The sequence below is a fragment of the Pleurodeles waltl genome, chromosome 5, assembly GCF_031143425.1.
Source record: "Pleurodeles waltl isolate 20211129_DDA chromosome 5, aPleWal1.hap1.20221129, whole genome shotgun sequence".
Classification (NCBI taxonomy): domain Eukaryota; kingdom Metazoa; phylum Chordata; class Amphibia; order Caudata; family Salamandridae; genus Pleurodeles; species Pleurodeles waltl.
The window spans coordinates 1,426,605,383-1,426,677,321 of NC_090444.1; the positions used below are offsets into that span (position 1 = coordinate 1,426,605,383).

General features: G+C 46.2%; 1 long non-coding RNA gene across 1 annotated transcript; it reads right to left on the minus strand.

The window, feature by feature from the left end:
- Positions 1–25,794: 25,794 nt before the first annotated feature.
- Positions 25,795–60,038, minus strand: LOC138296522 (uncharacterized). Its single transcript, XR_011203850.1, has 4 exons — positions 59,910–60,038; positions 54,118–54,267; positions 52,125–52,239; positions 25,795–25,828 (listed from the first exon to the last, which is right to left on the minus strand). It is a non-coding gene; the product is annotated as an uncharacterized lncRNA (long non-coding RNA).
- Positions 60,039–71,939: the final 11,901 nt, after the last annotated feature.

The window sequence follows — 71,939 nt, forward strand, 5'->3', positions numbered from 1 at the left end:
CGCTCCAACTTCCTGGTGGCCTGCCAGGTGGGACAGGACCTGCAGAATGCATCCGAGGTTGCCCTTATCTGCAGAATAAAACTGGTTTAATAAAATTGCAAACGGTTTGCTTGCTCCAGATGTCCTGCCAGAAGTATCATGAGACAGACCCAGTAGGAAAGCACTGGGGGACCACCAGCACCTTGGCTATTCCCAGCTCAGGAACGTTAGGCTCACTCTAAAGGAGATCATTCTCCCAATTAATCAGGTGGTCACTAGAGGTGTTGCCAGCTGCCTGGGCCAAAGCCTGTTGCTGTAGGTCCTCAAAAGCAGGGCACTCCCTCTGTATTTTGCAGATGTTTGCCTGGGCTGGTTCCCCTTCAGTTTACCAGCTGGCCAACACTGGTAGGTCCCACCGGGCAGCAGTGTCCTCACCTGTATATTCTGGGGTGTCCCACTCAGTCTCAGCATCCACCTGGAATGCAGGACTCTTAGAGAATGGTCTTCCATGTCCCCAACCCTTCATTCTGGCAGGAAGGGTTGGCACAGTGGTTAGAGCGGCAGGCCTCGATGCACAGATCTGGCCCGGGACCAGGGTTCAATTCTCACCTCGGCGGGTCTTGGGCTCAATTCCCTTGGACCAGATAATTCTCACCTCGGTGCCTAATCTAATTAATGGGTCCAACTCTGGGCAATAGCTTGCTTAATCTCCACAACGGCCCTCACAGCGCTTGGATGCCTGGCTTCATCCTGGGGCTGTCCAGGAGTGGGTGCCTCACAGGGAAAAGCCAGGAGGGGTTCCCCAGCGGTATGCGTACAGCGCCTTAAGACCCTAACGGGTGAGTAGTGTGCTATACAAGTGCGAAGTTTACAGTTTTACAGGAACCTGGGCCATTTTTCCAGGCCCCAGGTATTTTTGACTTCGTCTTGGGCTGCCAAGGACCATGTGGTCAGGAATAGATGTGTGCTCCATGTCACTTACAAGCAGACAATCCACAGGCATTGCTGGACTTACACCTACCCTTAAGAAAACCAAGACCACCCGCCCCCAATACAACGTACCAGGACAATGACTCTTGTGATTGTTAGCTGTCCTTGCCTCCTGGTATACGTTGTGGATTACCTTGTATGAGGACACAAAGTCACATCACAAGTGTGGCTTCCACATTTGGGATTCATCAATGCACTTGTACAGTTACTACTTTTTGCCAAATATCGTCTTATGAACAAGCAGTAGGGCTCTGACATAGATGGCATCCCAGCTCAGCCTCATGGAGGTCTGCTTTATTTCAGATATGGCTGAGTCCATCCAACTGAATACATGTAACAATCATTCTACTGCAGCTCGCCAAGTTATGTAATTGTAATGGAAGGGCTAAATGGACATTATCATCCTGATCATCTTGATCCAACTTTAGTTAATCCAGGCTTCCTTTGTCCTCACACAGAATTAATCTCCAATGACCTTCACAATTTAACTATAACAGATGGCTTTCACTGGACAAAGTCTAACTTCCAGTTACTAGGACTAGCAGCTATTTCTAGCATGACATATCTTTTGTCTGTCTATTAACAGTCCCTGGGACATTGCTGTGAAGCAAGTGATAAATGATTTGAAGGAGTGACCACAAACAGACCAGAGCTCGAGCTCTTGATGATGTCACTCAGAACTCCAAGGTGAAAAGCATCACTGTTATTCACTGTAACCCATTTATAATTTTATGTTATGTAAAGCTGTTACGTAAACGGAGTCTTTGGCAAAGCTCTACAAGGTTTTCACACCCATTGGTAACACAAGTGAACTTAGTTCAAAACACCAGCGCTAAATGTGATAAACAGGTTATTGTAGCCCTGTAGAACCCCACTGGGTACATAAATGAGGTAGTGTCAATGCTTCTGCTTAACGAACAGGGTGCAGTTGTAATCCAAATTATCGTTCATTAATGATTTACACACTCAAGATAACTAGAAACGTAATATGTATTTCAACGTATTTATTTAAAACTAGTTAATTTAGGGGCGTGGCCTGGACAGCAGTGGCGGCAACATGCCTGGCTGAGTTCCGGTCCTGCTCACCGCCCGGGGCCTAAATATCCTGCCCAGATCTTGAGTATCAAATGACAGTGGAGTGACCCCCCACAAACACTAACAGCGGGCCAAACAGGTGGAGACTGGGGGCTATGGGACCAGAGACACCCCCGACTCTGCTGAACACGTGCGCCTGGGCCTGATGGCGTGGGAGGCATGTGATTGCCGGGCCTGATCAATACAGTGATGGAAAAGACTGGACTTTGCCAGCTCGAGAAGCGCAGAGTGAGTGGAGGCGCGACTTGGCGGTTGGACAGCAGAAGAGGTGGGCGACCCGGACCACGGTGGCCTGTACTCCTGCGTGAGTTCACCACCATACAAGAAGCAAACCCAGGGACTGAGAAGAGTAAAGGCCTAGGTTTCCCAACCCTCCTCTTTGCAGTGGAGACTTGGATGAACACAACAACCATGAGCCCCACAAAGAATTTGGCACAGCAGAATGCCTACAGACAGTAATTGAAGCTTCCCTGGCATCCCTGGCCCCCTCCCTCATATGGTTATGTGTATATACACCTGGGTGGGGGCCTGTCTCGTAGGATCCCCTCCTAAACCACCTGAGGTGCGGCTGGGGACAAGGCCCATCCACATGAAAGCTCAGACACATGTGAAAATTATCCTGGGCCGCTGTGGTAATTGTGAACTGAAAAGGGCCTGCGTACTTAGCAACCAGGAGCACATGAGGCGGAGCACCAGCGGTGAGGAATAATTAAGGCCCAGGACCATTAACTTGGAGGGGGTTGCATTTAGCAATGTGCCGGTCACAACAGCAACCAGCCCCCACCCCCCCTTTCCGACACCTTGTGGCTATGTGGGAATACAACGCTAGTCACCATGCACAGCATGGATCCTAACAAACTGCTTCACACCTTGCCAAGAGAAATGCATATGGGCTTGCGCATGGTTATTGCATGACACGAAAGTGAAATGTCCACTTACTTTTTGTGTCGCTGTAATCCTTTGGACTACAGGAAACCATAGTGACCCTCACTTGCACACTTAAATCAAGGAACAAATGGAGGTGCCTAGGGACAACTGTAACACGCAGCACTGCTGACACATTGACATTACCGGGGTACTGGGAGCTGGAATCCGGTGGGACCTGAATGCATGCACAATCCTTAACTGTCACCTTGGTCAGGCGCAACAGCCTTGAAGCAGCAATATACTGTCCCCACGATGGTGAAACCTAAGCCACTCAAAACTAGATCGTACGGTCTACCAGCAGTGGAGGAGGTACCTGGGATGCTGATCCCGGGGAAGACATCCTGGCTGCCTTACGTCTGTAATCTAGGCTGCCATAAAGGATAAGAAACAAATTCTTGAGACTAAATTTGCCGCGGTGGTCCACAAAATCGGCATCATATGCGCAGACCATAGGAAGTTTGCTGAACAAGCTACGTAAAGTTGCCATCCTATGTGCAGACCATAGGAAGCTTGCTGAATTAGCTAGGGAAATGGAAAAAACCTGGAGGAGATTCACCGAACTGTACAATACCTGACAAGCAGGTGCTCACGACTAAGAAAGGAGATGTCTATTCTCACAGACCGTCTAGAGGATGTTGAAGGGAGATCAAGAAGAAATAACATTCTCCTGGTTGGAGTTCCGGTAAAAGCAGAGGTGGAACTGTTTTAGAGGAATGGTTGGATACAACAGCCCTACAGGGCTGCACTTCCTGCTTTTTTCAGTAGAAAGGGCCCACAGAATACCACTGAGAGCCCCAGCACCGGGCCAATTTCCCCAACCAATCATAGCTAGACTATTGAATTATAGAGATCGGGACAATATACTACAGATATCACATAAGCATGGCCTGTGTAAAATCGACAGACAAAACATCAACATATACCCTGACTACACTACATAGGTGCAGATGCAAAGAGGTGCCAATCCAAAAAAATGTACGTCAAAAGGGACTCAACTATGCTCTCATTTGTCCTGCAAAACTCAGAGTAGTCCACAATGAAACGGCACACTTCTTCTCGACACAAGAGGCACAGAAATGGCTAGACCATCAAGGACTGTTGCCCGACTCAGAGGCGATAACGGAACACACTTACAATTGGCAAACCCAACAGTCCAAGAGATGTTGCAGACACCAGCGTAAGTCCTCCCCAACACTGGCCCAGATGACGGCGGGACAGGAAAGCACAGTGAAAGAAATTAAGAAAAAGAATGGACCCCATAGATAACAACAGATGGCGACCAATTGCTGCAGAGGAGGGGGGAAAGCGGAATGAAATCAGAGGCTCAGAGTCGGACAATAAGAGCGTCGCTGTACCAGTGGTTTCTCCCACGATATCAGAGCATATTGTATCACTAAATAAGTGACCCGAGGAACACGAATGACAAACACTTCAACCTGCCATACAGCGGGAGAGGGCATTCCCTACATGGTTCATGCATTATCTCCTTCTCCCTATTTGCACCACATTGATGTTCGCCCCAGGAGAGGGAGAGAGCCGGCATACCAGCAGAGAGGTTCGGTCTCCATTTGTTTTCTTATTAATTGCTGGTCTACAGGCCTAATCCAGCACAACTGCATTTCATGTTTGGTTTGAATGATTGTCACAATGAGGGATTACACGTACCATTAATTGGGGGGGGCAAATTCAGGACCACAGCATGGTAAGGTAGTGTGGGGGTGTTTCAAGCAACCGAAACACATTACATCCTAGCACTTACTCACCCTGGGGGGACAACAGCACCACACTAGCTCATGGGGAGAGACCCAGCCCCAACAGACTGAAGGGTTACTTTACAAACCCAAGACTTAACTTTGAAATCCTGGAATGTCAACAGGCTTGGACATAAAGTGAAATGGGGCTTTGTCACCAAAAACCTGAACATACACAAGGCTGATGTATTCCTACAGAAAACCAATATGATGGATACCCAGCACAGTAGTTTAGGCAGATGGAAATGCAAGGAAGCAAACTATGCCCAATATACCTCAGATCACAAGGAGTCGCAATACTGAAATGGAAAGCTATGGCTTTCCACATTCTTCAGACCTGGTCCAACGTGACAAGCTTCTATACAGCCGTCCTCGGGGAGTGGGAAAGGGAACCGTTATTACGCCTGAATGTATACTTAATACCTGGTCTCCAGGCGCAAACACTCACTGCACTGGGTCAGCTCCTTGTGAGACTCCTCCAAGCACTTACGCTAGTCGGGGGCAACTTCAACCTAGTACATGACCCTCCCCCCGCTCGACAAAACCACTATGACAACAAAAAAGGTGACAAAAACAGGGAAACTAGAGGAATTCCTCCAGGCAATGGGACTGGTAGACATACAGTATACACAGGCAGGAAAGGTAATACTGCTTTCACACACAATCGACGTCCTCTAGGTTTGACTAAGACCTCAACCCTGCAGACACCCTGGGCAGATTCACGGTTAGGTACTTAGCACATGGTGTATAGGATCACTCCCTACTCCACATAACCATATATACTGCAAGACACAGGGAATCCAGAGAATAGAAAATGGCCACATGATGGGTAACTAATTCAGTTGTAGTGCAGGCTCTAGATAAAACTACCAAATACTGTTTTAAAGATAATGAGGTGTTTTGCTTTACTAATGACCGAGATGAAACACTCATGCACTGACAAAAATCTCTGGAATGTGCTTCTTAGTCTAAAGAAGACATTTATTAATTCACACTACACAGTTCGTAGAGGAGATTAGCATGCTGGAAGCACACGTTTAAAAATGGTCACAGCAATGAAATGAAGACATGTACAAATGATTCTCCACTGCAATATACACAGCAAATATATGTATCTATATTACAATGCAAAGCTAATAATGAATTAAAAATGCATCACCATGAGGTATGGGTAATCTGTGTCATCTCCCTCCTTATCGGCATCAGACCGCCAGATCCCAGAATCAATCATGGAGAGAGAGAGAGATCAATTATCCTCACGGGAAAGATGACACAACTTAGCATCCTGAGCATGTCCGAGATCTGAGTCACTCCCTGGTTCATCTGGTCTTGGCATCTTATATACTTTGAATAAACAAGAGAGGAGAATTCTAGAAACTCTTATTATTAAAAAAGAAAATGCTGATTACTTTAGGTCAGCTTTGAAAAGAACACATTGGAAATTGGCCAAAATCCCAAGGTGCCCTCTATCAAAACAAAAGCGTTCCCTGCGGTCCTAGTACAATTCTTATCAGCCTAAGTCCGTGGTGAGAAAGAACATGCAAACAAACACGTAGAATAAAAACATGAACAAGAAGCACATTGTGTCATGGAAAAAAACTTGCAGCTTTTAACGTGGCAGTGGCTAATTCTAAAATAAAGTCAATAGGCATAATGAAGCTCGTGGTCACTAATGTGACGGTGTGCTGCTAGGCTAAGTGCAGCGTGGAGTCAATGGTCAAAACACAAATATCATTACACAAGGGCACAGTGGCAAGTGCTAGCACTCTGTGGGAAGCCTACAAGGCAACACTTTGGGAAGTGATTCTAGCAGGAGAAATAAGGTATAGAAGAATTTGCCATAAACGCATAGAAGACTTAAAAGTGAGACATAGAGACACTGGAAAGAATAGTAGCCATTAGGCCCACAGAGCTTTGATGTAGAATTTGGAAAACGAATGCATGGAATACAGGGAGGTGCTGCGATACGAGGTTGAAACCACATTTCCAGCCAGGCAGAAATGACTCTGTGATGCCCGTGAGGTAACCAACAAATAGCAGAAGCCTTTGCAACATACATGGCTGACCTTTACAGGCCAAGAATAGAGTTGTTAGAAGTTGAAATTTGGGAAATAGTGAGAGATTTCCCACTGGAAACTCTGAACCAACATGCTGCTTTGGAATCTGCTTTGATGAAGTCTAGAGTTGCAGTGTCAACTGCCCAAATGCAGACAGGGAAAGCGCAAGGCCCTAATGTCCTACCTGAGGAGCTCATACATAGGATGGCCCGGTGAGTGACAAAACCTCTGCTAAGGATGTAGTGGGAGTCCCTAAAATTAACAACTCTGCCACCGGACCTCTGTGCCACCACCAGTGTCCTGATCCCCAAAGGGGGAAAGCCTAGCCATAAATATGATTCATATAGGCCAATCTCCTGCTCAACATAGATGTAATGATTCTTGTGAAAGTACTGGCGAAACGATTACGCACGGTGATCTCCAATCTAATCGGACGGACCAAACAGTTTTTATGCCCTACCGATCAACCAAACTTAATCTAAGATGCCTTCATAAAAAATGTATGCAGGAAGGGGAGGGAGAGAACCCCTGGATGATTGACTCCTTGGACACAAATAAAGCATTCGACTCAGCTGAGTGGCCATTCCCATTTCATCTTCTTGAGAGGATGGGATTCGGTCAGAAATATCTAAGCTGGGTTCGACTCCTCTGTGAGCGGCCCTACGCCAGGGTCAAAGTGAACGGCTGCCTGTCTAGGGAGTTCCCCATTGGTAGGGGCACACAGCAAGGCTGCCCACTTTCACAGATGATATTTGCACTGGCAGTAGTGCTGTTAGCTGCATTAGTGAGAGTCGATGTGAGGATCTGGGGATGGACGGGGGATTAGGATGGGAGGAAAGAATCTCTTTATACGCGGATGATATACTTCTTTACCTAACCCGCATAGAGGACTCCTTTCCTCAAATCCGAGAATAATTTCAGATCATTGGAGAGATCTCGGGATTCACCATCAATTAGGAATGGACACAGAGAAGCTTGCTACCATTGTGAGTAGAACTCCCCACATTGAAATAACTGGGCATCTGGGTGAGCAGAGATGAGGTTTAAAATGATCGCCCTCCTCGACTATATGTTTTACAGAACAACCCTTATTTGCTGCCGAATTCCTTTTTTGACCAGGTGGACTCCCTGTTGAGGACACTGCTATGGAGTGGGGGACAATCACAGCTCGTCTTAAAAACGCTTCAACGATCCCAATTTGAGGGCGGCATTGCAATCCCCAATGTTAGGAAGTACTATGAAGCTGCACAAGTCGGTGTAGTGAAGGACTAGGCATATGCAGACACTGATGACCTAGAGATTAAGGTTGATAGATGAGGGATGGGAGAATATAGTTATATAATCGACATCCTAAACGGAAGCAAGCCTATGAAGACAGCATGTCCAGCAACAGTTGTGGTCCATAAAATCTGACAAAAGTTTTGTAAGGAAATGAACTGGGAGCTTGCACCTCTGACCCCACTTTGGAAGGGCACTCGGCTACAAAGAGTGGTAACTCTCTGCGGCTTCCAGGGCTGGAACAGGATCGGTATAAATGTGTTTGAGCATGTCTGGGATGCTAATGGAGCAGTGCCTTTTACCTACCTACATAAGAGTACCAAATGCAGCAAATGCAATGGCTCAAATATCAACAATTGAGACAAGCCCCAACACACAGTAACCCCAAAGAAGAAGAAATGCAAGAAAAGTCCACACTAGAAAACAGGCTACTAGATGGGAGGGTCACATGGAAACTGATTTCCCTGACATATGGAACATTAATGTGAAACATTCAAGGAGCTTTTGCACATCTCAAAGATAAATGGGAGCAAGACGTTGGGGAAAATGAGGAAGATGATTGGCGGGACGCCCCGAGTTTCCCAGCCACAGGGGCGATAAAGGCAAGTTACAGACTTATTCAACTGAAGCTTTTACATAGGGTGTGTTAAATGAGAACAATATTACACAAAATTGGAAGGGTGAAAGACGCCCTGTGTCCCAGATGCTGTGGGATCGAAAGCACCTTTATACATACTTGCTGGCTGTGTCCGCATATTCACCAGTTCTGGGAGAGAGTGACGGACTCATTAGAGGGGGCAGTTGGAATCAGCTTAGTGCTGATACCAACCCTTGCCCTACTGGGTATCTGGTCACCTACCAACCTAAACAGGCATCAAAAAATACTTGTTAATATGGTCTTTTAGTAGCCAAGGGCCAGATGTAGCAAAGGTTTTTACCCATTCTGTGTCTATGGGAAAAAGTCTTCGTACATATGGCCCAAAAAGAGGTATCGCTCAACTCAACAGTGGGGGAGCGAAATGACACCTACATTCCACAATGAGAGGAAGGAATGAATCATTGTGAAATAATAGAACGTGAGATTTACAAAGGCAGAGGGTGTGAAAAGAAGTCTCGAAGATTTGGGGCACATGGGACCGGGGGGCGTAATAGATGTCTGTGGGTTAGACGGTGCGTGATGTATGGCACTTATTTGTGCACTGTTATTACTCTTGTCACACAGTTTGTAATAGTAATACAATTTAATAAAAATTAATAGTAATTAAAAATATATATTTTATAATGCCGAGATCCAGTGCACATAATATTGGTAACATTGCAGAAGATAGTAAAAATCAGCTAAGCTTTTTTATAATGATGAAAACAGGGATAAATCATAACATCACAATTTATAGTCCTTACACTCTCACTGCGCCACCTCAAAGCGCTATGCTAGTTCCAGCAGATAAATAAGTAATAAGCCTGGAATACAGGGTTTGTTGTCTGTTTGGAATAGCTTGTCAGCTATTTTGAACATAAGGCAAAAGCTAGGCGATTGCCTCAGGGAGTCTTGCTGGAGGCTTCTTCCGTCGAGATGGAATCTGGCTCTGTACTCATCTGGATCTGCATCTGTGACCTTGGTGAAGTTTATTTCCTAACTAAATGGTCAAGTGGTAGTCCTCATATATTGTATCTTATCTGAGAGGGAATTTCCAATGTCATATTTGGAATGTTTTGACACAATCATCTCTATCAGTGGGTCTATAAATAAGGTAAAATACATCAATATAGACTAGATTGCTTGGGTTATGGTTGTTATTTGACCTTTGAAAAAGGCACCTGTCCCAGACTGATGTCACACTGGGGTTTTTGTTGATGTCTGTATCTAGATGATTTGACACTTTCACAGCTCTTGGAAATATAGGCACAGACGACATCTGTGTCAAACGCAGACATGTTGATGATTATGCAGGACATGGCGATGCCCATTACCTAAAATTGGGAAGATGGCGACTTCCAAGATGCATTCAGGGCCTACTTAAAAACTGAGTCAGACCTTAGGACTTAACGTCATAATGACATGCATCTCCTGATGTTCTCTCTGCTCCGCCAGTACTGCAGTACCAGGCTCTGTTAAAGAAGCCTAAAACTCCTTAATAATGTAGCAACAGTGAGTAACAGCTCTTGTTAACAATGTTGCTATGTGATAGCAGTAAATTACCAGATTTAGGATCTGGTGTTAACATTAGCGAGGCTCAGTGAAAGCCAGGCAAAATAATTATATAATAGTTCCCAGTATATTATGTGGGACTGGAGATGAATACCCTGCCTGGATATGTTCTCTTCACGTTCCCGCTTGATCAGGTGAACACTTGTTCCTGTGAAGATGTGGAGGATGTACTTATGCTTCAAGTAGGCACAAATCTACCTGGATCATCATTCAATGTGCACTTAATATTGCTTTCAGTTATTTCACTACTTCAGTACCAACTGTTCATTTGTGTTACTAAAGGGAAAAAACAAAGTTGTCAATATTAACAAGGTATAAGCCTCTACCATGTAGTTCTCTAGCTAACAGACTGCACCTCCCATGTGTGTTAGAGTGAGGAGACCATGGAACTAGTGGCACCCAAATGGCAATCATTTAATTCATTTATTAGAACTCACCTAGTGTGTGAGGAAAAGGGGGATCCATCATCATCAATCAATCTCTCCATTTCTTTCCTACCTTGTAGAGTTCCTCGGTTAAAAGGTGCATGTATTGAAAAATTGCCTCCTGTAGCAATATTGGGCATTATAGATGGCTAGAGGGCAAAACAAATGCAAAGACTGTAGTGGGACTAGGAATCCTAGTGGCTAAGCGTGATATTGCATGGAGGTGAAGGAATGTGGACCCAACACCCCCATCTTCCCTTCATCCTCTCACTTTGGTAGAGTGGCATAGGGACATGGATATCTGCGCAGCAGCTTAGAAAGCTATTTATAAAGAGTGTGGGTGTATAAGGAAACAGTGAAGATTTTGGGCCGTTGGCAGTCAGAGGCAGGCCTAAAAGGACAGGAATAACATGTATATACTCGAGGTTGTGCGCTGCCTTTTGGCTGTAACCTTAAAACTAGATAGCAAAGGGGTGAGTGAGAAGGGAGACTGGATGCTAATAATCGTGTGGCACACCACATATATATATGGCACACTCTAACTAATTCTATGTACAATAATTGTAATGTTATAAGTTCAACAATAAAATGAATTATACAAAAAGGTGCCAACCTTATTTTAGAGTTAATGCTAACTGCCTTTTTGACATCAACATCTAATTTCAGTTTTGTCTTTGCTCTATTTAAAGTCATTTGCTTTTAGGTGGTGGATGCAGTACCTTTAGCTCTAGATTTCTTGTAGTTTGTGGGTTTTGTTCAAGCTAACACCTATCGAATCAATGGGTGTTTCTCCCTCAAAAACATGCCTTTCTATTTCACACTGCACCTGGGGCAGTTGGGAAGAAGCATTTGGTAAGCTGGCTCACGTTCTCCTTTCTCAATACACTTTTCTAGGGAGAAACCGTAAACAAAGGTAACTAGTAAAGCGGTCAACTAAATGCAAGACATAACTATCAACGTGCTACATTGCTCTGCTTGTATGTTTGGGTTCAATATACATTACCACTAAAATTTGTGGATTTTTTTTGGCTTTCTGGACCTCATTTCAAAACTTAGCCACCTTTTGTAGACAACACCGGCTGGTAAACCGTGCCGAGTTACACTTAATAGCTGGACAAGCTTATATTTCCAGAGTGTCAATGAAGTGGGCAAGCCCAATACTTTTACAGCTACATTTCACAAGATCCTGAAATAGACACGCCACATTTAAATGTACCAAGTGCCAGATATGTCAAAGAATAAACGTGTGATGAAAAAATATTGTTTATTGAGATTATTAGCTTGAAAGTGAAAGTATTTTGCAGCTTTCATCTCATTTAGTACACAATGTCTTACAGGCATCACCTTAAAAGAGCTGATTCGGATGAAGATGCACACAACGGATGATGATGATCACGAAGCCCAAAAGAAATCCGAACAGGAGCTCTAATCCTGAAGTATACAGAGCACTATTTTGATAACAAAGGGCAATTCGTTATATTCAAAAAAACACTTTATTCCACACGTTATAATCACATGCAAATTTAAATAGTCATAATTGTATGCAACAAAACCACAAAGTAAGAAAACCATAGAGGAAAGTGACTGATGAGTAGATCTGTATTAGTAAAATTTATCTGTATTTGACATTCATCAGCGGAAATCCGAGTATGAAGTAAAAATTAGCTTCCAGTCTTATGCCAGAGAATAGATGCATTAAAAATCAATGCAACGTCCTTTTCTTTCCCAATCTCCATAACGAGTAGGCTCCGGGCCCTTGGGTCCTCCCCTCTCCTTAGTAATGGGGTTTATGCCATCTGGAAATCCTACAATAGAATAGAATACATAAGACGCATAAGTGGTGCAACAATCAAAAATTACTTATCTGAAGCAGTGTCACCTAAAATTAACTAAAGCTTTCTGAAACACTACAATAATGCTTTTACAGTACACACAAAAGGTGAAGGTAGGAATGCTTGCAAACAGTTTAACCAATTGCTATTCCTCTTGGTAGCATTCCAATCCATCGTTTTTCTTCCATGGTGCCACTTTAGTCAAAGGCCCACCTTATGCAAATCAGTACTAAACTGCTTTTTATGAGAACAGTCCATCCTGAACTGTCTGGTGAGGCCTTCTCCAGAAAGGTCCACAAGAAACCCCAGACAAATTTCAGTCTTGTTACGCCTCATCAGTGAGGTATGACCTGGATCCTACGGCACAGAGAGCAAAGGACCGACTTCAGGGCATACCCTCTTGTAAGGGATCCACTTCTGGCACACATCTGGGTACTTAAGAGTGTTACATAATACACATAATGGTCGATTGGAAGAATGCTTGCAAGTAGTCTAACCACTGGCACCAAGCTGCACCTGACTGAAAAAGCCCAACTAAGTCGAAACCGGTGTTGGGTTGCTTATGTTCTGGTTCAGAGAGGATCTGTCTTGGCAGTTTGGTCTGGACTGCTCCAATAGGTGAAAGCATATATTATACTGACAGTGAATGTTCTGCTACAGGAGCCGAAAGTGATGAGATGGCACAACTAGGGCTGCTCCCCTTCTGTGAGCAAGAATGAAGACAGAAGATTTTCCTTAAAAGTGATCAACGCATAATGTAGTACTCATTTGTCTATGTATATATAGTTTACATTAAGATATACACTCAAAAAAGTGCAGAATTAGAAAGGGCTGGTACTGATGAAAACTCTCCCGAGCACTCTTTTGGGGGCATGAAATAGGGTTGAAACCTGTCGACTTTCCTAATAAGGGCTGAATAATTCCCCTACATCAGTGGTTCCCAACCTTTGGTCCAGGGACCTCTAAGGGTCTGCAAAGCCTCCTCAGGGGGTCTGTGACTGCTTAGAAAATGTAATAATATTAACATATTAGGTCCCCAGCTTTCAGTAATGACTCATTGGGGGGTCCCTGGATTCCAAAAACGATTCAGTGGAGGCCCCCGGGGTTCCAGTACTGACAAAGTGGGCGTCCACAGAAGCCAAAAGGTTGGGAACCACTGCCCTATACTTTAACCCAACCAACTGTGGACGTTTTATTAAAGAATACTTGATCCACCAGGAGTTGGATACCCTCTGCTTCGCACCATCCCCAATGGCTCCCCTTACATGTCAGGGTAGAAGCCCACACAGGTGTCCTGTTTCATAAGTCTGAGGAGGGGACTGATGATGAAACATGCCACTGTTGTGTGAGTCAGGGGTTTTGTGCTTTAAGGAACATATTCCTCGGTTTAACGAATTAGGTGGGATCGCCTCTTTAGGATAAGATATTCAAGGTATTATGACCGGTGTTCTTCTTTCCTTCCTTTTTTCTTTGGGCATCTTTGTGAGTGCAGTTCAATTGGAGGGCATGCCCCGAGTTCTACCTATTCCCCCTGTGTTGCAAATATGTACCCATCGAATGAATGCCAATTTGTATATGGCTGTATCAGGCTGAGGTGGCATAGTGAGGAAATAAATTTGCATGTTTGGATAACACTTCAAGCAGCGGTCAGTGGTTAAGCTGTTTGCAAACATTTCTCCCATCACCGTTTGACTGTTTGATGATGCTTTTAAGCATTTTCTAAAATAAAGAGAAAACACTAAAGCATCAGCTATGTAATTGAAATGTATCTATGGCCAATCTATAGTCGAAAAATCTCTAGGAGCATGAACCTTGTGGCACACAGCATACTAAACAGAGTTGCTAGTCCTGGAACTATCCCCAGAAACGATGATCACCTCTCCACCTTCAGCAGGGCCTTTGGCCTGGTACACCTTTGGTGAGAAACAACCCCCCTCCCAGGTGCAGTACTCAGATGCTTCAAAACAGATGCGGTCTATGTCGTGCCTCGACTACATGATGGTGCCCTGCTGGCAACAAGGTAGATATGACGGTATAGAGTATCTGCAGAGAGGCATCTCTGATCACTCCCTTAGTGACATGTCTCTGGTTGCCAGCACTGCAGTCCCACACTGTGTAGCTTCTGGAAGCCTGGGACCTAACTGGCTGGGACATGAGGAAACTGGTTCTGTAAATGACAGATCACTATTACAAGCAGAATGAGGGGGCGGTGGACCCAGGGGCCATTATGTAGGAGGCCTTCCAGTCAGTAATCAGGAGGCAATTAACAGTCCATTTTACAGGGAATAGGAGGTAATGGGACGAAAAGAGTTGGGAGCTGGAAAGTCAACTAGTTGATTGGGAGACCAAATACATACAGACCCGACTGCTGACTTAGCCGTTCGTATAGCGATGGTGAGGGAGGATTATAGGTATCATGTTATGCAAAATGCTAGAGCTCAGTACCATGCCCAACTCAGTAGACTGTATGAGACTGGCAACAAAGCAGGTAACCTCCTGGCTTGGTAGTCCCACAGAGAGCAGGGAAACAGATGGGTGGCATTGGTGACCACAGATATGGGCAGAGAAGCCCATTCGTTTGGGGACATTACACATGCTTTTTGCGGATTACCTGTGTGATCTGTAGGCAGTTGGGGTGTGTTCGAGTGTCGACGACCTAGACAGTTTTATAAGAGACCTTCAAACCCCCACACTGGGAAAGGATGCCAGGAGTGTATTGGATGGGGTACTGACAGAAGGAGAAATTTCGGAGGCTGTGACAAAGCTACATTGTTGGAAAGCCCCGGGCCCTAACAGGTTCCCCTCAAAGTTTTTAAATGTGCAAAGAGCTGCTTACTAGAACCCTTAATGAAGCTGTTTTATGCCACTAGGTCAGAGGTCATCCTTCACAGGAACCCCCGACAGGCTACCATAATGTTTATTCACAAAAAAGAAAAACTGCCTCGTGCAAGCCGATCTTACTCCATAATGTGGAAATTAAGGTCCTGGCAAAGGTCCTGGCTAACCGCCTGGGCCAGATAGTGGATACCCTCTTAGCACCGGACCAAACGAGCTTTATGCCCTACAGGGCAACCAGGCACATAAAGACCTTCTCCGGGAGCGGCGTTGCTGATGGTCCTTGACACTGAAAAGACATTCAATTCCACGAGTGGTCACATTTGTGGGCATTGATGGAGAAGACGGGCTTTGCCCCTTCCTTCCTGAAATGGATGAAGTTGTACAACCATTCAATCACCAGGGACAGAGTCAATGGGACCCTCTCTGCATTGTTGCAGCTGGGAAGAGGGAAGAGACAAGGATGCCCCCTGCCCCCCATGCTTTTTGCAGTGGCACTAGAGCCCCTAGCGACCTGGGTGAGATGGGACTCCCTTCTTAGAGGTCTGCAATAGGACCCTAACTAGGAGGACGTTACAGCTCTGTATGCCAACGACATACAAGCGTACCTGGTTGATTCAGGCCACTCCACCCCAAAAGTCCTCGAAATACTGGGATCTTTGCAGAATACTCTGGGGTGCATATCAACTGGAGTAAATAGATTTTATATTCCCTTGATAGACTGGAGTCCCGCCCCCTGGTGTGGAAACAGATCGGGTTCACTTATCTGGGGATATAAGTGTCGACCAATCCAGTGTCATTCTTTAGCAGTAACCTAGATAGGATACTGGAAGAATATTGGAGGGATGTGGGCCACTGGTGACACCTGTCTCTGACCTTAATGGGCGGGCAGGCCTTTGCAAAATGATATACCAGTACACGTTCCTATACATTTTACAAAGTTGCCCATACGATGATCATGACCATTTTTTTTCCGGCTGATTGATGTGGTAACAAGACTGCTGCAATGGGACAGGGGGCTGCACAGCTAGCACTGACCAGGAAACCAGAGGACAGGGGAGGGGCAAAGCCTAACCTTTGTCCTTACTAGTAGGTGTCGCAGCTGCTGATTGTTAATGACTGGCCCTTCGCCATACTGCAAAAACCCTCACTACTGGCAAGCAGGATGGCAGTGGACCCAGGTGGGGGATATGTGCATATGCTGTATGGGAGAAGCCGCCTGGAGGGCCGCCCGGGCCCAACTACTATGTTGGTGCGGGTGTGGAGAAAAGGGGCAAGACAGCTGGGCCGGAGCTATAGGGTTACCCTGGGGACATCCCTGTGGGACATTGAATTACTCAAAAACCTTTAACTGGTGGAGAGTCACCATAAACGGGAGCTTATAGTTATTTCCAGCTTGGGTGACATAAGTGCGAGCACTCTGCTAATATCCTTCACCAACCTGCAGAAGCAATACGAGCTTACAGGGAACTAGTACGTAAGGTATCTCCAGATCCAGCATATTCTACAGGGATATGGGAGCCTGCTGCAGGATGTAGTGGAAGGCTCTGCACTAGAATATAAAGTCCTGGAAGCCCCCTTGATGAAACTCACCATATTTCAGATCTACAGCACCCTGTTGCGCACAGCCTTCCTCCGCTGACTACTATGAGGGATAGATGGGAGCTAGACCTTCGGACACTAGAGGGTGACAAGTGGGGGGAGGCCTGTTGCCACCCTAGGGTGGTGGCTTTAAGAGCAGGCTTTCACTTGGTTCAATTAAAGATCCTTCGCAGGGCCTATGACACATGATTGAGACTATTTTGCATGGGGCAGACGGACAGCGAGCTTTGCCTGGGGGCCTGCAACCAAGCTGGGACATTACTTTATGCTCTCTGGCACTGTCCCCAATTACAGAGCTATTGGCAGGGGGTCACTCACGCATTGTTCTTGGTGACTGGGTGAACTGGCCCTTACCCCCACAAATGGTAGTTCTGGGAATATGGAGTGAGCAAACCTTGAACAAATAGGCACTCCTCCTATGTAAAGTGGTGAGGAGAGTTGCAAGGTGTAACCTCATCAAGCTTTGGGGGAGTGCGATGGTGCCAACCCTGGCCCTTTGGGAGACCAACATGGAGTAGATTTGAGGGAAGATATGGTGTAAGGCCAGGGGATGCCTCAGAAATTGCTAAGACATGGGACCCCTGGCACTGCTGGGAAAGCATGCCAGTCTAGGGAGGGGACTGAGCTCAAGGTTGTTGCCTAGGAATTGGCACTTAGGACGCAGCTACCTGGTGCCAAAGTGGGAGCCTTAGGAGATTAGAAAGAAGCCTCAATTAGCATGTAGTATACTGCTTTCAATATCAATTTTGTGCTGCCATGGTATTTGTAATCCTCGAGTGGCCTCTTGCTCTGCACGCCTGCTGTTGGCTTTTGGTTTATTGTTCTATGTTTTGATACAACATGAAAGCAAATAAAAATAAATGAAAAAAATCTAAATGAGCAGGAGATAATGAAATACTAGGAACTGGTCCATCTATCTCATGATTACCTTCTTAAAACCTGAAATATCAGTATTTATTGGTTTGGGACAAACAGCACCACAAGCTAAGGAAACCTTCAGGGTTACACAATAACTTGCTCCACTCTGGCCTCTCGAAACCATTCGTCTGAACTGAAGATGCTCGGGAAGGTGAGGGTTAAATTGGAAGCCTTGAGGGTAAAACTGGGCTTCATGGAAAATATAGAAAACACAAACGGATGATAATGGAAGGGGAAGGCCTGCACATATCCTGCTACTGTTGGTGCTTCCAGAACATGGAAATAAGTATCTTCTTCCTGTGTAGAAACGAAACTCAAGGCCTGTCCAGACGTTTTGCTAGCCTTCCCTGTTGCTATCTTTCCTACGTGGCAGCCTCACCCCGAAAAGCCCTCTCAACCCCTTATCAAAGACCAGAGGAGGGCTACAAAAGAAACCTACTGCTACAAATGGAAGTTGAACTAGATGGCCCCTAGTGAGCAGAATCGATCTCTGCATGGTCTGTTCTTTACTTAACCTTCTGTTTTATGGTGGTCCCGCACCCAGATGGCTTGGCAGCTGGGTGAAATGTAAAAGGGCTTTTGTGGCCTAAGCAAAGCCATTCGTGCCTGTGTGCTAGTACTAGTTTCTGTAGGTGTTACAGAGATTTGCTTATTATCTTCTTTAAGACTGATCCACTGGAGTGATGAGATACTGACCCAGAGCCTGGAACAGGAACCCTGTCTTATGTCATTACTTTTACATTGTTTCTGTTCTGCTTCAGGTGTTCACAAAGAGTAAACAAAGCGGACTCATAACAATGTAACTTCACATTGATGGGAGGATTGTGATCCTCCATTTTGATGTGTTGATCGAAATCAATGTGATAATTCTATGTTTGAGACTCTGCTTAAATGTACTAACCTTCCTGTAACATCATTTTTCCCCTCACGATTCTACCGATGTCTGGAATCATTTAGTGCCTGAACTTTATATAGCGTGCCTCAATTAGGTATAGGGTATTAGCCACAGATGTAGCTGTCTGTAGGAGGCTTATTGTTCCACTACATTACCTATACTAGGAATGGGCTGTGGGTCAGCCCCTTGCTCATGAGTAGATGGTTTTGTCTCACTTACCCGCTGCTGATTCAACGGCTTTCCTGCGTATTCGTGTCTATCCCGCCGAGAAGCATTTCGGTCTCACGGTGCTTTGGATGGATGAGGTTTTCTTCCACTGCTCACTTCAGACCCGGCATCGCAGTGCACGCGAAGAATTTTCTCTATCATTCTCAAACGGCTCCCCACCCTCACCCCATACCCCACCTTTGAACCTTCTCATTACCACCCTCCACCCAGAGTCTGCTTGATCCCCAATCCCCCTGGAGCTCTTTGAGCCACCCACCACACTAACAGTAGGCAGCTATCTTAAGATGGCTACCATCTGTGTGCGGCTGGCGGGAAGACCGCTCACCTGTGACAAGGGGAGGCCGTGTGGCTAGTATCAGGTTGTTTAGTTTCCGTTCACCCAGCACGGGAGGTAAACAGGGTGACATGAAAGCTGCAAGGTTTGCCTTCAGGTATTAGCAATCACAGGCAGCGATCAGCACTTTCAAACACCCTGGTCATAACGTGCATGTCAAAGCTAGGTCGATGAGTTGCTTATTCTTTTTGATAAAGATATTTTATTGATTTTGCAGAAGGAAAAAGATAATGAAAACATACACTTATTAACAAGGTGCCAACATAGCGCCTAACAGTAGACGGTCTCAAGTCTTGGTTCCCAGGCATCATATTGTAAATTAGAGTCACACATCGCCTAAGTGGTTGCTGCGGCCTCCCACTTCCCCCATACCCTATCATATTTATTTGGACATCCTCTGGCCTCGTATACCAGTTTTTCCCGGTGTGCACACCAGTCCAACCCCCGCCTCCATTTGGTAATTGTTGGGGCGCATCTGGCTTTCCAGTCCGCCATTATGTCCCTCTTAGCTACCAGGCATGCCATCTCAAGAAATGCTCGATCTGATCTTCTCAGCCCAGTGTTTCCCATAATCCCCAATAAGAGAGGTAGTGGTTCCCTTTCTATGTTCTCCTGTAGGACTCCTGAGACCTCGTGTACGATCGTTCCCCAGTAGGCCAATATAATTGGGCATGTCCATACCATGTGAAAAAAATCGGCTGCAGGGTTCGTGCATCGCGGGCACTCCGCTGAGGACTGGAGGCCCGCCCGACGCAGTTTGGCTGGTGTGAGGTAGGCTGTATGGAGGTAAAAGGTCTGAATTAACCGGAAGCGGGTGGCCATTGTCAGGGTACGGGGGGCCATCAGTGCTTCACTCCAGTCCATCTCATCCATGGGGCCCACCCATCCCTCCCATATCTGGCGGGGCCCCTCTAGGGGGCAGGTGGTATTGGCTATCAGAGCGCGGTATATCTGGGAAACACCTCCCCTACCCAGATTCCCCATCAGTGCCTTCGCCTCCATGGGGCTATATTCGGGTATGCTGTCCCCAGTTTGTACATGTACTAGTAGGGCATGGCGGAGCTGGAGATATTTATGAAATTGCGTTCTGTTTTAGGAGAAGAGTTTTTGGAGGTCTTCGAATGATCGCATATGTGACCCCTCCCATACGTCACCCAGAGTAGAGATGCCTATATTATCCCACTTCTGAAAACCCTCCAGATTCGCCACCTCCCTTAGGTGTCTCCCCTGGCACAGCGGGGTCTGCTGGGTAAGGCGTCCCCACCACCCCGACAGTCTCTGGGCCACCCGCCAACCCAGTAAAGTCACTTTGGTCACGTCTGGGATGTCCCGTGAGATCGGGCCCCCGTACAGGATGTCGAAGATCCGCGGGTAGCCCAGCGACCGGAGCTCCAGCCGATACGCCGGGTCCGACCACCCGCCCCCCACCCAGTCATTGATCACGACAAGGTGCATCGCATGGAGATAGAGTTGCTTATTCTTAACCTAACATTATTAAACGCCCCCCTTGCTCAAATATTTACCCGCTGAGATGTAAAATTATACTTTGATAAACTGTTCCGCCCTTATTGGCTTTGCTTAATATTTAGCATACGCAATCTTCGCACAGATATACGGCATAACTGGAACGCAGGTCAGAAAATGCAACAGAACGATTGGCAGCGGGCACTAGCCTAAGAAATGTCTTATGGTGACAATAAAGTGACCAGTACGCGCGTGCGTGTTTTTTTTTTTACCCTTGAGATAATCTCGTGGAAGGTTTAAACAGATCATGTGGACTGTGAGGGCTGGACTCAGAAACAGTTAATTCTCTACATTTCCACAGAGGATAGTCCAGACACGCAACTACAAGGTCTCTCGCTCAGTTTTACACTGGCTTTGAGTTGTGCATTTATTTAGCAGCATTTAAAAATACTACACAGCTAGTAGACTGGGTAACCCGTAAATACACCAATACAAAAGTTCCAACCCGTCTTCATATTTTGTTTAGTGTCACGAGAGATGGATATGATGGGTGTACTCAAAGACCTTTTTTATTTTTATTTATTTCAATCTTTTGTAACCATGTATATTTTAAACATTTGCAAATGAGTCCGGACAAATGACAGATTTACATGCGTAGATGAAAAGGGAATCCTACTTTTTACTACCTTTATATTGCATTGGTTACATGTTTTTTTTAAACGTATAAATGTATACTAAAATTGCATTTTAAAATTGCATTTTTTCCATGCTAATTCACCCACACCCACATATACTAAACATGCATGGCCGCAGATATATGTGGTTTACAGACTCAAATGGCACAGTTATAGAATTCGACTATGATTGTGAAATCAACAAACGTTTCCAGTGAATAATACATATGAAGATGTGCATAGCATAATAATATGTCATTTATTACATTTTTGAGTGTGGACAGGAGCCACTAGTTACGAAAAGCAAAGCTGTTAGTGGGTTTTCCCATCCCTACCTCAGCAGCAGAAATTAACAGCTTGTTACGCTCTGAAGATCTACAAATGTGGTTTATGCCACACTACAGACAGTTTCAGCAGTCTGCTGGGGACCCATTGTTCCCCATACATGACATATTCTAAAGAGTGGGGCTTAGGTCAGCCCCTTATAATTGGAGGGTTTTTGCTTTCTGTATCACTTCCCTGAGCCAGATTCAATGCCTTTCTTCCCTGTTCTTGTGTTAATCCCATTCAGGACCATTTCAATATCAGTGTTTTGATCAGATGATCTATCTATACTTCCACTACCGATGTCAGACCTTGTGTTGCAGTGCACGTGAGGCACTATTTTCAGCCCCCGCCCCTGCTCCATCTTGTACTTTTTAAACTCATCTTTTACATCACCCACTACGCACTCATTTGTCAGTCAGACCTTCCGGTGCTTCGTGTGCTGGTCTATCAGCAGGCAGCCCGCTTACAATGTTTTTTTAAACCATCTTGTACTTTCTAAGTCCCCTTTCAGATCCCCCACTCACCATCTATTTCTCCGCCCAGCCTTCAGACACTTTGTGTGCCACCCACCATGCTATTTGCAGACAGTCAGCTTTTCAAGTTTTTTAACCATTTGAAAATGGCTGGCCGGTCGGCATCGTCAAATGGCATTTCTTATAATTTAAAATATGGCATTCAAAGATGGCATCACTAAGGAGGTTTGTTAAAAACTATAAAATGCATTCAAAAATGGGCAGTGAGGATGCACATTAATCTGTGATGGCCATCTTTGAATGCGTTTTGTAATAATTTACCAAATTCCATTCAAAGATAGCCATTTCTGATGTGTGCTCTGCTAATGGATTTGCAGTTTAGTCTGAATGCTACCCAACCGATTTCCAGTGGTTAGACCTATTGCAAGCATTCCTTCCATCACCTTTTGTGTGTCTTTGCAATGCCTCAAGTGGCCAAGGTCATACCTAGATGTGGGTCCCATGCTCACTGTGTCGCTACACCAGACTGAAGAGCCCCAGCCAGGGCGAAACTGGTCGTAGATTGCCTGTGTTCGCTTTTAGAGGACGTAGCCTGGTAAATCGGTCTGAACTACTCCTATTGAAGCAGGGTCAAGACTGATTTGTATATGGCTAGGTCCAAACTGAGGTGGCATAGTGGGCAAAAGAACGATGAATTGGAATGCTACCCCAAGCAATTGCTAATGATTAGAGTAATAACAAGCATTCCCCCCAATATTTTTTTTGTGTGTCTGATGCATTTGCGGAAGTCATCTAGTATAAAAGAAAATGCATTCGCAAAGTCAATAGGTTACGTATCCAAGGCATATTGGCTTTGCTAGTGCTTGTTTTATCATTACAATTTTATTATTACAGTCTATTATTTTACTGTTTTAATGGTTTTTGTTGATCAAGTTTTTTTGCTATTTGATGTCAAATTCATATGCTAAATATACATACTTGAGTTCTTAATAAAGTTAAGTGTACTCACAACACCTCTAGTTTGACATTTCTATCTTTATTAAGAAAGTGTAATACATGTTGCACTGTACATGAGCACCATCTCCCTTGGCTTGGGTCAAGACAGATCATCTACTTTTAAACTTTTGCAGTTTTTCAAGCCACTTTCTCTCGTAAACCTTTTACCTGGTGACACACTTAGTAGAGATGCATAACATTCTCAATTTAGGAGTACTTGGTCGTCATTGAACCTGTTGGCCCTGGAGAGAAAGCTTTCACAGCCTACATGCACCATCATATTGTAATGGTGCGGAGGGTTGCATTAAATTGTTTGCTCATCCTAAGCAATTCTCAAAGGATAGCTTGGAATAGTTTAGAGCAGTGATACTGAATGTGCAGCCCTCCTGACCTTCACATGTGGCCCTTTGCTAATCTAAACTAGCCATTAGCTAACACTGGGATAATGTTTAGTTAAGAGAGAATTAACTAACTTTCAGAAAGATGCTAAATAAAGGGTCAAACATTTATTTAAAAGATAACTGAAGGAAGAAAAGCAAATAACATATCAAGCACCACTTAACTTTAGGAACACATTCATTTTTGAAGGCCTCTTGCAACAAACATGTATAAAAATGACATTGTCTCTTCAAAATGCAAAAACGTTTATTTCATTGACATGCACAAGTGTTTCATTATAGTTCATCAAATTATATCAGTGCATTGAGAAGTATTTTTTAAAAGTTCATAATGTGAACATAGAAACATTCATGCCTCCTCCCGCCCTGACATTGCCAATAGTGAGCTAAGAGGCAGGTCAGTTGTCATGTGGAACCCTCTTGGTGGACTGGATTGTTGGTATACATGGGCAACATTATAGTTTCTTAAATCAAGAGAAGGTTTTGTACAGTGCATATCCTGAACACATATATTACCAGGTGCTCTTACATCTGATAATGAAGAAAAAGGAGGCAAAGTGAAATAAAACAATTGCCTAGGATCACACAATTTGGTCAACGGGGGAAGCCGGGACTGATCGTAGGTTTTCTGGTTTCACATTCTGCAATTCTATTTCATTTCAATTCAGTAATGAAGTTACTTCTTTTTTTCATGCTAGACTTTCCCAATGTAGCAATGGCAAGCAGGGAAGGCTTACCTGGTAGAACACAGTATTATCAAATCTATGCCTCTTCTAGAGACTAGGGGTTTATTTCAAAGGTAGTATGGAATGAAACCTTTGAAATAACTCCATGACTCACAAACCACACTATGTACATGCTTTGCTTTCCTAACGCCACCTTACTGCCACACCGGCCCTACAAAGATCTACTTCCACCCAACTTGCATCAATGCTGCCCTTTGGCACACCACAGATCATACTTTGTGTCCCCTATGAAAATATTTGCGTGTACCCATGGTTTAGAGGCTCAGGTGCTGCCAAGTAGGTGAGGACCTGCGAGTCTCTAGGATGAACAAAAAGATTGTTGTACCTATTTACTCATTATGTTATCACTGAATCGTGTTTGTGGTAGCCGGCAGGTTCCTGTCTGATAGTTTTTGATGCCAGTGCCTCTTGCTGCCCCTTCAAGAGACGGTATTTCAAATCTAACATGTATGATCCTTCCATGTTTTTCTTCATATTATCAGAGCAGCGCACGAGTTTTCCCTCCTCAAATCTTCTAACCAGTTCTCATGAGTTTTTAATACAGTTTGTGGGGCGAAAAACAATTACTGATAGAAAGTCACTTTTAAGCCTTGTACATGTTCCTAAAGGTCAAGAATCAGAAAGTTCTAAGGCAGAATAAGACATAGGATTAAACAAAAACTCAGATTGAGGTTCTTTGAACCAGAAATCTGGAGTATGTTTCCTGAGTCCCTTCGTGCTACTGAGAGCCATCTACGCTTCAGGATAGCTTTATAAATCTGCATGTTGTCTTTGGAGGACGCTGGCATTTCCTTTTGTTGTATTTGCCTTCATCTCTTGTTTGTCTGCCTTCACTTCAGGTTGTGATTTCATTTAGTGCCTAGAAGCCTTTGTGGTATACGTGGAAGTAAGGAATCTACCAATGTTAGAAGAGTAAGACAACAGAGGAGCTCAGGGTGCTGAGAGGGTTTGGGGTGCCTGGGGGATGGGGGTGTAGATGGAGTAAAGGGGAAGTGAGTAAGTTCTTAGAGAGTGCTGCTGCAACGTTATGCTGCATTATGAACTGAGCCTTCAGTTCCTTCTCGAAGAGGAGAAGGGGCGGGGCTTGCTGGATATGAACCAGATTAAAGTAGGGAAGAAGAATCGAAAGAATGAAAAGTAGTTCAATTCATTAATTTATTCTTTATACCAATGAAAAAAACTATGCTTACAAAGTTGGGTGTGTTCCTGCCTCCTACCTTCGGGGTTTTCCATTTTTATGAACAATTCACTCACCTTGCAAAGGATCTTTTTCTGTGATAGGCTGTTCATCATCCAAACGACCCTGTGGTGTCTTCGGTTTCTTTAGTGGCTTTTTGCTTTTTTCTTCTGAACTGTAGTTAGCCATTTGTAAAGAATTACACCACCAACCATTTACTGCCAAATGAAAAGTATTCATCTGTTAAAGCTTTGCGCCATTTGTAATAATAATGTTAAGAGCACTTGCACGCCTACAACGATGGGTTTAACATCATGTTTACTTGAAAACAAAATACTACATTGCGATTATAACTAGTCTACTTGTTGCATTCTTAATACAAAGCAAGTCACAAGTGGGGGAACACAGACCTGTTTCGATGGAGAAAAAACACACAACAGACTCATTGTGTAATATCTCATACCTTTTCTGTCTCATCCTTCTTTTTGTGAAGGACCTACACAGTATGCAGTCTACAAAACATATTAATGATTTTTGAGTTATGACTCTTCTGATACAGGCTCCATATTCCCATCACTGCGAATACCAAAATAGAAACCACCTCCAAATTATTAACCTAAAAAAGACAAATTGTCCTTCATCATGCCCATAAAAAAACATAAATATGGGGATAATTTTATTGTTAATTATCTAAGGCTGTAGCTGCTCTGCTTTGTTGAGCCTTAACCAAGGCAATATTCTTAGGAGGTGTCCAAGCAAGTCAAAGGAGCAAAGCCTAAAGAAGTAGTTGGAGGCTTCTTTGCCGCTATTTTTATGTGTGTTGCAGAGAATTTTGTGTGTTAGAAAGTGACTCTTGAGTAGCTGAGGTAAACATTTTACATTCCATGCATGATTTTAAACACTGATTTAAGAAATTGTACTGGGACCCATGCTTAGCTAGCAGTCACTCTGCTTAATTCTAAGAAAGTCACGGTACAGTGTGTGGGGATGATATAGTAGAAAATGTAATCATTTTGCCGAAGGTAGAATGTAAACCGTGGAAAGTTGATTACAGACTTTGAAATGGTCCTCCTATTAGAAGGTTGTTAATGATTTGGTGGACTGGAAGGGATAAGTGAAATGTTAAATAGTAAGACTGGAGTGGAAGATATAAAAGACAAGTCTCGGGGTTGACAAACTGTAGCAAGAGTTTCCTGGCTGAAGGATATGATAGCAGAGAAAAATATCTCCGTGTTAAGCATTAAAGATCAGAGAGTCGTACAGCATTTAATAGCTGGAAGGCAGTCTGAGAATTGTGTTTGGATGTTAGGCATAAAGAAAGGAAAGATGTGCCATCCACGCGGAAAAGCCAAGTGCGAAGATGAAGTCACAAAGGGAGAATGCACAGTAGTCAGAATAAGAGAGGTGATAGGAGAGATCCTTTTGGAATTGAATCTCGCTAGCATGATGTGAAGGTCGACTGCTCTGAAGGGTATAGAAACTGTAAGGAAGAACAGGGGGGTTAAAGCTGACCATGGGCAGATGTATGAAAATTAGACATCAGTGAGGCATGTGTATGTACAAGAGTGTGGGCAAAAACTAGATTGAAGACATTTTAACGAATAAAGAAGATAGGTAATTGGTAAGCATTAGAATTGCCATCCTTAATGAGATCTTCCCCCCAAACCTTTTACCTTCACCCCTCCTGTTTTCTGAAACTCGTTTTTGTTGCCATGAGGACTCAGTGCACTTTATCACTGCTAACCAGTGCTAAAGTGCTTGTGCCCTTTCATTAAAACATGTCAACATTGAATTACACCTGATTGGCACATTCAATTTACTTGTAAGTCCTCAGGATATGGTACTACATAGTACCCAGGGCCAGTAAATTAAATGCCGTTAGTGGGCCTCCAGCATTCATTGTGCCACCCACTAAAATAGCACTTTAAAAGTAGGGGTGGGTAGTATATTCTGCCCCTCCGGGCGAATTTTGGTCAGTCCACGTTACGCTTGTAACACGGAGTTCTGCCCATATTCTGCCAACTGCCTCATGGAGTTTTTTTTCTGTAGAGCGGCTTGAAAACAGTAAGCTTATGAGTAAGATTTGGCGTTCCCTACGAGATTTTCGGTCGCAAGGAGGGCACCTGGCGAGATTTGGCCAATGCGGGCAGCTGTGACAATTTGCAGTCAGAAATCTACTGCTCGAGTATAAGGAGAGGACTGGAAGAGACAAGCAGCGTTATGGAGGACAGCATTCGGACTCTACTTCTGCATGACAGAGCAGTGGAAGCGTCCCAGGAAGGAACCCGGACCATGAGGCACCCATTAAAGAGATTGGGAATCCCAAGGACACCACAATGTTGCTCAAACCTGCCAAATGGGTACAGCCCCAGGCAGGAGAAGGTCAGAAGAAAGTGAGGACGGACCAGAAAGCATAACATGCTGCAAGGGTGGTCCAGGACTACATTGTCCTGCACCCTCAAGGCACACCGTGCCACCCCACACCAACCCTGCCTGATTGCAGCAATGGCTCAAATCGCAAGTCCTGCACCACCCAGAGAAAGGAGGCAGAATCACAGCTCCCTACTACAAACAGATGAAGGTCCCAAAAGAAGTAACACTCCGGAGTAGGAGCTCCAAGAAGGTCCCTGAAGAGGGAATGTGCCACATGTGGTATTACACCACACTGGCCCAGAGAAGAAGTGAGTCAGACAGCGGGAAGACTCTTGAGGCAGAAGACCAACCACGCATATCTACAGTGGAGTAGGAGCTCCATGAAGGTCCCTAAATAGGGAACATGTGACATATGGCCGGATGCCACACCACAATCAAGAAGCAGTAAAAAGGGTCAGCAACTGCTCAGATCATCACCAAGCCGGAGCCCAGCACCTGAGGTTGGTGGCCAGTCTACAGGAACAGTCGACCACTCATAGGCCTTGTTGGCCAGCATCTGAAGAAGGCGCATGCCACTGCACCCAGAAGAAGGGGCTCAAGCCACTAGAATTCTCACCAGCATTGTCCAGAGACAGTCAATGATTGAGAGGCCCTGTTGGTCTTTCCTGAAAATGGTGCATGCCACTGCACTTAGAAGAAGAGACTCGCAATGAGAAGTCTCAACTGCAAGAAAGAATGTGCAAGCTGAAGAACCAAGAAAAAACAAGAGGAAGAAGAGTGAGAGTTACTTGCCAGTTCACACTGGGAAACCTACTGATCAACCAAGCCCACGAGGGAAGATCAATAGAGGCCAGGCCTGAAAGGCATACTCATTAAGACTTAGAGCTGCTTAGGGAGCACATCCAGACACACAAGCTGCAAGTCACTGAGGTGAAACAAGGACAACCAGGTGACAGCATAGCAGGAAAACCAAGAGTAAGCCACAAGCACGCATGAACCGAGTCTCTGCCCAACGCTTCCTAGCGTATCCATCCAGACACAGTTACCAGCGGCTCAACAACCCAGAACAACCAGGGAAAAGTATACAGATGCCACCACAAGGAAAGAATGTAAGCACCTAACCACCATCAATTGAAGCTGCTTGAGGATACAAGAAAGAATGCCTTCAACCATCAAAGCAAGTCGCTGCCCCAGATTGTACAGGTTAACCACATGAATGGCAACCCCAGCATGCCAGCCCTGTCTTTATGTACCATCCATGGAGCATTGGACATCCCAAGTGAAGTCCAACACCACTAACAGAGCTACAGACAAGAAGCATCAGTGACACTCAAAAGAGTCAGTCAACCTGAGACTACCTGCTCACCCTGCCTGCACCTTGATCCAAGTGGGAGGATCGAGTCTTGACCAAGACCCATTTACCCTGCAGTTGCACGAGCAACTAGGCCATGGCTCCTCAGCAGTGTAGCAGTGGCCTTATACACGGCACATACACAGCCCTAGAGAAGACCACACGCAGTCCAGTGGCAACCCATCCAAAAGGCCTCCAGAAGCACAAGAGATTGAATTGATACAATCTCACCGTCAGATACCATGAAGTGGCAAGGCCTTGCAGCAGGGACCTCAACAGGCTGCAGATGTGTTGAACAAGCCAAGCATGCTTCATTATGGATGCTTTGCGGTGGACTCAGACAACACTTCTGACACACACATTGTTGACACCAACCACATGTCATCTGGACCATCAGCAGAGTGTGCCAAATCCACACCAGAGAGAGGACTTCAACCAGCATGCAGCTGGAAGGTCCCTGAGCCAGCGTTCATTTACTGCACCACTAGGGTTAAATTATGAATGAGAGTTAAGATGCCCTGTTGCAGCTCATTTCATCAGCCATATGTCCACTGGTGTCCTGCTGATTGACTCTAAATGCTGATGGACCATGTGGTATCCAGTTTATTGCACAGGGAGGACTTCTTTTTGTTTTGGATTTTGGGAGGAATGTAGTGTCCTGCAGGGCAAGTCATGGAGCAGCCCATCCCTAGGGGTTGTGCTAACGCCCACCGCTAACCCATCCAACATAGGCGTCACCTGTTAGGAAACCCTGCTAATTAAAGGGGACAGGTGCACATGCCCTAGACCAGTGACACCCACCTTAACTGTGGGCCTGTGTCGTCAGTTTATGTTGTATGTGGGCCCTAGAGCACACTACTTTACACGGCCAAGCGTTCCATGATAGATATGTGCCACACCTTGGACCACCATAGGGTGAGGCTTCATGGATGGGGATTCTTCTAGGAGTAAACTGTTAATCTTGCTGGTAAAAGGAAAAAAGTGAGCAATTTGCCCTTAGGGGTCGTATTTGGATAGACAGTCTTCTCAAACCTCTCCTAACAAAAGAGAGAGAGAGGGTCCAGCGCAGGTTCACCACACAAATGTGGCAGATTAAGAAATGCATCTCCACCCAGAAGCATTTAACATGTATGTAATGCAACCACATGGGTAGGAGCGTGTCCCTGGATTCACAACCCCTCCAACAGAGTTTGGGAGTCCAGACCATGGCATGCAGTCGGTCTGGGGAGAAGTATCATCTTGTAAGGAGATTGTATAAACTGGTCTTATTTCGTAAACAGATGGAGATCTTGGCCCAGAGCTGCTGCCAAGTGGCGTTGTTACTAGTGGTGCCTAGATCTTGTTCCCATCGTGACTGGTAGGGGTGTCACCGCGGCTGAAACAGGCAACATAGAATGGAATGGATGCAGAGAACGCCTTTCTTGGTAGACCTCTGTGCAAAGAGTTGTTCAAGACATGTTTTTGCTCTACTGCCCTTGTCTTTCACTATAGGTGTGTTTGCCTAGTGGACGAGTTGGGCAGGGGAAACTCATCTGTGGTGGTCAAATGGAAACATTTCCTATCTAACAGGCCCTATCTTGATACAAGTCAAGCATACACTGCACAAGCTCCAGGTTACGTGCAATAGGGGATCGAGGGAAGGGATATTTAGTGGGTGGCTGGCAACAATGAATTCTATTCTGGTATCACAAGAGAGTCACTGTTGCGTACAGTAGGGCTTGTTGGGGAGGGAAGCGATCTAGGGCCTCATCACATGAAGTGATATAAAGGGATAGCAGGGCACCTCTGTTCCAGAATCATCCAAGGCTTGATGAAGGGGAGGTGATGCCAATCCAAAGTTGATTGTAATTGGGTGGCATCCACTAACATTGCAAAGGGCTGCCTTCAGCGCACACACACACACAAAACAAAATTGCTCTGTACAATTTTTTTTACAAGTTTTGGCCAACGGCAGGCGTATACCGTTTTTGTGGCGGAACACCTGGCTGCTAAAATAACATTAGACTTCGGGAGGAAGGTTGAAGGCTGTCAACTGTTGCTGCTCAATCTCCATGCATGAAGGCCCAGAGTTGACAGGTTTGGGGTGGAGAACACTCTCTTACTGCTGAAACAGAAGATCCTCCAGAAGGGGTAGCCTGATTGGAGGATTGATGCTTATTTTCAAAAGCTCTGAATACCAAACTCTCCTTGCCCAGTCCAGAGCCACAAGAATTACTTGGGGCCGGGCATGCTTGATCTTTTTGAGAACTCTGGGCAGGAGTGCTATGGGCAGAAAGGCATACAGCAGGACAGAGCCCCACTCATGACAAAAAGCGTGGCCGTGCGATTGCCGCCTTGCAAACCTCAACGTACAATACTGCTGACACTGCACATTCTCTTCTGAGATGGGCTGACCTAACCAAGGCTCTCCCCACTGCTGAAAGAGTCCTTGCACCACCTCTGAATGGAGACACCACTTGTGATCCACTAGGCATCAACGGCTGAGTTTGTCCGCCCTGGTGTTCACAGAACCTGCCAGGTGTTGAACCACCAAGGTTATGTCCTACTGTTCCAGCCATGTACAGAGAAGCAGGGCCTCTTGACAATGGGTCTACGACCCCACCCCACCCTGCTAGTTACAGTGCCACATGGTGGTGTTGTTGTTTGTGAACACCTGCACTAACTTCCCCTTGACAACAGGATGAAATGCCTTTAATGCTGGTTAGATCGCCCGGAGCTCCAACAAGTTGTTGTGGAACCCGGATTCTGCCGAAGACCAGAGTCCTCTGATCTCCACCTCTCCTAGATGGTTGACCCAAGCCAGAAGAGACGCTCACTACTGTGAGGTTTGGTTTGGGAAGGGAGAGGAGAGGAGTCTGCCTCTGACCCAATCGCAGTTTGTAATCCACCACTGCAGGTCTTTCGCAGTTCCCTCTGGACTCTGAACCATGTCAGAGGGATTTCCCTGAGGCTGCCCACACTGGAATTTCAGGTTCCACTGCAGAGCCCGCATATGCCATCTGGCATGATTTACCAGCAGGATGCAGGAGGCCATGAGGCCCAGCAGCCTCAGAGATAGTCTCACCAAAACCCAGGATAGAGGCCAAAATATAAATATCATACCTATTTGGGGGAATAGGCCCAAAACTGCACTGTGTCCAGAAAAGCTTCTATAAAGAGAGCATCTGAGAGGGAGTTAGGTGTGACTTCGGCACGTTTATAGTGAACCCCAGTGAATGCAGAAAGTTTGTTGTAGTCTGGAGGTATGAGACGACAGCCCGGGGTGATCTCGCCTTCAACAGTCCGTCATCGAAGTAGGGGAGACTGAAATTCCTGACCTGTGCAGATGGACTCTGACCACCGCCATCACCTTGGTGAACACCCGAGGGGCAGTGGTAAAGCCAAATTGCAGCACTCTGAACTGGAAGTGCTTGTGGCCTACCTTCAACCATAGGTTACGCCTGTGGGCAGGCAGAATGGGAATATGAAAATATATATCCTGTAAGTCCATCGCTACCAACCAGTCTTCTAGGTCTAGGGCAGGGAAGACCTGAGCCAACGTGAGCATCTTTAACTTCTCTTTCTTGAGGAAGAGATTCACAGTACGTAGGTCTAGAATAGGGCAAAAACCCTTGTTCTTTTTGGGTATCAGAAGGTAGCGGGAGTAACAACAACTGCCTACTCCCAATATCAGAACCCTTTCTATGAATCCATTGGCCAAGAGAGCTGTAACCTCCTCTCGGACAGAGATAAATTATCCTTTGCCAGCTCTTCAATGTTGGAGGTATCGGGGCAGGAAAGGTTTGGAAAAACAAGGCATAGCCCTTCCGAATGATCTGCAGTACCCAAGCGTCCAATGTAATGGACTGCCAGTGGAGGAGATGACGTTGAATTCACCCTCCAACTGGGAAAGCATGGTCCTTCAGAAACAAAATAGGAGGGCTTTGAGGTTGCAGCTGCCAGGTGCTGGGTGGTGGATGACTTCTGGCTTCCAGATCCTCTAGGTCTGAAGACACAGTGCCCATGTCCTCACATAGCTTGGGTAGCTTGCGTAGGATGGAACCTGGCATAAGGCTGACACTGTGGTACATCCCTCCTGGTGCCATGAAAGGGGAGAAAGGCAGACAGTGGATGAAGGGTCGCTGAGAGGCCCAAGGACTTAACCGTAGCTTGAGAATCCTTAAAGCGAACTAGCGCAGAGTCTGCCTTCTCACCAATGAAGTGAGTCCAGTCGAAGGGCAAATCCATAAGGTTTGACTGTACATTCCCCGAAAATCCAGATGTTCTCAGTCAGGTGCGGCACCATAAGGTGACCATCGATGAAACCACTTGACCCAGTGAGTCAGTCGTATCCAAGCCACACCGAATGGTGAACTTCACTGTGTCTCTCCCATCTTTCACCGCTTGGGAGATGGTGGCCCGGGCCTTCTCCTGGACCTGTGGCAGCACTTTCGCAATCATATCCCATAAGGTGTGCGAGAAATGGCCGAATAAGCATGAGGTGTTCACCAACCTCAATGCTAGGCTTGTGGAAGAAAAAATCTTCTTCCCAAGCTGGTTCAGCCTCTTGGATTCCCTGTCCGGTGGAGCGGAAGGGAATGCGCTGTGGGAAGTTGAAGCTTGGACTACCAAGTTCTCAGGGGTGAGGTGTTGGATGAGGAAACTAGGGTCATCCTGTGCAGGGCAATGGCGGTGGGCACTCGTCCTATACAGGAGCCCGTGTGCTGGACTTGGACCAAGTTCCCAGCAGGACATCAGTAAGTGCATCATTAAAGGGCACAAGGGGTGCAGAAGTGGAAGCTCCAGGATGAAGCACTTTAGTCAAGAGGTTTGTCTTGAGAATCACTGATGGGAGTTTGAGGTCCAGGACCTCCTCTACCCTATGTTCCACCATTGCACAGAAAGCTCCCTCCACTGTAGCCACAAAGGGGGCAGAGAGCAAACCAGTATCTGGAGAGCTGTCCAGTCCTCTGGCTTCTCCTAGTTCCTCATACAAGTCCATAGACCCCTCTAGCTCACGCTCTAAAGAGTCCAGTGACCCCTCCCACTCTTCTTCCATGCTTGGCTACTATAACTAAGGCTCAGGCAACGATCTGGCACCTGTGGGCACCGTCAGCTCCAGAATCGGCATAGTGCAACACCATTCTGTCTCCAGATGGCCTGGAATGAGAATGGGCCTGGCGCTGGTGGGGTCGGGGGCATTGGCATTGTGACGGGAGAAGGTCACATGGGTACAACCGGTGCCAGTACGGCTCCAGAGGTGAATCTGTGAGACCCCATCGAATAGAGGCCAAATCCGTTGGAGGGGAACCTGATGGGTCCTCCTCTGATCCTGCGGGCTTGAAGGAGCTCCGAAGGTATCACCCTGCTCAAATACTTGGCGCATGGCCTCGTAAAAGTCCTTGACTCTGGCTCCCGGAAATGGAGGGAGGCGCGGAGCCGGACCTGGCATTGATTCCATGGACCGTGCCTGGCATGCCAATTTTCTGAAGATGTTGAGGTGGCGACGAACATGGCATAGTCGAAGTCTATTTAGACTTCTTTTTCTTCTTTTGTCTCTTTAGTGAGTGCCCCGAGCACCTCGAATAGGAAGAAGAGGACTTGGGGCACCTGGAGCAGTCCCGCGACCTACTCCTCAACTGGGACCATGACCTCCTAGGAATCGCGCCGGATGGCATAGACTACTGGGCTGCAAGCAGTTTTAGGGACCTCTCCTTCAAAGCCTTTGGTGCCATGGCCTGGCAGTCTGATCACGACTTGGAGTCATGGTCGAGCTTGAGACACCATAGGCAGAGTAGGCGAGAGTCTGTAACTGACATGGCGTGGTGACAGATGCCACGTGACTTAAACCCTATCTTCCTAGATGTCATTCTCAACACACACACACAAAATATTCGACAAATGTTGAAAAAAAAGCCTGTCAAAAAGCAACAGATGGTTAGCTCTCTCCGGATCCTCGCTAACTGATGTAGAAAGAAAAGGACAGACATCCTAGCACCTGGATGGCGCCTATATAAAAGTGACCACGATGCCATGCGGAACCAAACAGAGCCACCCAATTGTGCGAGCAAGGGTATTGCTCAAGCAAAAGTTTCTGGATCCAGCCTGATGCCTGGGAAGTTCAAAGGTGAGGAATCTGCAGCTAGAAGTCTCTATCAGATAGGCATCACCACTCGAATAAGGTGATTCTGTAGCAGTGTTGTTTGCCGCATAATTGTGTATTAGCCGCATTTGCCACATAATCCATCATATGCTTCAAAATCTACAGATTTTAACACAAAAAAATAGTTTGTAGCCCCAATGGATCAAAAGTTACTAAAAACATTGCAACATGTTCTCGTGAAGTGGAAGTCCCTTTGCAAAAGCTGACTGACTGTCATTCAGTTGGTTAATGCTGTATTCAATTGATAAACTGATACTAATGAGATGAAAACGTTGCCCAAACAGTGTTACCTTGAGAAAAGATTTAAAAAAGACAAAATACTGAAGTAGTACCATCACAAAATATGGCGCATCACACCTCTTAACTTGCATTTTCTTGATGCAGAATTCATTCAACCCTGCAGCATAATTTGCTCCTTCTCTGCTGCTTAAGTTCAGTAGCAGTGATAAAAGGTAATATGTAATCAGCGCATACCTGGAAACATCTTTAGAGACCATTAAAAAGACATACTCCATGCCATAACCTGGTAGCACCCTCACATTGCTTCTTAAGAAAAATAAATGTTTGTCACATTGGAGACCCAGGTGACTCCATCAGTGAAAACTATACTGGCTCCCAAGCAGTCTTTATATTTGGTGATTAGACAACTGCACACATTTACGTTTCTTCCAGGTAGCAGGCATGATGGGAAGAAGGCTGTTTTATTTTTTGGTTTCTGTCCCTCTCTCGACTTTACAGTACAGGAATCCCCCTCATCGCCCCTCTCACTTTCAGGCAGAGGCATATCAAGGTCAGCCTTAGCCTTTAAGGTTTGGTTATTTTTTATTTTGTAAAAAGGTGAGTCCAGGAGTTGGTAGGGAGGAGGCCAGCAGGGATGCATTCAGATGCAGAACGATGATCCTCAAGACCCCTGTGGCCTTGAAGTAATGGCCAGGAGAATAAGGGAAGGGCCAGGATCCACGGATAGTGTCAAATAGACGTGGGGGGCTCATTTATTTTTGTTTGCAAATGGACAGAGGAGTGACAAATGGTAAACTTTTTTTGGGTTAAAGTTCATCAAGACTATTAGTGCAGCAAGTGTTGTGACACTGGGGTCAGGAGTGTTAGTGGGCACATTACCCCAATTTTGGCTGTCCTAATACAAACGGGGGGCAGCAGGGACCTATTTGTTACTATTAGGGCCCACGTCACGTTTGCTGTGCATCGAAGGGCCCAAACAATGGGGGGTGAGATGTGTTTTGTGATGGACCAAGGAAGGGGACACAGCAGACAGCCTGCTCACAGAGTTGTCAGTATCATTGGTGCTACATGTGCAGTGCAACAGGCCCTGCAATATCAGGGGCCAACTAAAACCCAGTTATATCTTTTTTATTATCCTTCCTTGTTTGGACTGGGGCCCAGTGCATACTTGCATTGACAGTGTTGCTTTAGGCTACGGAGCAATGGCCCAATGGAGGGGAAATTTGAAGCAGCAAAGACACCCTAGTTCTTGCATCAGAGAGGCGGTAGAGGGAGATTTACATGATGGGAACTCATGGTTTTAATCAAGGACACCAGAGACAGCCTGCTTTGCAAGGCAGTAGCTATCATTAGTGAAGCAGGTGCAGGAGCACTGGGGTCTAACAATCTGGGGGCCCACTGTATCACAATTAGGACTGTTGTCTTTCAAAAATGGCTAAGGGGGTTTATTTCCTTTTTAGCAATAGAGAGCTGAGCATCTGTGCTGCAAAAATGGGGGCAACATGTGGGAGAGTGTGTTTTTCCTGAAAGGGAGAAGATATGGCATAATGGTGAGAACTGCTGAATCTAGAAAAAGGGAACCAGTCCCAACACAAGCTCAATATCCTGTTATTCTGGGCTAATCACTTAATCTCCCTGACCCTGAATCTGACCTTGTGTAATGTAGCTGATGCTCATATAAAGCACTCCAATGCCCTTGGGCAGACACTGTGCTTTATGAAACTAAAAACAAAAAAAGGCTACAGAGTCTGTTTCAAGATTGGGGTGATGATCAGGCATGGTAGGAAGGGGGTGAAAGAGGGAGATGAGATAGCCTGCTACACAAGGCTTAGGGTACGTTCTCATTAGTGCAGCAAGTGTAGTTACATTGGAGCCCAGAAGTGTGAGGGGTCCCAACACCCCAATTATGTGGGGCAGAGTTTTTTGGTCAATTTGTTTGATGAATTTGCTCTGTATAAAGTGTCATTTTTATTGTGGATCATAAGCTACAGAATATCTCCCTGAAATGACCTCATGAGCCCTACCCTCTGTGTTCAGCCCTGCCGGTATCGTCCCCCAGTCCCTTTGCTGGGCTCAGACCAAAAAAGTTTGAAGGCCTCTGATTTAGTGACTTTTGTAATTCAACTTAACAAGGATTGTCGTTGGTGCTTGAGTAGGCTCATCAACTCCCCCCACCCCCCTCAATCAATAACCCCACTTCTTACAGTGAGCGAACTGAACACCAGCTACTCTGGGGACCTTAAGAAGGGGAGTGAAATGGCAGGACAATAAGAAAAAAATAAGGAGGGTGTTAGACATCTTTCTTTAAATAATTTCTTTAGGCAAAGATCGGATGGCCAAAGGTCTGAAGCTGACAGGAGATGGAACGGAACGGGAGGATATGGCCTGGCAGGAGGCCGAGGGTTACCTGTTCCTCCTACATCTTAGGAGAGGGAAGGGCAGAGACTGGACTACACATGCAATCCACTCACAGTACCATCTTGATTTTCTGTTTGGTAAAATTATGTCTGCTGTTCGGGAACCTGGGATATCTGTGTGCAGATAAACACCATGTCAGTTATAACAAGGCATAGCAGTAAGCCACCCTAGGAAACCTGTCTGCCAAATTTGTATTCTTGGCCAAAATCGAGTTTAAAAGAAGTGAGGGCATTAATAGCAATATATGGGTGGATGAACAAGGGTTGAGCGGTGAAGAAGGTGAGGAATTTGTTTTCTGAGGTTCTCACTACTACAAATGCAATGCACTGTTCTGGTCAACAAAATAAAAAGGAAATGGTCAGTGTCAAGGGGAGCAGGTGAAGCTTTACTATTAGTATTAAACTGGGTTTTGAAATTTTGGGGGTATGTGGGAGTCAAAACTTTCTGTGATTAACCTTTTAAGTGCAGGTGTCAGCCAATGGTCGACACACTCACCTCCCCAGTGCGTGTGTTGGCCATTGGGGAGGTGTTCAAAGGCCCCTCTGGTGCTCTGCAAAAGAGGAAGTTCTTTTTTGTTTTTATTAACATTGGACTGCTCGGAAGAGCTTCCTGAGCAGCCTGTATGTTTTTTTTTTCCTGAAATAATGACAAGTGCGCAGGGTGTACTGACATCATTACAGCAAAGTGAGAGTAAAACAAGCTGATGGGCTTGTTTTACTGTCACTGAATCAGTGCTCGGGGGCATATCTCAGCCCACCAAGCACTGATTCTTTAGGGTGCGGTATTGTTTGGAAGGGGAGAATTTCCCCTTTAAAATGCTACTCTGCCCCTTGGATCCCTGCTTGGGAATCGCCACAGGAGAGAAATCCCCAAGCAGGGATCCACCCACTAGGCACCAGGGATGGGGGCAGAGGGCATTAGGCAAGGGCTTGTGCTCCTCCCAGCATATTAAACTATTTCAGTCTTTCTCTCTGCTGGAAAGGGGTTGGGGGGGCCAGACTGGGGAAAGTACCCATCAGCTGCCCTCCCCTTCCCCCCAGAGTACAAAGCTCACTAGACTAGAAAGCTTTCTTTAAAAAAATATATATATGTGTGTGTGTGTGTACTGCCCCCCCCATGAGCATGGCCATGTCACCTTCCAAATCAAATGGGGCTATAGTCTTGGGGGTGGATGGTGGTAATTACCCTCAAAAGTCCACTAGACACCAGGGAAAGCTTATTGCTTTTAAATATATGGGTGAAGCTTCCCACCATGGGCATGGCCATGCCCTCTGCTCCAACTAAATGGGGCATCAGTCTTTCTGCCCCCTTAAGTGGCAAAGGGGGTAATTACCCCCATATCTGTTCCCCTGCTTGGGGGGGGGGGGGGTGGAACTGTCCTCTGGATGTATAGGGGTGGGGCTGCCAAATATGGGCATGGCCATGTGCCCTCCCCAACTAAATGGGTATCAGTCTTTCCACCCCCACGGAAGCACATACGGGTGATTACATCCAATCCGCCCCACTGAACACTAAGATTTATTTTTAACATAGACGTGGGGGCTCCCACCATTGGCATGACCATGCCCCCACCCCAAAAACAAAGCAGGCAGCCTTTCTGCCCAGAATGGGGGTGGTTACTCCTGGTATGACCCACCGGGAGGCAGAAAGCCTACTAGACACGTGGGGCCCCATAGACTCTGCCCTTCCTGGGGGTTGAATATGGTAGTCACCACCAATTTACCCTTCCCTCAAGCGGCTTACCCTGGCATCGAGCAAGATCTCTAACTCAATGGGGGGAGGTGGGGGCAACAGTGTCTCTTCTTGTCCCAACTGGGAGGTTGCTCCAAACTTGTCCCGGGGGAGGGGAAGAAAATCCACCTAACACCAGGGATTTTTCCTTTTGGGACAAAAGAAAATGCTGCATGTTTTGCAGTACCCCAGGGGCAGACAGAGGTGTGTCCTCAAATTGCCCCTGGCAGAAAGCCCATTGTATGGCAGGAATATATATTTTTTATTACAATAATGGGATGGGTCTGGTCCACCCTAAGATCAGGCCCCAACCCGTAAAGCCTCAGTCTTTCTGCTCCCCTGTGGACTAAACATCCCAATTCCAATGGCAAGCAAGAGGACATTTAATTCTTTTGGGTGTTATTTTTACATATGAGCAAGGAAAATTGGACTAACTCCCAATATCATCCCACTTGCTACGGTGAATATCTGCACTTTTTGGGCTGGGGTAGGCTGCTGACTGGAAACACCTACCAGATCCAGACAGTTCTGAAAACTAAGCATCCAGGGGAGTTCAGGGCAGTGTGCTTTGCGTTGATCTCATACTATTTTCTTACCCTCAATGCCCTCCAAACCTCAAACTTTGACTAAAAACACACATTTTCCTCAGGTTTTTGTGATTAAAACATCTGGAAAGCCACAATTTTCCTACCATACCACATTCCCTCAAGTCTCCAGATAAAAATGGTACCTCACTTGTGTGGGTGGGCCAAGAGACCTTGACACAAAAGGCTGTAAAGCGCTAACTGGAGAGATCAGCAATAGGGATAGCTGCATGATTTGGGGCTGTGCTCATCCGTCAGCCATGGAACCTACCAGCCACAGATTTTTTTTTTAAACTAGATAGCAAGGGGCATTCTGGAGTGGTGTGCCTTGAATGGACCCTGTTAAGTTTTCTTACACACAATGTCATGCAAACCATACAGTGCCTATATCATACATTTCCCTTACATTTCTGTGATGGAAACGTCTGGAACTCGCACTAATCCACAAAATTCCTACCACCCAGCTTTGCCTCAATTGTGCAGATACAAACTCTGCACCACCTGTGTGTTTGGGCCTAGTGCCCGTGACAGGAACAGATCAAACCAAGGTCTCTCCTCGAGAGACTTGAGGAGAATGCAGGGTGGAAGGACATTTGTGGCTCCCCACAGATTCCAGAACTTTCCATCACAGAAATGTGAGTAAAATGCGTTTTAGTCAAACTTTGAGGTTTGCAAGGGATACTGGTTAAACAAGAAAAAACATCTGGTTAGACCAATACAGGTCACCCCACCCTGGATTCTCTGAAGTGTCTAGTTTTCAAAAATGTGCAAGTTTGCTAGGTTGCTCTAGGGACGGATGAACTAGGCCTAAAAATCCACAGTACCCAATTAGCAAGAAACAAAAACAAATTAAAATGTCTGGTCTGAGAGAAAAAAAACGTGTATATCCCTGTTGTGTTTTGGGTCTTTTCCTGTGGTGGGCACTAGGCCAACTCATACAACTAAGGTACCATTTTTATCACGAGACATAGGGGAATGCAGGGTGGAAGGAAGTTTGTGGCTCCCCACAGATTCCACAACTTTCCATCACAGAAATGTGCGGAAATGTGTGTGTTTTTAAGTCATGTTTTGCAAGGGATGCTCGGTAAATAAAAAACATGGTGAGAGCCACCCAGGTCACTCCATCCTGGATCACCCAGTGTCTAGTTTTAAAAAAGGTGTAAGTCTGCTAGGTTTCCCTGGGTGCTGGCTAAGTTAGGGCTCAAAGTCCCGCCTACCCACTTTGCAAAAACAAGTGTCAGTTTTAAGTTGAAAAATGTGATGATAACCATGTCACGTTTTGGGACGTTTCCTGTCGTGCGCACTAGACCTACCCACACAAGTGAGGTACCATTATTATCGGCACAACATCCACGCACCTCACACAACACACCTCTAAATATCACCCCACACATCACAACACACACCACCCCACACATCACTCACACCACCCCATGGCACCGCAAAGACACCCCAGGTTTTCTGAGGAGGAGCTCAGGGTCATGGTGGAGGAAATCATCCAGGTAGAGCCACAGCTATTCGGATCACAGGTGCAGCACATCACCATAGCTAGGATGATGGAGCCATGGCGCAGAATCGTGGACAGGGTCAACGCAGTGGGACAGCACCCAAGAACTAGCGATGACATCAGGAAGAAGTGGAACGACCTACGGGGGAAGGTGCGTTCCGTGGTCTCAAGACACCAGATTGCGGTTCAGGGGACTGGCGGCGGACCCCCACCTCCTCCCCCAGAACTAAACACATGGGAGGAACAGGTCTTGGCTATACTGCATCCTGAGGGCCTCACAGGAGTAGCTGGAGGAATGGACTCTGGTAAGTCAAACCTTTAACTACCATATCCGCCACCCTACCTGCATACTATCACATACCCCCACCCTCGCCCTCACCCCCATCAATCCAACTCCTCACACATGTCCCACTATCACAAACCACACATCCCAAACCCAAGCACTGCATGCAACACCAAAGCATGGACACCCATCACCAAAGCATGTCCACTACACATACCCATACACCCCCCTAAACCATTATCACAGAAGGTCCCACACAAGAATGGAAGCACTGGGGTACAGGGTGACACACCCATTGCACACCATGGCACACACAGATGCAATAATCATGCCTTTACACCCCTGCAGGACCCCTACCCAACGTCACCGGACAGGAGGGTCCAGGCATGTCCACTCCACCCACAGAAGAGGCCCACAGTGATGTCAGCAGCTCTGTCCAACTGGATCAAGATGACCAGCCCGGCCCATCTGGGACCTCAGGACAGTCTGTTCCCCTCACACTGGCACAGGCCACTACAGAGCTTCCCCCCTCTGGAAAGATCAGCACAGCACCCACCCAGCGGGCCCATCCCTCTGACCCCAGGACACGTCAAGCAGCAGTGTGTCCACCACTACAGGGAACCCAGGCTAACCCACCACCCCAACAACACCAGGGACCTGGGGGCAGTGGTAGTGGGCACACGGTTCAGGGGACAGAGGCCCAGGAACACAGGGGAACTGGCAGGGCTGCTGTGTGAGAGGGGGAGGACAGGCCCAGGGAACCCACTCTCCACGCAGCCCTCTCCAACATAATGGGAGCCTACCACCATTCCCAGGAGACTATGGCAACGGTAATGGCCAAGTTTCAGGAGACCCAGCGGCTGCAGAAGGAACAGTATTTGGGGTTCAGGGAGGAACTCAAATCCATCAATTCCACCCTGGGCACCATTGTAGGGGTGCTGAAGGAACTCGTCAACACCAGGAGGGACACTGTGGCACAACAAGGGGCCCCTGACACTAGCCGGGACGATGAACTGCTCACCACCTCCGCCAACGCAAGTGGACAGGAGGCACCGCCACAGGACCACGACACCAGCACCCCACCCCCTGCAGATGGAGAACCACTCCTGAGTGGTCCCTGAGATCCAGGACAAAGACAGAGAACAATGCCAAGACCCCCGCCAAGAAATGAGACCACCTTGATTGTCATCCTTCTGTCCCACTTTGTCACCCTATCCATACTTAAACTGCCCTAGCTCCACTTCCCATACCCCTTTGGACAATGCACCTGTGAGACTAATAGACTGGACTCTGCCATGGACATTCCTCCACCATCACCCATGACTATTTTACAACCCCCTCCACTATTTAGCACTTAAATAAACACCCTTAAATCACAAAATAATCTGGAGTCAGTCTGTGCTTTCGAAAATGTGTATTTGCAATAACTGTGGAAAAATGCTATATCCAATGTAATGTCAACATACCTATGTCACACAGCTCTAGTCCATGCGGAAACAAAGCAGAGGTCACACAGTGGGACCCACATCTGTGAAATTGAAAGGGAAAGTGACAAATCAGGGTCCATACACTGGGTGAAAATGACAGACAGATGAGAGGTAGAAGAATGAAATCAGATTTAGCAGGCAGTGTTGTCTTCTTACCTGTGTCTCACTGGAAGTATTGCTGGATCACTGTGTTCCTGTTGTCTATGTCCTCTTCTTCTGCTTCCTCGTCTTCACTGTCCACAGGCTCCACAGCTGCCACAACACCTCCATCTGGACCATCCTCCTGCAGAAAAGGCACCTGTCGTCACAAAGCCAAGTTGTGAAGCATACAGCAGGCCACGATGATCTGGCACACCTTCTTTGGTGAGTAGAATAGGGAACCACCTGTCATCTGGAGGCACCAGAACCTGGCCTTCAGGAGGACGAAGGTCCTCTCTATAATCCTCCTAGTTCGCCCATGGGCCTCATTGTAGCGTTCCTCTGCCCTTATCCTGGGATTCCTCACTGGGGTCAGTAGCCAGGATAGGTTGGGGTAACCTGCAAATGGTGAGGGACAACTGTTAGACACACACTAACTCTTAGGGACATCCCCAGACACCTAGTCACACTGTATTGGGTCCATGTCCTCACCTAATAGCCACACACGGTGCCTCTGGAGTTGCCCCATCACATAAGGGATGCTGCTATTCCACAGAATGTAAGCGTCATGCACTGAGCCAGGAAACTTGGCATTTACATGGGAGATGTACTGGTCGACCAAACACACCATCTGCACATTCATAGAATGGTAACTCTTCCGGTTTCTGTACACCTATTCACTCCTGCGGGGGGACCAAGGCCACATGTGTCCCATCAATGGCACCTATGATGTTGGGGATATGTCCCAGGGCATAGAAGTCACCTTTCACTGTAGGCAAATCCTCCACCTGAGGGAAAACAATGTAGCTGCGCATGTGTTTCAGCAGGGCAGACAACACTCTGGACAACACGATGGAGAACATAGGCTGGGGCATCCCTGATGCAATGGCCACTGTTGTTTGAAAAGACCCACTTGCTAGGAAATGGAGTACTGACAGGACCTGCACTAGAGGGGGGATTCCTGTGGGATGGCGGATAGCTGACATCAGGTCTGGGTCCAACTGGGCACACAGTTCCAGGATTGTGGTACGATCAAGTCTGTATGTGACAATAACATGTCGCTCCTCCATTGTTGACAGGTCCACCAGCGGTCTGTACACCGGAGGATGCCGCCATCTCCTCACCTGCCCCAGCGGACGTGCTGTATGGAGGAAAACAGCGAGCAGAGAGTCAACCAACACTGAGGTACGTAAACACAACTTTATAGCAAAATGTTTGAAAATCAATCTATGGCTGTATTAATGTTTAAGCAAGGCCTAGATATGTGTGACACAGTCAAAAATTAATGCCATGTGGCCCCCTGAAATGGCGGCTGCCTGACTTGTAATGTGGGACAAGGGAATTTGAGGTAACTGCGCTGGCGTTGTACACCGTCGCGGTAGGCGGCCGAAGACCGCGGCGCAATCCTGCATTGGTTAACATCAGACCCTATGGGTCCCAGGAGCCAGTGACGATGTACGCAGGCGGTGACGGTACGCACCGCCGCGGACGTCACCGCCATTTTCTCTCTGTTCAATCACTTGATACCTGATCTTCGTCAGGAGAGGACCTACACTCCCAAGTGCTACTGTGAGCTCAGTCTGGAAGAGACAATGGCTCATGTGTCTGGGGAAAGGCCCCCTGCCTTTAGCACGGAGGAGTTGGAGAAACTAGTGGATGGGGTCCTCCCCAGTACACGCTATTCTACGGTCCTCCAGACAAACAGGTAAGTACACTGTGAGCATGCGGAATAGACAATGCCTGTGTGGAGTGGTGTTGATGAAAGATAGGGGGTGGGGGGGGAGAATGAGGCGTGCATGATACGACGGCGAGTGCATGTGCGTCATGGCAAGGGTAGGGATGCGGGCCAATGACTGTGACGGTGCGGACGGTTATATCTTCTCCTTTTCCTCTGTGCTATTCGTGTAGGTCAGCGCCCACCAAAAGAAGGATATTTGGCGTGCCATCGCCAAGGAAGTCCGGACCCTGGGGGTCCACCACAGACGGAGCACCCACTGCCGTAAAAGATGGGAGGACATTCGCCGCTGGAGTAAGAAGACGGCAGAGGCCCAGCTGGGGATGGCATCCCAACGTGGGAGGGGTGCCCGTCGCACCATGACCCCCCTGATGTTCTGGATCCTGGCGGTGGCGTATCCAGAGTTGGATGGGCGCTTGAGGGCATCACAGCAGCCACAAGGGGGTGAGTACACTCTCATTCTGCTGATTCAGCGCGCATTGTAGGTGTCTGGGTGGGGGAGGTGGGCTGTGGGTTCTCCTAGGCCAGGGCGAGTTTAGTAGGCAAGGTCCCTTCTTAAGGCAGGCCCTGTGGCACCCCACCTGTGTTCAGAGCCAACTACACCTAGTCAGGCTCCTGTGACTTCCATGTGTGCAGCAATCGGGCATAGGCCTTGTAACCCATGTCCCTGTGATTAATTAGGGAACTTTAAGTGCACGGCGTAGTGCAGGGGGCTTCTGTGTCTGTAGTGTCCGCCAACGGTAGCGGTATTGGATGCACTCAACAGGTCTTTTTTCTGTCTTCCCCCCCCTTTTTGTGGTCTCCCTGTTCTTGTGTGCATTAGCATCATCAGGCGGAGGAGCAGTGCCACCGGAGCAGGAGGGAGCTGCATCCCACATGGTCCTGGAGGGCGACACAACAGAGTCAGAAGCCACAAGTGGGACGAAGGCCGAGGGGAGCTCCACGGCGGGGACAGGAGCTGAGACCAGCGACACGGACTCCTCCTCTGATGGGAGCTCCCCCCCTACCAGCACCGTCCTCCCAGCAGCCCCTCAGCGTGGGCCTGTCGCTGCTCATCCAGGAGGGTGGGCATCTCCTTCGCCCCAGGCACCTCAGCCACTGCCCCAGTCAGCCCGGCTGCACTCAGTGAGGAGGCCATTGACCTCCTCAGGTCCCTCAATATTGGGCAGTCTACCATTTTGAATGCCATCCAGGGTGTAGAGAGGCAGTTGCAACAGACCAATGCATACCTGGAGGGCATTCATTCTGGTCAGGCAGCCCAACAGCGAGCTTTTCAGACTCTGGCCTCAGCACTGATGGCAGCCATTGTCTCTGTCTCCAGCCTCCCCCCTCCAACTTCCTCCACCCAGAACCAAACCCCTGTACCTCTGCCTATCCCAAGCACACCATCAGACCAGCATGCACACATGTCAACACACAAGGGAAGCTCAGGCAAACATAAGCACCGCACATCCCACAGGCACTCACGCAAGCACCATACACATGCAGACATACCAACATCCACTGCCTCCACTGTGTCCCCCTCCTCCTCGTCTCCTTCCTCCCTCCCAGTCTCGTCTCCACTCACACCTGCATGCACTACATCTTCAGCCACTACCTCCATCACCAGCACACCCACCATCACACCCCGCTCATGTGCACCCACCACCCCCACTACCATTCACACATCCAGTGTCCTCTCCCAGTGTGTCTGTGAGCCCACCTCCCAAGGAACACAAACGCAGCCGCACACCCACCAAACAGCCATCCACCTCACGACAGCCTCCAGCCCATGCACCTTCACCCAAAGTCAGCAAACGTACACCTCCTACAACCACTACCTCTTCCGCCACTCCCAAACCCCCTCCATCTACCCGTCCCACTGTGTCCAAAAAACGTTTCCTGTCCAACCTTGACCTCTTCCCCTCACCTCACCCACCCCTTCAGTCTCCTAGGGCCCGCCTTTCCAGGTCCCAACCCAGCACCTCAGCCACAACATGTGCGGGAACAGTGGTGCCAGTAGTAACCGGCTTCTGGAGTGCGCCAAACAGCAGGGCAGCCAGTGTGCCAAGGAGCCAGACCACGGACAGTCCCCCACCTCAAAAGCACAAAAAATTGGCCAGTGCCCGGCGGGAGAGAGGCAAAACATCTACCACCAAAGCCTCTCCCAGGGGTACAGTTGGGAGTGGGAAGACATCTGCGCCACCATCCAAGGTGGGGAAGGGGCACAGAAAATCAGGCAAGTCTTCGAAAACCTGCATGGTGGACAAGACCGCCACCAGCACCGCTGCCAAGGACACCACTGCCACCAGCACCGCCGCCAAGGACACTGCCGCCACCAGCACTGCTGAACAGGACACCGCCACCACCAGCACCGCTGCCAAGGACACCGCCGCCACCAGCACCGCTGCCAAGGACACCGCCGCCACCAGCACTGCTGCCAAGGACGCCACCAGCACCGCAGGCCAATGAGCGCCAAAGCTTCTGACACTACTGAGGCCGCCATGAGCAGGATGAATAACTCTGGGCACAAAGCCCCCTCCATAACCAGTGGAGTAAGGCAACCACTACCTCAGTCCTTGGCAGGATGAAGCACTCTGGGCACAAAGCCCCCTCCAGAACCAGTGGAGATTTACATCCACTACCTCTGTCCTTGGTAGGATGAAGCACTCTGGGCACAAAGCCCCCTCCAGAACCAGTGGAGTATCACATCCACTACCTCAGTCCTTGGCAGGATGAAGCACTCTGGGCACAAAGCCCCCTCCAGAACCAGTGGAGTAAGGCATCCACTTGTGAGACTGTGGCTTTGCACTCCCCAGGATAAAGCAGTGGGCAACCCACCCACTGGAAGGACTTGTGAGACTGTGGCTTTGCACTCCCCAGGATGCAGCAGTGGGCAACCCACCCACTGGAAAGACTTGAGAGACTGTGGCTTTGCACTCCCCAGAATAAAGCAGTGGGCAACCCACCCACTGTAAAGACTTGTGAGACTGTGGCTTTGCACTCCCCAGGATACAGCAGTGGGCATGGAGCCCTCTCGTGGATCTGGTGTTGTGCACGCATCCGGCTGAGGTGCCCACCCTTCTCTTCCCCCTGAGGTGCCTGTTGTATTTCTACCTGATGCCCCAGCAGTGTTCTCTCTGTTTTGATCGGGTATTGAGTGTGGGCCTCGCCCATGCATTTTGGGCCCAGTGGTCCACAGACTATGATGGTGGAATACCTTGGACTTGTATTCTTGGTGTATATATTTGTTCATAGTGTAAATATTTATATATATATATATATATTTTTGATTACTGTATTTGAATAGATTACAAACGTTCGACTCATTTCCTTTTGTCCTTGCATTCTTCCAGGGGGGGTTGTAAATGTAATGTATCTACATGTACTTGTGTGTGTGTTGTAGTGGGTGAGGGTGGGAGTGTTGCGTGTGTGTGTCACTCTTTTTTCCCTCCCTCCTCCCCTGTGTCGCAGGTGCAGTACTCACCATGGTCTTCGCCGCCGTCTTTGTTGTTCCTGGTGGAGGAGCAGGAAAATAAATGCTGGGAGTATCTGGAGCTGGGGTTCCATGGCGTCCTGGTTCCTCGTGGGGTGTGTAGAGGTGAGCGTTTTCCCTTCCAAGTCCTGTTTCTGCCGTGTTTTTGTTCGCGGTGAATCCGCCCCGGAAAAGGTGGCGGATTGGCCTGTTGTAATACAGTGGGCGGAACCTTGTCTTCCGCCTGTCTGTTGGCGGTGACCGCCGTGGTGTTTGTTGCTACCGCCCTGGCGGTCGGAATGTTAAAGTTGCTGTCTATGTTGGCAGTTTCCGCCACGGTCGTGATTCCATTTTTTTTACCACCGGCCTGTTGCCAGTTTTACCGCTGCTTTAACACCGACCGCCAGGGTTGTAATGACCCCCTTAATCTTGAAGAGTCTACAAATACTAGTGCTGTGGGAAGAAGTGTTAAAGGTAACCAGCAATGCTTCAGTGTGTGTTATTAGATTTATATATCGGTGCATTGCCATTAGTAAGGATTCATGGTGCTGTTATTTTCTCAGAAAGCATTATATAAATACACCCCTCATGTACAGAAAAGAAAAAACACTCTTTCTTTAAGCCCATAGATAAGGAAGGATTCAAGCTCTGGCGCACCAAGCAGTGAACAGAAGATTCCTGGAAATGGTGATGCTGCAAACGATGATGCAGGTAAATAATGTCAAAACTACTTGAAATGGATTTATAGAGAGAATTGTTCATTAGAAGACTTGTACAATTATTAACAATGCCATCTTTAAACGAGGGAGGGGAGCTCGGAAAAGCCTCACAAAGTGCGGTAGTGAGAGTTTTGGATGACTGTAACACATCCAGGGACACATTACTAGGGATAGCAGGGTGGATTCTGGGAAAGAGGTGAATAGCAAGGGAATATGAAAGCCTTAACGTTTTGGTGATGTGGTTGTATACTGAAACTCCTAATCTAATGCTGACCTTCCCAGCCAAGCATTTTTTCAACTTACAATGAACTAAAAATAGTTTTTACTTTTTGCCCAGGAAACTGTCATAAAAACTGCAACATCTATATTTTACCCAACTAGCTATCCTTTTGATTGGCATGAACGACAAACAAGTTACATTTTAGGATACTAGATTACCAGAGCACCATTGTGTTAAAGGAATTCTCAGCTTATGGACCAACTTGTTCAGTGAAGGCAGCATAATGAGGGCACCACCAGTGTGTTTTTTTAGGCTATGCCCGCATAGGATTGTTGCAAAAAGCATACTTAATTCCCTTTGTGCATTGAGAACATTGAATCAGTACCACCATGTCTGAATGTGAACATTAACTTTGGTTCAGAATTAGTTGAGTCTCCATGTTGTAGTAGAACCATGGTCAGTTTAAACAACTTTCATATGTGCCTAGTGCAACACTCGTACCTTTCTGCAGGACCTTATGCTTAAGCACATCTACATGTTAATTACATCAAGGAAACATTGTGCCTACAGTGCTCACTACGCACACCCAATGCTTCCCATCTAGACAACACTACAACCCCACTGAATGTGAGTCATGTACACTACTAGGACCTCTGGAATCCGATGACTATTGAAGCGCCTTGCTGTCTTGTCAAGAGTTGGAGCGCTACAACACTAGACACTGCAACAACCCTGTTGAAGACATACAATTACGTTGATGAGAGCCCATCCTTTACCAAAACGCTTCACACGAGAAAATGTTTGAGGAAAGTCTTCATCTGCGATGTGACCTAGTCACAACCGAGTGCACCAATATGTTCAATCAATAACGCAGCACATGGATTTCTATCTTCAGGGGCACTGTCCGCCTTCAGACCCTAACCAAAGGTCTACCTACTCTACCATAGCCACATACACTTGTGTCCTGTAGGATTAATGTGGAAGCTCCACGTCTTCCCATTGAGATCAAGAATAAATGAAACACTGATATCTATCATGGGAAGGGTGCTTTAACAAATAGATTTACTTAAAAAAGGGCACTGGTCTCAAAGCTGATAATCACCTCAAACCTGATCACCTCAATCCTGATATTCAGATAAACACATACATTTACAGCGGCTCAGCTCTAAGTAGCGATACCCCTACCACACATAAAAATAAAAAATTGACATGCTCTATTCATGAACGTCAAACGATACACAAATTTATGCACCAACAGTCGCAAAAGGTCTCAACACACATGGTTGTGGCCTAAACAAGGTCGGATAGATGCTGTGAGAAACTTGCACTGCCCTCACCCTCAGCTCCAGAGCGCTCAATGGTGCACCATCATAAACATGCACTCACAACGTGAACTCACTCAGATAGAGAAGCCTCAGTTCACAGTACTCACTATTCAAGAGTAATATTCTGCATGAAGGACTACATAAATACAACATATTAAAACAAAGCAAGCACTCAGGTAAGATGGCATAAAACATGTGAATTGTAAACGGGGATTGTATCAAAGACATGCAGTACCTTTAGGGTTTTTACAGCCATTGTTTAGAAATAAATTGCTCTTTAGCCAGTAAAGATTAGGGCATGACTAGAGAGCCCGAGCTGCACCCGTTACAAAGTAGCTTTTTTTTTTTTTTTTTAATTACTGCAGGGTCTGAAACACAGTAGGACCCGGTCCAATTCTTGGATAAAGTGGTGGAATCAAGAGTTTGTGGGATCTTGAAGGGTAACCAGGTGAAGGTGCCATGCTAAGAGCCTGTTTAATTTCTATTGCTTTAATTTCTTGCTCTTCCTTTATAGCAAAAGGGAGGCTATGGCCACAGTAAGGGGTGAAGCTTGTTGTGATATCATCGAGGAGGTGTTAAAGGGTGGATCATGTTACTGTGAATTATTCAAGCCATTTTATTTAGTCGAAATCCACTAAAATAGCCTCACGTCATACATTAACAATTCATTCAAAATTTAGGACACAGAGAATATGTTTAGAGACACAAGGTGGCAGTGTTACCTCATATTAAAAACCGAATGATACAGACACAACATTAAACTGTTCTCAGAATCTTATTATCCATTTATGAATAAAAACATCATACTTCCAAATTACTGATGCAGCACGCAGTGCCACCATCGCATGAGGACGTGGGTGGACCGGAATACACAGCATAAAGAAAGGTAGGGGACTAATCATGGTGTTTTGAGAAAAGAAATCTAAAACAAAAACAAAACATTACACACAGCACATTAAACAAACAGTGCACGCGCTGTGCAGACAAAAGCTTAAACAAAAGTCCCACTAAGCAGATGAAAGCAGTGCTTGAGCCTCAGGACACTGATAAGAGCAAACACATGAGGAAGAACAGGAAATAGCATGCTACTGCCAAAAGAAACGAGGAATACGAAGTGGCAAGCATAGGAATCAATGAAAAGCAAGGGGGCAGAATGTAAGCTCTTTCAAGATATATATTAACAATAGACTTCATAGGCACAGTGCAAGCAAAACCTAAATCAGGACATGTAAAACTTACAAGTACATGTCCTGCCTTTTTCTTATATAGTAACCTGTCCTATGGGCTACCTAGGGCATACCTTAGGGGTGAATTATATGTAATAAAAGAGGAGTTTAAAGCTTGGCAAGTAGTGTTAAATGCCAAGTTGAAGTGGCAGTACACTGCACACAAAGGCCCTGTAATGGCAGGCCTGAGATATGGTTAAGGGGCTACTTATATTGGTGGCACAATCAGTGCTGAAGGCCCACTAGTAGCATTTAATTTACAGATTCTAGGCACAAGTAGTGCACTTTACTAGGAGCTTACAAGTAAATTATATATACCAATTGGGTATGAGCCAAGGCTACCAAGTTTTAGGGAGAGAGTACGTGCACTTTAGTACTGATTAGCAGTGGTAAAGTGCCCAGAGTCCTAAAGCCAACAAAAATGAGGTCAGAAAAAGAGGAGGAAAGCAAAAGGTTTGGGGTGACCCTCAGAGAAGGCCATTTTCCAACAATACATAAATCACTGTGGCTGACATCCATGTGGGAACTCTAGTCACTTCCATGGCCGTGTTGTGAGGCTATCAGCTTTGGAGTCAATCCTGCTGTGACAGCCTGCTTTCAAGAGGAGAATAGAGCAGAGAAGTGGGCACTTCAAAAGAAGCAGACCCTCCTAACATAAACTTCAAAGTCTCAGACTCTAATTTACATTTGGTGTCTGGACATAGACTATAAAAAGTGGGGCTTGAGACCCCAAAAACGTCATATGCCACGCAGCCAGATAGGCTGTGTAAGGAAAGGAAGCTTTACAAGACTTCTGCCTGTGATCAGGACGGGGGGCAAGGCCTGTTAGTCTCCCTGCTAGCTGAGGGAACATCACTCGAGGAATCCAAGAACACTTGCTCTGGAGCACCAGAGCCTGCCTGCTTTCCATCACAAGTGTGCTCTGTGAAGAAGAGGAAAGTGTTGAATGAAGCAAGGTCAAATGGGTAGCTGTTGAATGGACTCCCTTTGTGAGATGGCTGCTGCAGCAATTGGATTTATTCATGTGTGCAGACCGAGCTTGGAGACGCCCATATGCCAGAGGACAGCTGTGAATTGAGCTGTGTGCGTTGCTGCGCCAATCTGGCCTGAGCCAGTGCGTAGTGGGACAGCAGCGACCCTGTAGCCAGGAAGAGCCATCGTGAGAAGACCGGCCTTGGGTAAGGGCAGTGGCCTGTGTGCGGTAGTGGGTCACAACTCCATCTGCCAGGAGGGGGGCACCACTAAGGACTTCACTATGCCAATTTGGATGTAGTCGGGTACTGTGAGGGTCCTGTGTGCCAGAGGGGGGCACCGGGACAGCAAGTTGTGTGACCTGGTTGGAGTTGTCACCGAGAGAATTGAGGCAGCTGTGCAACCTGCTGACCTGCCTAGAACAAAGGATTCACACCAAGTCCTACATATCACACTCCCCCCCCCCCCAATCGAGGGAAGAACCAGAGACTCACCCTGCACAAAGGAGTCATTGAGAACCTCCGGTTGCCCAGGAGCGACTGTGTGTGAAGTCTTTCCGGCTACTGAGTGCAATCCGCTTGGGCTGCGTGCAACAAACTCACCTGAATTGACTGCTGCTGCTCTATCGCCCATGGGAAGGGGTGCGCTCAGGAACTCCAGCCTCATATATCTTACAAGATGCGGGTAAGACTAATTTCAGGACAGCCACTCAGAGGGAACTTGCTGCTAATCAGAGCAGGAAAAACTGTTGCCTTAAAAAAAAAAAAAAAAGAGTTACAGTGGACTCTTAAGACTCTGACTACAAGTGGGGCACTCTCTGGATGTTGCCATTAGCGAACTAACGCTAAAGCGAGGAGGAAACAGGACAGGGAACAGCCAAGGTAACACTACAGCGCTGAACTCAGTCAGCAACTGTGTACTTGTTTGTGAACAACTTATTTTTCCTTTGCATTGGCAGTGGTAGAAAATAAAATATTTCTCCTTTTTCATGAAAGTGAGTGAGTATTTGCTGCTGCTGCTCATATTTTGAGTTGTGAAACTGTGTTCATTACCCTGTATTCACCCCCATTCCCCACCACCCCCCTAACTGAGGAAGCCTTGGGCTGCTCGACCATGTTACTACTGTGAATCATGAGTACAAGGGGTACTTGTACTCAGAATCCATTGCAAGTCGGTCCCCAGGACATCAGGAGTAAAAGGCTTCAACCACCATGGTTGGGCCCAGTAATCCCTGCTCACCTCATGGCCCTCTGAAAGGAGCTCTGATACCCTATATCTGGGATACTCTGCTAAACTACAAGTCTTAATGCAGCTTTGTCCAAGAGTCTAAGACTTACAGAGTGCACCTCCTCAAACCAACCAGAGAGAAGAAAATCTGTCAACATGACCAGCCAGTGATCTGCTCATCTGTTTGTTCCTTGTGATATACTGCAATTCTCAACCTTTTCGTCCATTTAGTATTAGTGCTCAGTAGTTATTGAAAGACAGAAGAGTCCTCTAGAGACCACCTCCAAAAATACTGTTTCCTCTGAAGACTTCTGGGACAGAAACAGCTGGCTAATCGCAATAAATCATTAAGCTGGTTTTTGATCTTCCAGTAATTTCAGCACTGCTCCCAAGCATAAGGTGAATGCTTTGTGAAAACCTATTAAGCCTCTTTATGAACAAATCTAAGTATTCCTGGTGGGAGTAGTATGCCTCTGGATGATCTTTAAAATGCAGTGCCACTGTGCATCTCGGGAGACAAGTTGGCATCTTACAGAGCAGGATGTTATCAGCCACTTACCTCAGCATGGGACAATTTTTATTATTAATGCACATTTCAGAGGCTAGAAAGAAACTTAGTAGTTACTGGAGTAAACGTAGGTGCAAGCCTCTATACATGCAAGTACACAGATCTGATAAAGATTTTAAAAAGCCAGAAGGACATTTACAACAGGCAAGGATGGTTCCTTCTGATGCGGGACGGTGCACAAAAAACGATGGCCTGGGCTGTGGCCTAGAGTACAGTGGTCACGTTTAATTCAAGCAACCCACAGATCACTTTTTTCTCAGCAGAACCACACTGACCACCAGTATGAAACACCACTATAAAAATACATCTTTTGTATTTACCCATTTTTCAAGTTTTGGGAATATTTGCAAGTGTTTTGGGATGATGATTCAACACTTAAGTGTGTGCAGTCACATTTTCCTAAGGTATGCAGAAACCTCTGAGTCTGCAAGGCCACCGATCCACGAGGTTACAGCTGCCAAGAGAACACCATTATCTGTTCCAAAGCACAACAGTGATTTTGATATAAACACACTGGATGCATTCACACATGTGTAAATTGGCAAGTGCAACTAGAAGAAGCACATACCTTATTGCATAGTAATCTCAACTGACAGGTAGGAACACTTTAACGGTCAGCAGGCAACTATAGCATTCATAGTTCACAAGCATACTCATGTTTTCCTACACCTTTAAACCCCCCACCCCCTGCTCCAATATGCCATTTAAAAAAAGCTGAATACAACATTTAAATTACTGCCCAGGGGTACTTCTTTTTTTTTTTTTGTAACCCAAGAGAATACAGGCACAGACTCAGCACTTCCGACATTCAGGATACAATATACAAAAAGATGATTGTCCAATGAAAAACAGAAAGAAAAAAAAAACATACACCCAAAATCTAAATCCCCTCTGGCTTTCTATTACCGATTAGCTAGCCATTTACCCAATACTCCCCACGTGCTTGTCCTTTTCGTCTCCCTTTCCGTTCGTACAGTGCATGTTCAAGCTGATATATCGAAAGGGGCGATCAAGCCAATGTTGGAACGTGGGGGGTTGCTGATCCAACCATACAGAAGAAATGCAGAGTCGATACACAGCCATCGTTACAAAAATAAACTTAGAAACACGTGGCTCGATTAAATCAGATACCCCGAGTATTACAACTCCGGGGGTTAGTTCCACATCTTGACTAGCAACTTTTTTGATAAACTGCCCAACATCCTTCCTCAGAGTCGATAGCTTTATACATGTAACAAACATATGTACTTGCCATTTTATTCTATTTTGTACACTTTACTCAGCTCCTAGGAAAACCTTTTTATTACCTATTTTGCGCAATTTTCACACTTTTTCTTATAAAGAAGGATTGATTGGCATTCAAAGCCTCTCATCCAAACAAATGTGCAGTTCTATTCTTAGTTTTATCAAATCCGCTATCACCATTAGAAACCGATATGAAATGGTAATGTGACTATTTATTACGAGATACTAGATATTGTCTTATTGCTATATACGATTCTATAAGTATTTATTATTTTATACCGATTTAGCAAGCTTAGGCGGTAAGCTTAGATTTTATAGATGCCCTCGAATTATGTAATAAGTATTGTATTTTATGATGACTTTTATGTATGCATGTGTACTTTTATGGCAACACGCCGAATAAAGTTATTTTGACTGACTGACTGACTGACATATGTATTAAATCAGCTCCATATAACTGACATCTTGGGCAGTGTATCCCCTCTGCCCTACCCCACTTTGCTAGCTTCCCTGGAGTAAAGTACAAATCAAAATTGTTTTATAATGCTGTGCCTGGAGAGCCGCAGGGGATCAGGATACTGCACCCCAACCCAAGGGATTCATAGAATTCTGACTCTCTCACATTAGGTGTGGCGCCCCACTTCTTGCTATGCTTCTCCAGATCTTCTAGTGACTCTTCATTCAATCTAGCATAGGCTAACCTTATAGTAATCTTGTCACTAGTTATCATCATCTCAAGCAAAGGACATTTTGCAAATCCTGCCGCCCTCCCCAGTTTTCCTATGGATAAAATCCCTTACTTGTAGGTATTTGAAAAATCCCCTTTGTTCCAAACCAAATCTCTCACGTAGATTCTCGTATGTAACAATTGTGGATCCTACAAAGAAATCCCCTAATTTTTGTATCCCCTGTCAATTCCAGCTCACCATAAAATTATCTCTGAATATCTCAGGGAGCAGTGTATTATTTGCAATCAGCGTATAGTAGTTATATCTACCAAGTCCTATTCTTTTCCGCCAGGGGTCCCAGCATTTAAATGCAACATTTAAGACCTTAAAGTGAACCTTCTTGTAATAGCTGGATACCATAAATGTCAACAATGCCCCACTAGCTGCAGGTCCGATTAATAATTCATAGATATTCGGAGCGTACCCTTCTCCCCTCACCAATTCCCTAATACTAAACAAGGGGTGCATATACTGTAGTGCGGCTGCCAACTGGTATAATTTAAAATTAGGAAGAGACCAGCCCTCCTTCTCCCTAGGCAGTGTCATGTATCTGCTAGCCCTCCTAATCTTGCCATATGACCAGATAAACCTCATTATTAAATGATACAGCATGTTAAACCAAGATTTCTCAAACTCCAGCGGAATAGCCCGGAATAGATATAAGACCTTAGAGAGAAACATAATCTTTATCATGTTAGACCACCCCATAATTGACATATGTAAATTATTCCATCTGCCAAAATTATGTCTGGCTCTTTTGACAATTGGCATTAAATTAAACCGGACTATTTGCTCTTCTTGAGGTCTGATATCGATCTCTAAATAAACTGCGTGAACGACCCGTTGAGTATCCATTGTCCTTAACAGCTGTTAAGGGCCTGTATAAACACCCAAGTGCTAGAATTCAAATGCTTGGCAACTACTCAAATGATTTTCAGATTGAACGCGGTACGAGACAAGGATGCCTGTGCTCGCCTTTACTATTTGCAATACTTCGAAAGCCCGTGGGTACTTCAATGACAAAAAATATTCTGAAATCGGACAACAGGGGCACAAACATTAATAACGTTCAACAAATTTACTTATTTTAGCAGCCTGAATTGCTTTTCCGAAATACGATGAAAACGTTGTTTCTCTGTACTGCAATCAGTGCATGGAATGAAGGGGATATAGATGGATTCTAGATTTGTAAGATGTTTTTGAGCCGGATCCCAGCTGAACCCAGTGACCTATGTTGAATTTGTTGTGTTCTTTATCCCTGATTAGGAAGGCTGGGACTCCAAAATGAGTAACGTACTGAAATCGGTTGAAATTACTGAGCCGGACGCGGGCTAAACTCATTGAAAAATGCTGAATTTGTCCTGGTGTAATTTGCCAACACCAGGACACATTCATTAGCGCCTTCATGTTGTCTGCTTTCTTTTCGGAGCAACCTGCAGATGGAGCTAAACCTTTCAATTCCAGCTGGCTCCAAACAAAGGCCTTATTTTGTTCAACCAGCATCATAGCTGGCAGCTCTCTTGGGCCTAACACATAGACACCAAAGAAATGGAGGAAACCAAAGGCACTCATTAATATTTTACTAATACTCGAGAAAGATCTAGGAGTTGGAGGCAGGTTTTTGACTTTGTTCAGCCCCCCGTATGTAAGAGATATTCATACACTGTAAGAATGTCAGATGTAGCTGCCTGTATGGGTAAGTATGCAAAGTATGATTAAAAAAGCACCTAGTAATGTATTTTTTGTTTAATTGCTTTATAATGCTACATATCCCAATGGAGGTTGTCCGAGTGCTTTACGTCTCTCTCACACATACACATAATACAGAGACAATAAATCATGCATGTGTATAACTTAATGTACAAGAACTGTTATATAAGACAATGAGAGTTATAAATGTGTAGGAGTCACATATCAGCTATACTAGTGTATGTTAAACTTGTATGGTCAGGAGAAACACAAAGTCAGGATTGAAAACCTAACAGTGGTACTACTTAAAAGAACCTTTTTAAGCAACCTTATAATAATGACAGATTGAGAAAAAATATATGAGTAAGGTTTTAGACAAATGCCTTGCTGTCTGCGTAAACTCTGTGTTGCCAGTTCGTGGATCGCTGTGCTAATAGAATAGCAACGCATGTACTGGAAGCAAAAAAAGGATCTCTGTGTCAAAAGCAGTAACCCACTTAGGTATCTGCGTAAAATCCAAGTACATTAACCACCAGTTGTCATACCGGTATTGTTATCCCCTGACAATTGCTGGCCACAAAAAGATCTCTGTTCAGGTGCCTCTACTCAATAAGACATTTTATAATGCAGCCTCTTAAGTAACCAATTCAATACGTCAGAATAAATACACTGTCACATTTATCCTCGTTAGCAATTTCTTCATGCCATAATTAAAAAAAAAAAAAAATGAATAAATCGGACGTCAGAGTCCGTCCCGCGTGAGACCAACCTCTTTCTGATGCCGCATCTTGTCCCGCAATTTATGGGTTCCTAGAATATTCCTTGTTAACTTTTCCAGGACTGACTGGAATAAAGAAACCCTGTAACCTGAGCATTACCTGCCTATAGTTCTCAATTGTAAGTGAGATGAATTAGAGCGCCATCGCGCAACACTGACCCTGGCTCAGCCTCAGAGCTGGTGCCGCTGGCGCTGCCAAGGCGGACTTCAGGGACGGGCGAATCGACAGCATCCTGCTCCCTGCTGCAGAGCACAGCAGTCGACCCGCAGCCCAAACCATCGCTCCAGGACACTGCGAATAACAAAGTCCGAAAGACAGGTCTTAATTCGACCTTTAAACTATACCACTGCCTCGAATATTATCGACCCCGGAAATAGAAACGAGAACCAGAAAATGACACGGCGTAGTTTCACACCGCCGTGCTCTGCCTTTCCTGATCCGGAAGTAAAAGGGGGCATTGCGAGCATGACGAGAGGTGTCCGGAATCTTTCCATCTTCGACGTATTAGTAAAAGAGCTTCTAGGGATTATACATTAGCGTCCCCAGTAACCACACCGCTTCGTACGATAGCGCAAACCGTAAGAGCTTGTACCGTCCTCTCTGTAAAGTCATTGCAACTTAACCCCTTCGTTGCCAGGCCTTTCACCCTCCTGTGCCGAGCCGTTTTTTTGGCTGTTTGGGGCAGTTCGCGTTTAGGCCCTCATAACTTTTTGTCCACATAAGCTATCCACACCCAATTTGCGTCCTTCTTTTTTCCAACATCCTAGGGATTCTAGGGGTACCCAGAGTTTGTGGGTTCTCCCGAAGGAGACCAAGAAATTATCCAAAATACAGCAAAAATTTAGTTTTAAAAAAAATAATGGGAAAAAGGGCTGCATAAGAAGGCTTTGTTTTCCCCTGAAAATGGCATCAACAAAGGGTTTGCAGTGCTAAAATCAACATCTTCCCAGCTTTCAGGAGCAGGCAGACTTGAATCAGAAAACCACATTCTTCAACACAATTTTGGCATTTTACTGGGACATACCCCATTTTTACTATTTCTTTGTGCATTTAGCCTCCTTCCAGTTAGCGACTGAAATGGGTGTGAAACCAATGCTGTATCCCAGAAAGCTAAACATTTCTGAAAAGTAGACACAGTTCTGAATTCAGCAAGGGGTAATTTGTGTAGATCCTACAAGGGTTTCCTACAGAAAATAACAGCTGAAATAAAAAAATATTGAGATTGAGGTAAAAAAACATTTTTCTCCACGTTTTACTCTGTAACTTTTTCCTGCAATGTCATATCTTCAAAAGCAATATACTGTTACATCTGTTAGACTCTTCTGGTTGTAGGGATATATAGGGCTTGTAGCTTCATCAAGAACTGTAGGTACCCAGAGCCAATAAAGGAGCTACACCTTGCAACAGGTTTTCATTGTAAACTGGGCATACAGCAATTAATTTGGTGAAATTTAAAACGTGAGAAATAGGTATCAAGAAAACCTTTGTATTTCTAAAATGGGCACAAGATAAGGTATTGAGAAGCAGTGGTTATTTGCACAACTCTGAATTCTGGGGCGCCCATACTAGCATGTGAATTACAGGGCATTTCTCAAATATATGTCTTTTTTACAGAGTCTTACATTTGGAAGGAAAAAATGTAGAGAAAGACAAGGGGCAATAAAACTTGTGCTATTCTGTGTTCCCCTAAGTCTCCCGATAAAAATGGTGCCTCACTTGCATGGGTAGGCCTAATGCTCGCGACAGGAAATGCAACATGGACACATCACATTTTTACATTGAAATCTGACGTGTTTCTTGCAAAGTGCCTATCTGTAGATTTTGGCCTCTAGCCCAGCCGGCACCTAGGGAAATCTATCAAACCTGTGCATTTTTGAAAACTAGACACCTAGGGGAATCCAAGATGGGGTGACTTGTACGGCTATTGCCAGGTTCTTTATCCAGAATCCTTCGCAAACCTCAAAATTTGGCTACAAAAGCACTTTTTCCTCACATTTCGGTGACAGAAAGTTCTGGAGTCTGAGAGGAGCCACAAATTTCCTTCCACCCAACGTACCCCAAAGTCTACCGATAAAAATGGTACCTCACTTGTGTGGGTAGGCCTAGTGCCCGCAACAGGAAATGCCTCAAAACACAACGTGGACACATCACATTTTCCCAAAGAAAACAGACCTGTTTTTTGCAAAGTCCCTAGCTGTGGATTTTGGCCTCTGGCTCAGCTGGCACCTAGGGAAACCTACCAAACCTGCACATTTTTTTAAACTAGACACCTAGGGGAATCCAAGATAGGGTGACTTGTGGTGCTCTCACCAGGTTCTGTTACACAGAATCCTTTGCAAACCTCCAAATGTGGCTAAAAAAACACTTTTTCCTCACATTTCCGCGACAGAAAGTTCTGGAATCTGAGAGGAGCCACAAATTTCCTTCCACCCAGCATTTCCCCAAGTCTCCCGATAAAAATGGTACCTCACTTTTGTGGGTAGGCCTACTGTCCGCGAAAGGAAATGCCCCAAAACACTATCTGGACACATCAAAATGATCAAATACAAAACAACCTGTTTTTGCAGGGGGACACCTGCGTTTTTGGTCCTGGGCTCAGCAGCCATCTAGGGAAACCTACCAAACCCAGACATTTCTGAAAACTAGACACCCAAGGGAGTCCAGGGAGGTGTGACTTGTGTGGATCCCCTAATGTTTTCTTACCCAGAACCCTCAGCAAACCTCAAATTTGGCAAAAAAAATCAAATTTTTCCCACATGTCTGTGTGGGATCACCACACCGGGACAAATTTCCCCTCAGTCTCCCGGTAAAAATGATACCTCACTTGTGTAGGTAGGCCAAGTGCTTGTGACAGGGAAGAGACAAAAACATGTCGAAATTGAGGGGGAACCAAAGCGGGTCCAAAAGGGCAATTTGAAAAAAAAAATTTTAGGTTGACAAGTGCAGCAGAATTTTCATCGGTATAGATGAGACAATGCTGGGTGGTAGGACTTTTATGGATTCCTGCAGATTCCGGAAGGTTCCATCACAAAAATGTGGGAAAAATGTGTGATTTCCAGCAAAGTTGGAGGTTTGCAGGGCATTGTGGGTAAGAAATGGTGCAGGGTGCATGTGAAGCACACTACCCTGGAATCACCTAGATGTTTAGGGCCATATTTATACTTTTTGACGCAAAACTGCGCTAACGCAGTTTTGCGCCAAAAAAATTAGCGCCGGCTAACGCCATTCTGAAGCACCATGCGGGCGCCGTATTTATTGAATGGCGTTAGCTGGCGTTAGCCGACCGGCGCTGCCAGGTGTGCGTGAAAAAAAACGACGTACACCAGGCAGCGCCGGCGTAGGGAAAAATGGCGTTTGGGCGTCCCAAAATGGGGCAAGTCAGGCTGAGGCAAAAAAATCGTCTTAACCTGATTTGCGCCATTTTTTTTGGGCGCCCAGACGCCATTAACATGACTCCTGTCTTAGCAAAGACAGGAGTCATGCCCCCTTGCCCAATGGCCCTGCCCAGGTGACTTATGTCCCCTGGGCATGGTCATTGGGCATAGTGGCATGCAGGGGGGCACAAATCAGGCCCCCCTATGCCACAAAAAAAATTAAAAAAAATACTTACCACAACTTACCTTTTCTTCCCTGGGATGGGTCCCTCCATCCTTGGGTGTCCTCCTGGGGTGGGCTAGGGTGGCAGGGGGTGTCCCTGGGGGCAGGGGAGGGCACCTCTGGGCTCATTCTGAGCCCACAGGTCCCTTAACGCCTGCCCTGACCCAGGCGTTAAAAAGAGGCGCAAATGCGGGGTTTTTTGCCCCGCCCACTCCCGGGTGTCATTTTTGCCCGGGAGTATAAATACCACGCACATGCCTGGGAGTCATTTTTTAAGACGGGAACGCCTACCTTGCATCTCATTAACGCAAGGAAGGTGTTCACGCCAAAAAATGACGCTAACTCCATGAACTTTGGCGCTAGACGCGTCTAACGCCAAAGTATAAATATGGAGTTAGTTTTGCGTCGAATTTGCGTCGAAAAAAACGACGCAAATTCGGCGCAAACGGAGTATAAATATGCCCCTTAGTTTTCAGATGTGTCTACGTCTTGTGGATTTTTTTTACATGGCAGCGTCCCAAAGTCCATAAAGTTCAGCCCTTACCATTCCAAGTGGGACGATTTTGAGAGTTAGCCGAGCTCTCATGGCCCAAGTGTAAAACCAAAACCCAAAATAAAGAAATGTCCATGCTTGCCATGGGATAAGATGTTTTAGTGTGCACGGGTAGAGCTGAAAGACTGTTACTCCCTTCAGATGGGGTGGGGGCATAACCAGGCCCAAACTGGTTGGTAGCCACCACACCACCATTTTTTTTTTATTCCCTGGCATCTAGTAGACTTTCTGCCCCACCTGGGGTGTGGATCGGGGGTTATCGCCCCATCTGCCCACTGGTGGGCAGAACAACCTTGGCCCCATTTATTTGGGGTGGGGGTATGGCCATACCCCCACCCTCTTATTTTGAAAAAAAATCTTCCCTGGTCTCTGGTGGGCCTCTTCCCCCCCCTTGGGGGCAGATGGGCCTCCCAAAAATAGGCCAGTCTGCCCCTCAGGGGGCAGATATGACCAACAGTAATGTGCTCCCGTGGGGAGCGACCCTTGCCCAAGGGGCTGCCCCCCCCAAAAAAACACACACATACACACACACCAGTCCCTGGTGCCTAAGTGGTTTCTCCCCCCCCCCCCCGGGGGCAGTACGGCCTAATAGAAATAGGCCGATCTGCCCCCAAGGGGAGCAGAAATGGCCTAAAGTAAATTTGCCCCCCCAGGGGAGCGACCCTTGCATAAGGGGTCGCTCCCTTTGCGTGAAATTGGCGCAAAACAAAATCCCTGTTGCCTAGTGGTTTCTGCCCCCCCCTCGGGGGCAGAAGGGCCTAATAAAAATAGAAATGGCCTAAAATAAATGTGCCCCCCAGGGGGAACAATCCTTGCCTAAGGGGTTTCTCCCCTTGCGTGAAATTGATGCAAAAAATAAAGATCCCGGGTGTCTAGTGGTTTCTGCCCCGCTTGGGGGCTGATTGGCCTAACAAAAATCGTCCGATCTGCAGAAATGGTCTAAATACGATTTGCCCCCCAGGGGAGCGACCCTTGCCTAAGGGGTCGCTCCCCATATATAAAAAACAAAAATAAACAAACAAAAATATTCCCCTGGTGTCTAGTGGTTTCTGCACCCCTTGGGAGCAGATTGGCATAAAACAATAGGCCAATCTGTCCCCAAGTGGGGTAGAAATGGCCTAAATACAATTTTCCCCCCAGGGGAGCGACCTTTGCCTAAGGGGTCACACCCAACCTCTAAAAAACAAAAAACAAAAAAAAAAACAAAAAAAAATCCCTGGCGCCTAGAGGTTTCTGCCCCCCCGGGGGCAGATTGGCCTAATAACAATAGGCCGATATGCCCCCGGGGGGGCAGAAAAGGCCTTGAAAAAAATTGCCCCCCTGGGGAGCGACCTGCCCAAGATGTCGCTCCCCATATATAAAAAACAAAAGTAAACATAAACAAAAATATATACCTGGTGTCTAGGGGTTTCTGCCCACCATGGGGGCAGATTGGCCTAATTATAATAGGCCAATCTTCCACTAGGGGGGCAGAAAAGGCCTAAAAATATTTTGCGCCCCCCCAGGGGAGCGGCCCTTGCGCAAGTATTAAAAAAAAATAATTCCTGGTGTCGAGCTTCCAGCGCGGTGGGAGGTGGCCTCTGATGAGGTCAGCGCATGATCGCGCGCTGATGTTATCAGACGCCACGGGGGGTCGTGAGTGGAAGGGCTTCCCCTTCCATCCCTGCCATGGGGGGGTGGGAGGGAAGCCCACGGAGGGAGCTCATGTGCCAGGACGTAATGGTTACGTCCTTGGCACAGGAGCACTGTGCCGGCGGACGTAACCATTACCCGTTACGTCAGGTAATGGTTAAAGTGCGCTTCTTGTCATGGACGTCAATTCACCTAAATGCCAGGGGTAGCGGAAAGTGACATCACGCGCCCTTTGACCTTCCCTTTCTCACACGCACAGTCTCTCCCTCACACACACACACACACACACACACACAAGAATTGTACTTCATGTTTTTATAACACTAATAGTGAATGATGTAATATTATTCATTATTAGTGAATATAATATTATTCACTATTAGTGTAATTAAAGAAATGCCAGAAAACAAGGCGAGTGGAGCACCAACTGAGCTGCTCCTGTGTTCCTGGCACTGATTTTGCCACCTCTGAGGCCAGAAGTTGTGATGGCGGTGCCAGAGATCACAGAAGGTATATGACGTCCATGGTTCTCGTGTGGCTCTATATAACACCACAAAATAAAATGATGGATGGAGTGTTGAATCTTTTGATACACTCACCCCAGTCACAGATCTGGGTTTAATCCATCGTTATCTTGCTCGCCACGCCACCCCAGTTTGGACCCAACCATATGCAACTTGAGCCTGCTCCCCATGGGAACAGTCCAGCCCCATCTGCCACTGGACTGGAAACAAGCATCCTAGGACCGGTTTCTGGGTATCAACCCTCATCAGCCAGGCTAGCTTGAATCCAGTGGTGCAGTGAGCAAGGGACCCATGTCTGGGCATACCCTGGTTTGCAAAGTCATCTTTTTGCCATGTTCACCCCCTATTTGTGTTGTTGTTGACTGGTGCTGATGGATTACTGACTCTGTCTGTGCTATGGGCTCTGTTAGCCAGACCCAGGCCAGTGCTATGTTAAAACACACACATAATAGAGTTCACTAGGTATTAGGGTACCCTTTGAATTGGCCTGACAGACCCTGTAAGTCCCTAGTATATAATAAGGCAAGAGGGTTACAAGCTGCCTATAAGCCCCTAGTATATAATAGGGCATGGAGATTCTATGCCCAGCAGAATGTCTGCACTTGCATGTGTGAACTGCTGTGTGCTTTCTGTCCCTTTAAATGCAGGCCTGCCTTGCAGCCTGTCTTAACAAGTTAAATGCATGCCATGTGCATGACAGCCCCTCTAAGTGCCTGGTAAATAATATGGTAAGGGGATGCCAACTACCTATAAGACCCTAGTCCTATAGGGCATGGAAGTAGAGGCCCAGCAGAATTGCTGTTCTTTGCATGTGGGCACTGCTGGAGGTGTTCTGTCATTTGTAAATGCAGCCTGACTCTGCAGACTGCATTTAAATGGAAATGGTGTCCTAATTTGACTTTGGTACTATGGGCACTTTAATTGTGGTGGTCTACCTTATTTTCACATATTAGGTACCCCCAGGGTCTCCCCTAGGTGTCTTTGGGGTGGGGGGCATGTAACTCTAAGCAGGGGCCTTATTAAATATGCGTTATAAACCCTGGTGAGGGAAAAACTGATCATTCCATCTGTCCCCCATCGTAGATACTAGGCTTCATAGGCTAACATTGCAATACTGTATTTTATTGTAAAGATAGTAAGGAAGAGAGTGGAAAAGTCATTCAAGGACTTATTTGTTTTGATAAATCCAGCAATTTGACATTGGTGAATCTAATACAACTTGTACAGAAAATAAGTTATAAGGCTTTTCTTTCTATAAGTCAAAATCCAGCCTTCTGAAGGTTCCCTCTGATTGGTCAGTGCTAACAGGATTAGCAGAGCTGCTTGAGTAAGTGATAAGTGGCTGTGCAGGGGAGAGCCTATGTGGTGAATGCCAGCTCTGGGGCTACACAGCAATGCCAGAGAAGGGTGAGGGGTAATACAAAATACAGCCAAAGGAGAGCAGGAGAGAAGAGAGTGCCAGATCACCTAACCCCCACCTTCTGGACCTCTCAGCTAGATACCAGGCTTAATGAAGGAATTTGCAGATTTTAGGAGGAGGAGAGCTATGGAAATGAGTCACACTGGGGGTTGGTTTAGTCAGCTCTTACTGCTCTGCTGAAATTTCACCCATCATCAATTTTGGAAGAATGGTGCTTTCTGGGACAGGAATATGCCACACTTTGCAGGAGGTGGTCATGCATCTAGGTGTCACTCTACATTCTATTGTGTGGGATACCCCCCTTCCTGATGCCCAGGAGCTGGGAATAAACATAGCCTCTCAGATCTGCTGCCTGAAATGGCAAAAGGAAGGACTGCCCTGCTGGAATCTGGATATGCACCCTTGGCCTGCACTTCTGAGTGAACTGTGCCTGCTGTACAATCTGGTACTAGAGCCCTGGGGATGGTGTCTTGCTTCAAGGACTCAGGAGTGGACTCCCTGCAGCTACGGGCTAACAGACCTTCACCTGCATCATCTGCAGCAAGACTCCCCAGCCTGCAGTGCATCCAGTGGACCTTTAAGGATTTGGCCAGGTGCACTGTGGAAATTGTGGTCCGACTTTCCAAGGGCCATCCAGAAGATTCTAGACCCTTGGATTTGTGTTTTGGACCATTTGCCTGCAAGGAGGACTTCAGGTAATACTTTCTGAAGTTTGGAGAATTTTGGTAAAGTTGGTGCTTTTTGTTTCTAAGCACTAGGAAGTGTTAATTCTTTAACAAATCGTATCTCTGGTTCCAAGGACCATCCAGGAGATTTGACACCCTTGGATTTGTGTTTTGGACCATTTGTACCTGCAAGGAGGACTTCAGGAAACACCTCCTGAATTTAGGAGAAGTTTGGAGAATTTTGGGAAAATTGGCACTTTGTGTTTCAGGGTATCACCCCTAATCATCCAGGCTAGCTTGAATCCAGTGGCGCAGCGAGCAAGGGACCCCCGTTTGGCCATACCCTGGCCAAGTGGGGCGAACATAACAGCACAAAATAAAATGATGGACAGAGTGTTGAACCTTCAAGCATTCCATCCATCACCTGGTTGTTTTTGCATTTGCCATTCTAAGTGTGCTGATACCCCAAAACTTGCCCCAGGATGCTTGTTTCCGATCCTGGGAGGACCTGGCTTGGCAGTCCAGGCTGGACTGTTCCCATGGGGAGCAGGGATAAGACTGATTTGCATATGGCTGAGTCCAAATTGGAGTGGCACTGTGGGCAAAGAAACAAGGGATTGGGCTGCGGCTCTGAGGGATTGCCAGTGGCCGAGATCAATTCAAGCATTCAATCCATCACCTTGTTGGTTTGGCTCTAGATTGCGCACCATCAGGAGCCGGGGTGCTGATGAGACTGTGACACAATGCCACTAGACAGACCCTCAGTGGTGCACTAGGCATCTGCAGCATCACAGGGACCACCCACTGTAACGTACAACTTCTGGACCTGTCACTGTGAGGCTTGCGGCAGACTTATGCGCCCTTAGGCTCGGGCTGGTGGATTTGATTTGGGGGTGACGCTACTATTTCATTTGCTGCACTTAATGTGCTCTATCCCTCAACATGCCCCCCATGTAGACATATCTGTGTATTCACTCGTATTTGATGAGTGGCACTCTCACGTTTATTATTCACCCGCCTGACAAACAAAATGCCTATATGGCCATTAATGGTTACCTACTTTTAAAACATTTAATTGCCAATTCACTTCGGATCACCATCTTAAACTTTTGTCTTCATTTGTATTTTTTATTCAGGTATGCCAAAGTTGGATGTGAGGGTGATCTGGCAATGACATCTATCACCACATTGATTGCTAGAGTTGATTCGGTTGATCTGGCTGGCTATACAGGTGTCTCCTTCTTTCGTTACCTCCCCATGTGCATCCTTCCCAAAGCTGTGTGCTTGGTCGCAGAGGACAGCTCTTACCTGATAGAAGAACTGTTCCAGGTCGGTCTCCTGGGTATATAGGGAGATGTGTTCCCCTGTTAGAACCTCTAAACAAGACAGGTATGCCGCAGTCCTTGGACGCTCACAGTGATTAAAGCTGCCAACTTCTCACATGTTTATGTTTTGCATTTTCATGTTTACACAGCCCTGCGAAGTACCTTGTACCGGGGGTTAGACTGAGGGATTTCAGTGCTGTTGTCCCCTTCACTGCATTAAAATACACTAGTCACGCAATGACTGCGATGCCGAATGTCTGACGAGGTACACTGTAGGAGTTCCACTGCACAGCATTAAATGATCATGGCAGGGGTGTGGAATTCCTATAGCCCAACGCCCAGGATATACTGTTTGTGGTTAAGTACAACAAGTTTTCAAATTTAGTTTGTCCTTGGGACGAGTAGGCCCAATCCCCTGCAGCACCACCTCTTTGGCTGCCAGTTTACAGGGAAGGGAACTGTCTGCAGTTGAGGTAATATTTGTGCTTCTATGTTAATGCTGTTCGAACTTGTATTTATGGTTCATTAATGCAAAGCATTTATTATTAGTCTGAGCACTGTAAATAAATGTTGTAAGCTCAGACTGCACTACTGTCAGTGGTTCCAGTAAAAAATGTGTACACACATTTGTAAAGTTTAACAATAGGAGGCTACGTATAATGCTCCCAGAATGCTCTCTGATTAGATGCAAATGTTTGCAGAAGCTTCTAAGGAGGACTGGTGATTCTTTGCTTTCAAAATAAAATGTTCAGAAAATCAATGCAACTAGGAAAAATGTTTTGCTAAATTACTGTGAACTGTTAGGTACCATTTCTTTGAAGCTCCATTTAGTAAAATGTGTTGACGGATGCTAGTATTTCCCAAAAATATTCATAATAGAAAATCAGTCTAACCAGTTTCAACAATATTATGGGAAATATGAAAATAAACAAGCACTGGCAAAGCCAATTGATCCAAAACTAGCAGTCATACTTTTGGTTTTGTCAATGTGTGTCTTGTATTGACATGGCTTTTGTAAACCTTTATTGTGGAAGCTGCCAGGCTCTCACCATTGTAACAAACATTGGCAAAAAGCAAAAATATTTTTTGCTCTCAAAAAGCACATATTGCCATAGCAGTTCCTGGCACTGAACAAACTACTTTGTTCAGTGCCAGGAACTTATTGGCTCCTTGTGAAAGAGCAGAATGCTATAACTCACAGTAAAGCCAGCTGATAGATGGATAGAGAGAGAAATAGCGTTTTTAAAAAAAGGTCTTGTTTGACGTCAGATCTAATTAGGGCCCCAATTCTTAAAGTCGCAAAAGTGCACCCATGGTATCTGTCTTTGCATTTGTGCAGAATTATGGCTTTCATTAATTCCCAACAATTTACAGAAGTAGACTAGGAAATCATACTCCTAGAAACTACTTGTGAACTGTATTTTAGCATGAGCAAATACCCATGTCTAGATTTGCTCAAACGAAAATCTATTGAGCGCTTACAATTCCACTTTTCTTCCAACCACTTTTTTCCAAACCTTGGAAGAACTTCTACTTCTGCCTTTATCAGGATTAAATTTCCAACCTTTCTCAGTATGGGAAAAGGGTAGAGAAGAGCTGGTGGAAATCTTTAAAAGATGCAAGCTACTAGATTTGCACAGACTCAAAAGCATCCATCCTAACCATGGAACGTTTGTTTCCTGCTTCCTCCAGCCTCAGTAAAGGTGGGAAAGTAAGGACATTGCTAGTATTCAAGCCCTAGTATAGCATTAGTCCTGGCATAATCAGAGAGGCTGTTAGCAGGGCTCTTATATAATGAGATTGCTGCCATAATTTGCCGCTACACTCCATGGCACCAAAGGGACAGTTCGATTTTTTTACAGGACAAGCAGATTTATGATGCAGCCTGTCCAATGGACTAGTAGATATTTTATGAAATTCCAAACCACTGTCACAGTGAAATGCACTGTTTGGAAAGATTGTTCTCTCACTTTAATGGTAAATTAGCCCACTGACTCATTCTTCAAAGAACTTTCTGGCGCCCCGCAGGCAAATCAATCCCCCCAGAATTTCACAAGCCGAGCCTGGGTGCTATTGTGTACACATCACTTGTTGAACAATTCTGACAGACAGTGCATGCCCCACATGTATCTTGGGGGCAGCTCCTTGCCTGTTGTTGTTTTTCCCTCCAGGCACCTGCCACACAGTGACCATGCAGGGTCTGATTGGCCAGATGCAGACTGACATAGGTAATGAGCAGGCAGCTTTGATTTTCCTTGCCACACTCACCATCCAGTGTCAGTGGTACCTTTTATGTTTCTGGCCTGCACAAGTGACTGCCAACCCTGACCAGCATGAGAAGATGGGATCATGCTATGGCACAGTCAGTCTGCAGCAGGCAGATGCTTTCATCATAGTCCTGCAGCCCTGGGCTCTGAGCGCCATGAGCCACCACTGGCAGAGACAATTATCACTGGAGCCTGGGCCAGATCA